The 71,397-nt window shown below is 43.9% G+C and overlaps 3 protein-coding genes across 8 annotated transcripts; 1 reads left to right on the top strand and 2 right to left on the bottom strand.

The window, feature by feature from the left end:
* Window positions 1–17,385: 17,385 nt before the first annotated feature.
* Window positions 17,386–44,241, bottom strand: WDR27 (WD repeat domain 27). Of its 2 annotated transcripts, XM_060114934.1 has the most exons (4): window positions 43,952–44,241; window positions 36,782–36,874; window positions 27,676–27,871; window positions 17,386–20,019 (listed from the first exon to the last, which is right to left on the bottom strand). In XM_060114934.1, exons 1-4 carry the CDS (start codon window positions 43,954–43,956, stop codon window positions 19,861–19,863), a joined length of 453 nt encoding a protein of 150 aa, XP_059970917.1. In that variant the 5' UTR covers window positions 43,957–44,241; the 3' UTR covers window positions 17,386–19,860. The 2 variants fall into 2 exon arrangements, 1 of the variants encoding a protein (XP_059970917.1); XR_009533965.1 differs by lacking the exons at window positions 17,386–20,019; window positions 27,676–27,871; window positions 43,952–44,241 and adding exons at window positions 29,377–33,584; window positions 43,779–43,901.
* Window positions 44,025–45,726, top strand: C12H6orf120 (chromosome 12 C6orf120 homolog). Of its 2 annotated transcripts, none has more exons than XM_060114933.1 (2): window positions 44,025–44,124; window positions 44,414–45,726. In XM_060114933.1, the coding sequence occupies exon 2, from the start codon at window positions 44,458–44,460 to the stop codon at window positions 45,010–45,012; it is 555 nt and encodes a 184-aa protein (XP_059970916.1). In that variant the 5' UTR covers window positions 44,025–44,124; window positions 44,414–44,457; the 3' UTR covers window positions 45,013–45,726. The 2 variants fall into 2 exon arrangements, with proteins under 2 accessions (XP_059970916.1, XP_059970915.1); XM_060114932.1 differs by having other exon boundaries at window positions 44,029–44,216.
* Window positions 45,727–45,855: 129 nt separating this feature from the next.
* On the bottom strand, window positions 45,856–64,874 carry PHF10 (PHD finger protein 10). 4 transcript variants are annotated; one of them, XM_060115094.1, is made up of 13 exons: window positions 64,778–64,874; window positions 61,937–62,043; window positions 59,099–59,229; window positions 58,396–58,479; window positions 57,379–57,512; window positions 57,139–57,288; window positions 56,421–56,530; window positions 54,262–54,415; window positions 52,212–52,367; window positions 47,572–47,680; window positions 47,116–47,304; window positions 46,842–46,939; window positions 45,931–46,015 (listed from the first exon to the last, which is right to left on the bottom strand). In XM_060115094.1, exons 1-12 carry the CDS (start codon window positions 64,862–64,864, stop codon window positions 46,884–46,886), a joined length of 1,467 nt encoding a protein of 488 aa, XP_059971077.1. In that variant the 5' UTR covers window positions 64,865–64,874; the 3' UTR covers window positions 45,931–46,015; window positions 46,842–46,883. The 4 variants fall into 4 exon arrangements, with proteins under 4 accessions (XP_059971075.1, XP_059971078.1, XP_059971076.1 ...); XM_060115092.1 differs by lacking the exon at window positions 46,842–46,939 and having other exon boundaries at window positions 45,856–46,015; XM_060115095.1 differs by lacking the exon at window positions 46,842–46,939 and having other exon boundaries at window positions 45,856–46,015; window positions 47,158–47,304.
* Between the last annotated feature and the right edge of the window lie 6,523 nt (window positions 64,875–71,397).

Below are 71,397 nucleotides of genomic sequence, written 5' to 3'. Positions count from 1 at the left end.
GTGGCCTCTCCCGTTGCGGAGCACAGGCTCCGGACACACAGGCTCAGCGGCCATGGCTCACAGGCCCAGCCGCTCTGCGGCATGTGGGATCCTCCCAGACTGGGGCATGAAGCCATGTCCCCTGCATCAGCAGGTGGACCCCCAACCACCGCGCCACCGGGGAAGCCCATTCTAAAAATAAGCCATTTAATGATATAAAACATAATTCAAAAATATGAAAATATGGCCCTCACTTTTTTGTGAACTGCATGATAAAATGAGTTAAATTCTGCTTATCCAACACAAGGAGACAGCTATAGGGGTAATTCTCAGAAGAGATCATTACAATGTAGCAGGATGCTTGCAAAAGAGCATCACTGACGCATGATAAATGTGGCTACACTTGTCAATAAGCTTAGAAGAAATTAGAAATGACCTATTTTCTATTTTACTGGAAACAGGACCTTTGGGCCAATTGTGATTTGTGCTTCCCCTGAATTTGGACTTGCAGGATGACAGGTCTTACGGGGCTGTGGTTAGTTGGAGCCCTTTGATATACACTGCGTAACTGAACAGAAATTTAAGAGAAGTTTAAGAAAACAAGCTATTAAAACATGGTGTAAACCTCCGTAACCTTAAACTCCTGTCCGTTCATTCCATCGTATACCATTCAGATGTTTATTTTCAAGAAGTAAAACCAGTTATTTTCCCATCAAAACCCCTCAGCACTGTTTTTCCCTACCTAACACCTCTCATCCAAGAGCACGCCACGGTGAGTCCTGGAATACCACACTCAGCACTGAAAGACCCGGGGGCCTGCGGTGACTCGGGCCTCTGTCCAGTCCCTGCGTGAGCAGCTAGCTGCCCAGCACAGAGGACATCCTCAGCCATTTCCTAAAGCAAATGCACTGAAACTCCTAACAAAAAGACACGCGGTTTTCAGAGAGAGGAATTCTCCCCGCGCTGGCATCCCAGACGGTCACTCACAGCCCAGCAGGGAGCATCTGGAAGGAAACTTCCCAGGACCCCTGTAGGGTCACCCCCCCTCTAGGGGCACTGGCTCAGAGAGGTGCCCACTGTGAGGGGGCCTCACAGCACTGTGTGAAGACGGGTATAGTCACGGCCCACCTCCTGCCTGGACTGCCCCCATGCCCTCCCTGCATCACCCCATGGCTCTCTGGTCCAGACATGGCCACAGAGCCAGGGACCAGGAGGACAGGGGCCACGGCAGACGCTGGGTAGAGCATGTGGAATCTGGAGGATGGTCTCCCGGAGCTGCTTTGTTCTCTCCCGATGGAACGAGGGACCCTCAGACTGCAACTGCAGGACCCACCCAGCACGGGGGACCTGGGAACACCCCCGACAGAGGGGAACCTCGGAGGCTGGTGCTGGGTCCCTGAGCAGGAGCCTGGCTGGGGCTGCCGCCAGGGTCACCAAGTGCCTGCTCTTGGGAGCATGAGGAAGGAGCTAAGTGCAAAGCCCCTTCACCCTCCTGCAGCCCGTTCCCGACCCCGGCCCCGGCCCCCAACAGGCAGAGCCGCACCCAGAGGCTGAGCTGGGCCGCTGGCGGCACGACTGAGGCATTTCCAACGTCCGCATAGACAAGGGGATGCGCAGCACCCACACGCGTGCACCCAGGCACAGTGAGGCCACCGGCCTCCTCTCCAACCCCTCCTGATGGCCCCCCACCCAGAACAAAACCCCATATGACCAAGGCCCATGAGCCCAAGGGACTGACACCTGCCCGGGCCAGCGCCCCCAGTCCAAGCCCGCTCCTCCATGACCCCACTTCCCAAGAGCTGCTCCTCCATCAACCTGGCTCCCTTGCCCATGTCACACACCTGCGGCCCAGGTTAGCTATCAGGGAGGGTCCCCCAAGGGGCTCAGGCTCAGGGTGTCTGACCTGCATTGAACCCACTTGCTTCTTTCTTTGTAAGACTACAAAATTCTCAAGTGTCAGGACCTTGCTGTGTCATTCACTCACGTGTCCCTGTACTTGGAACAGTGCCAGATACCAGTGGTTGCCAATAGGTACGATACAACTAAAGGGATTCATTCATAGGTAGATTACTATACATGCGCACATGTGCGCATACACGTGCATATGCATATGTATATACACACATGTACATATACACAAAGGTGCATGTGCATATGTACGCATGAAGCCTGCACATGTGTGCACATGCGTGTACATGCATGTTACACGGATATACACATATGTACCCACACACTGGCTTTAAGGCAGGAGTTGTTGAAATAAACACTGACAGAGTAAACCACCCTGGGTTATTTCGACTGAATTTTTTACAGAGAGAAAAGAGAAGCACTTGGAAAACCAGATCTTGACAAAACTTAATCTCCTCAAAGTTTCATGTAAAATCCACTATTACTCATTATTTTTGTTAGAGCTATAAAAACAGGGAGCCTTCAAAAGAAGTGTCGCTTCTTAAGGTGCATCTCCTCGAAAGGGCACTGCAGGGTAAGTCGTGCAGGGAGAGGCTCCCGGCGCCGGGCCCTGGTCTCTGCGGGTCCGCCGGCTGTTCCTGTCCTTCTCCCGAGGCGACCCGGCGGGCTCTGCTCGGAATCGAGCTGCGCCCGAGCCCCCACTGGAGAAAGCAGCGCATGGCCGGACCCGGGCGCAGGTAGAGCTCTGCTCTGCTAGGGCCGGGAAGAGCGCCACCGGCACGTGCGGGGCAGGCACGCTGAGCGCTGGGAACCCGCGCCCGCCTGCCGCCCAGGGACGGGAGGTGCGCGTCGTGGCGACCCCTCCGGTGGAAGTGACACCAGATCCATGCCGAGCGGGCCCCGGCTGAGTGGGGCGAGACACAGGAGCTCGGCTTCCCGCATAGGACACCCAGCCGCCTTCATCTAAGAGAGCAGCTCACCAAGACCACACCCACGGCCCAGGCCACGGGGTCCCTCCTGCCTGAGGCGAGGCCCCCGATGGCTCAGCTGGGAGCTAAGGAGGAGGTGGCGTCCCAGCCTGGTTAAATCCTGCGCCATGGACCAAGGAGTTTAATGTGAACGAACAGTGTTTGGGAAAAAAGGCAATTTAGAAGAGCCAAAAATGTACTTAAAATGCCAAAATGCCAAAACATAAAACGTTCACAGGGTGTTAAAGGGACTCTGACTGACCCCTGCTGAGGTTCCAGCAGAAACAGACTCACAGGCCGCCTTTACGTCAGGGCCGTGGAGAACCTGAGGCAGGACAGACCCTCCCAGTGCCCCGCGGGCAAACAAACGCGCCTCCGCACCATGCAGATGGGCCCCTTAAACTACCCGCGGCAGCCCTCTGGGCTCTGACTATGCAAGGCATTTTTGAGCGCCAGCTGTACGCCAGCCAGGTACGGCTCTGTCCTCAAGGAGGTCGGAGTGTCAGGATCTCACGGGGAGGGTGCATCACACACCGTCCCCCGGCACGGAGAGCTTTAAGGAGGCACGGCCGCTGGGCAAAGGAAGGCCCCGATTCCAACCAGACAGGCCGGGGCGGCCTCGTGGGACGGCGATGGGGCCCGTCTTGACACAGGAGCAGGAGTTTGCCGCTGGTCCAGGCCACGGAGGCAGGTGGTGGGAGGTGCAGTCTGGCCATCCGCCAAGACCTCCCGGGGGAGTGCTGTAGACGTGGAGGATGTGAGCTCATCTGTGTTCTAGAAACAGCTCCCCGAGGCTGGACGGGAAGAAGCCGGCGTGGGGACCCTCACCCAGTGGCCTTCCGCCAGGGTTTAGAGCCTGAGCTCTGCGGCCAGCCGGTGCCTGAGGTCACACTCACGGCCCACAGGTCTCAGGACTTGCCGATGCCAGGGTCTCAGCCGCCTCGTCTGTGAACTAGGATTCCTGTGAGGACACCAGGCCGGAACATGTGGCGCACGGGAACCCTCGGTGAGCACTGTTTATCACCATCTGCACCCAAGAGAGGACAGGGAAATGCCTGGGGGTTGCCCTTCTTCTGGCCTGGTCAGTGCCCCTGGGGCATCTAAAACTCTCCAGGGCTTGGTGCACCTCACAGCAGCGCCCACGGTGCAAGAGAACGGCCTGGGCCCAGCCATTCGGGCCCCCCTTGGATGCCCGGCCCGAGACCAGAGGGTCCACACCCACACCTGAGGAGACCAGGCAGGGATGAGACAAGAGCAGTGGCAAGAGTCTGCCTGCAAAGTTGATTCCAACTCGGAAGCAGCTGGGACCTCGAGGAATTTAAAGCCAGACATTGAAATGGTGGTGTGTGTTTTAGCAGCAGGGTGGTTGGGGAAGAGCCCGGTGCAGATGGGCTGCTTGAAGTGGCAGGAGATGGCAGCTGGGACAGAAAGGCTGACAGAGGGCTGGGCCACACACCCCTGTACCTCCCTTCTGAGGGTCTGCACTCACCGCGGTAACACAGGTCAACCCTCTTCCGGGATTTTAAATACGAGTCATTCTGAGAACAGACAGAGGCCTGGGGAGACCCGGGGACCAGTCCAGACCCTCCAATACATGGGAAGTTGAACGAGTTAAGTCAACCTGCTTCTCTATTTTATGTACCTTCAAAGTCCCCGTAAAATCAACTTCTGTCTAACAATAGGAAGGACGTGGGATTCCAGCCAAATGCAGCCTTCTCTCATCTTCCAGACAGAATAAATGTCCCAGTGCTCATTGCTCTGCGGCGCCCTTTCCTCTCACTTTACGATGCTTAAAGAGTCAGCTTTGTATAAATGTTATTCACGCCCACATCTACCACCTTCTAGGCGGCAATTTCTGTGAAAGCAGAAATCATTTCTAATTCAGCTTCTGACCTTCTACTACAGGAAGCAAAATTCTGTGCATTTCTCCCTAAACTCATGGGAACAAATTGTGTGAAATTAGTTGCACATGAAGATTAAAAGTTTTCTAAGGCAATGTCCACCAGCCTTCATAAATTTGTATTTTAAAAATGGCTTTCATTTAATGACTTTAGCATATGCTAAGAAATTCACATGCATTATCTTATTTAATCCTTATAACAGAGAAAAGTATTCTATGCAAAAGGTTAAAATATCTTCTTTTATGAAATGGAAACAGAGAGGAAGATGTCAGACAAAACAGCATCACATTACTTTTCAAAATGAAATAACTTCTCTGAAAATATGAGAAAAACTGGTTACCTAAGTTTAAAAGAATTGTCTTTACAATTATTTTAAAGCCAGGGCTTTATTTTTATGTTATAAGTAAAAGAGCATCTAAAACTCCAAAATTATATTTTTCATTTTTAACTTAAACAGCTGAAACAAATTTGGGAACCAAATTGAAAAAAAATCTCACACTAAGCTCTAATATGCCAAGTTTCAATCAAGTCTTTATGACTCTGTGATAAACTCCAGAAAGAAATAAAGATTAGAACATGCAAAAAAAAAAATTTATGATGGAAATGCTGACAAGCCATTTTCCACACGCAAAAAATGATGACGGTGATGATGACAATGATGATGATGATAGCTTTGATATGACCACCTTTAATAAGAGTCACATACAATAAATTCAAAAGTTAAATGAGCAAAGAAATCTTTTTCTAATACTGTAACTCATAATACTTTAGAGACAGCAAGTGTCCGAAAGCATGGAAAGAAGTATGTTTTAAATGTAACACTTAACAGCATTAAAGGAACATCACACGTGAGATTCGTATTTATCTTCATGACTGAAGCATTTTAACTGAAGAATGGCAATATTTGGTAAATTTAGTCAATTCTTACTGCATTATATTAAATAAAGACTCTAAGAAACTCTGCAAAAACTGACCAAATATACAACCTATGTAACATTTCAAGAGAGACACTTGGATGTTAGAAATATGTATCTTTAAGATAAATTTTATGTACTGCATTTTGAGAATAGTACATTAAACATTCTAAATGCTATTTGTCAAACTGTAACCCCTAGAGTCTGTGTGCAGATGGTCTTTTCAAGAAACCCATTGCCCTCAGCACGTACATCTCATTTCCTGTAAGGGACTGTATCCTTTGCTTTCTGTTGGTAACAGTCAGCTGTGACTCAGGTCAGCAGATTCCAGGGATGGACAGCCAACCCGGGGGCACAAGGACCCACGTCTGGAGGTGAATGCTTCTGCCCTTTAAGATTCTGTGCCAAGAACAGCCTGCCAATAGCTCACTGAGTTGCACTTTAATTTTTTAAAAAAACACAACAACTAAGAAATTAGGTGGGTATTAGGCTAACAATCATTTTAAATACATGACTCAATTATCAAACTCATTTAAAAGCCCAGAAATACATAAGGTCTAATAATCAATCTGAAAGCTGATCTTGGCAGATCTTACTCTGAAATGAGCAGCATAAAATCATGGTTCCCAAACACAAACCCCATTCCCGCCATAAAAGACACACCCTTCCCATCACAGCCCTCCCAGAAGACACGCCAGGAGAACAGGGGTGTCACCACACACGGCCACTAACACGCACTCCAGTTCTGAAGTCTGCTACTTTAGTAGCCTCATGAAGTCACAAAATTCTTCAAAGGGATGCCTTCATTCATCGGGGGACCTACTGCACAGGGTTTAAAATATTTTTGTTCTGTTCTTTATGCAGTAAGATCCTGTTCAAAGGAAGGAAGATGCAGAAAAATAAGCTTTACTTCAACAACTCTCAGCAAGCGGATAGCATTATACAAACCGGGAAAACCTCCTCCTACCATAATTGAAAACGTCCTCATCAATTAGCCTCCATGGGCAAAATGCGGGGCAACGTCAAACTAGGATACTATCTGGGCCTTCAGGGCTCTCATCCAAGAGCAGGTGCCCACAGTGAGGAGAGGGCACTTGGCCCCAGGAGAGGGGGCCCCTCGTCCCAGGCGGCCTCCCCGGCCGCTTGCCCGGCCCACGTCCCGAAGCTCTGCCTCTGGGCCACGCGCAGGAGCCATCCAGACTGAGCTCCCAGGACACGGACGTGGAGCCCCAGGCCTGCCCCCCAAATCGGGGGTCCCCCGCTGCACCCCGACACAGCCTGACTCAGCTCCCACTCACTGAGAAGGACGCTGGAACAAAGTCCGTTCGAGCGAGTTCAGCCCCGCGGTCCAGAGTCTGTGTTCTGTCCTCATGCCCACCAGTTACAAAGGCTCACAGGTTATCAGACTGTGCCTGCCCTATTACACAGAAACTTAAAGTAAACCTGGAATAACATGTTGAAACTGTGGATAAGAGAGTCCTTTTAAGCAATATGGTAAGCCTTCACTGAAATAAAGAGGATACCCTTGAATCATAATGCAGATTTCAGAAGGCATTATACATTAAACCCTTAATTTAGAAAGCCATTCCAAATATATGAAAAATCAAAATTGTAGCTGTAGTCCTACAAACAAAAGTTTTGTTCACAAGGCTCTTAGTTGCTCTTTTGGGTAACAAAGTGTCTTCTGAACTAAACTGTGAGGCAATGAATTCATTGAAGGGGCCACCTCCTCAATTCCCCGATTTTCAACCCTCAGCTGTGAGCATTTTTAAACACATCCTCTGTAGAGACAGACTAGCTACATCCTACAGAGAACCTGCGGATTCCCAAAGGCTGCTTCACATTCCTGCAGAATCTCCATGACTGTCACCCAGTCCACCTAGCGCTTGAAACACCCAAACGCTCCACCACATTTTAAGTGAAAATGGATTACCAGTAAAATCAAAAACTGGGCCCATAAACTAATCAAAGACAAAAGTGTAAACATTAACATTCGAAACAGAATTAAAATGTCTTCTAATGTCAAACATCAAGGCTTAGAAGAATTTCATGCCCAGTAAAAACTACCGTTGAACCTGGCAGCAAACTGATTGCATCGTACCTTTGCATCTGCTAAACACTTTAAACAAAGTTGACAAAGGCTGTGCACTGTCAAAAACTCACTCGCTTTACTTTGACAAATTTGGTGGACGGGGCGAGAATGGGCTCCCGCCGTGATGGCGGCACTGCAGCCGCACTGAGGTCAAAACCTCCAGGGTCCTGCTCCACCCAGCAGCAACCACGAGGCCTGTGACTCGGTTGGGAACTCCTTCCAACCAGAGACGCACAGATGGATGATTAGGTACGATTCTGAGGCCCCACAGCAGAGGCCTGACCACAGCCCCTCCCCTAGCTGATCCCAGGCAACTGGCCGGAGCCAGTGGGCACACTGCTCAAACAGTGGGGAGACCCGGGCAGTATGGATTTCCAGGTGGGAAACTAAGAGCCTACTTAGAGGTAAGTGAGGCTGCAGATGTCAGACACCCCATATCAGAGGTGGAACGGCCGTCCGGCACGTAGGTACTGAGCTGGAAGACAGGTCTGAGCCAGAGGTTAGACAGCGAGGCCATGGGCGGGAGAGACCCCAGGCACAGGCTGCACACGTGAAGGACAAGCCCTCGACACAGAACGTGGTGGGTAAACTTCATCAATGTGGCATAGGAGGGACAATGTACCAACGACCCAACCTTCAGTGTTTAGCCCAGAGCACTGTCTTAAAAAGTATATGTGGGAGGGCTTCCCTGATGGCGCAGTGGTTAAGAACCCGCCTGCCAATGCAGGGGACATGGGTTCGAGCCCGGGTCCGGGACGATCCCACATGCCGCAGAGCAATGAAGCCTGTAGGCCACAACTACTGAGCCTGCGCTCTAGAGCCCGCGAGCCACAACTACTGAGCCCACGTGCCACAACTACTGAGCCTGCGTGCCTAGAGCCCACACTCCAAAACAAGAGAAGCCACTGCAGTGAGAGGCCCACACACGGCAACGAAGAGTAGCTCCCGCTCACCGCAACTAGAGAAAGCCCACACACAGCAACGAAGACCCAACGCAGCCAAAAAGAAATAAATAAAATAAAATAAAATTTTTTAAAAAGTGTATGTGGCAGAAAAGTATAGAGCAGAAAGAGTACTAGATTCAATAATAAACCCATGCTAACACCAAAATATGCAGAAATCCTCACTCAAGGCCAGAATAATCAGAGTGACACATTTCTGCTAGGTGTTTTTTGTTTGGTTGGTTCGGGGTTTTCTTTTAGCAAAAGGTTCTAGCATAAAAATGTCACATTTCTCACCAAAATATACTAGAACCTGTAACACCTTGTATCAGTCCTTCTGAAATTTCAAGTATAACACTTTTCAAAAGAATTTGACTTAGACCTTTGAATAAATTAAAAGTTTATAAAACGAGTATCTGAAGCTCAGAGCTTTGCTTCTAAATAAATTAAAATCAGTGCTCTTTAATTTAAAATGATGATGTTAGCCACAAAAGCTCAAAACTTAAAGTTTTGGAATCAATTTCCTATTCAACAGCAACTGCTATAATTTTTGCCATCTTCCACATGAGATGGGGTAAACTGTTCAATTCATCACAGGATGCACATACTAAGTGTAGCAGTTTACTTTTTAAATGTACTAAATTACTATGTTATTTAATAGACCGGAAGCATCAGGTTATATCACCCTGCTATATGTCATATGCTCTATTGCCTCCAGTTTTATTTTTCCTTTGAGGCTCTTTTCACTACTGAGATGAAGCCATTTCACGAAGGACTATGTGCTCCCCGAGTTCCCGGCGCTCAGCCCAAGCCTGGAGCTTGGACCTTCAGCACATGCTTTTGCTGGAAGGGCAACGGTAAGGATGTGATGGGAGGACAGCAGGAGGAAGGACACAGGAATAAAGGTCACTCACTGCTGATAAGCTAGTAATCGTCTGCTGCATCTGTCATGGGGAGCCTGAAAACAGGTGTGCACCTGCTCCTCTGTTTATACCTGGAAGAGAATGAAATATGATCCATCATTTTGTTTCCCGTTCACTACAAGTAAAGATTCTACCTTTTAAAAACTTGAAAATAAAAAAAAAAGTTTTCATGCCACTTAATAATAATATTTTACTAACACTAAAGGAATAAGCGCGGCCATAAGCACAAAAGGCGCGTCACACATGACCCCTCCATCAAACCACAAGGACATCTGGATGCACAGCAAATACAGAGCAGGGACGTTGGTCTCAGGAAGAGGAAAGCGGGGGAACGGGGCTCGGAGGGGAGGCCTCCACTTTTCTCTGCAAGGTTTCGTTTCCTCAAAAAGTTTTGAAAACAAAGACAGTAAAGCATTAATATCTGCCAAAGTCAGGTGTGGCCAGGCAGGTGTTTAGTAGCCCACACAAACGTACATCTGTGGATATATATGAAATATTCCGTAATTTCAACTTATTATAAACAGTAATGGTTCTACATACGAAATGAGTTAAATATGTTGCTGAACCAGGGTGATGACCCCCTTTCCTGAGCCCCGGCCACTGGCAAGATCACCCCAAGCCGAGGGACGGCCCTACAGGGAAGCTCCACGTGTGGAGAAGGGGGGTTTCTGGTAACAGGAGGCTATTATCACATTTTGGACGGCATTTGTCAATGTAAACGCTTTGTTTACACATAACTCCTTGTGGAAATGCGGCGCCCCGAGTCCAGAGCAGACAGGCCCGAGAGGAGATGACTGCCTTCATATGGCGCCTTTGCTGGTGTTGATGTGATGCTCGAGCAGCTGAAACTCAAGGCCGAGGACGACAAAATAAACGCGTCTATGTAATAAAACTGCACAGACTGTACAGGCTTAGGAAATGTGTCTTTGCCCTGCAATGAAAATCAGTAATCATTACTAACAAAATAAATGTCAATAAAAACTCTACTGCTCTAAATATGAAATCCTTTCATCTTAAAACCAAACATCTATTTACTCTAAATGTATAGAATGTACTTTGTTAGACCCAGCTTAGCTTTTGGTTCTTCTTCCTGACTTTCTAAAAGATGTTACATGATTAAATTTTACTGTAATGAATGTTTTGAATTCTGGCCGTTTAAAAACTCTAAAACAACTGGTCAGTAAACATAGTCAAGCAGAACTTCTAAACCTGTTTTAAAACATAGTTCTGAGGTGTCTGCTGCCACATTGCACAGCCCATGTCACAGGGTAAACGTTGACAGGACTAAGGGCCTAAAACAAATTCCCTCTCTCTTCACCGCTGCCGAGCGGCTCACCCTGCAGAGGCCTGGGATTAACCAACTTTCCCCTCCTGATTAGTTTCCCCAGGATTCAGTCCCTTTTTACAAGACTCATAGAAAATAAATGCTAACAGCTTTCTTGAAAATATGCTTTTTGCCAGCACATAATCTGATGAATCGAAGCCACGTCTCCTGTCATCACCTCTTTTCCTGTCGTCTTCCTGTTCCCCGTTCCCATTCTATTTCCAAATGACCTCCTATAAGTTCACTGAAACAAGGCGTTTTTTCCCCAGAAGGTACTTCCTCCACATAGTATCCCTTGGGCATATTTTCACCTGTACAATAAAATCACATTGAATTTATATTTAAATTATTCCAGTATTTTAGTATTAATCGCTGTCATTTTTAGGCCACACAAATGAAAGGCTTATTTAACTGTGTGTACGTGTGTATGTGCACACACGTATGTACCTGTGTGCTGTGCGCGCATGCATGTCACGTATGTGTATGCACACACACACACGCACGCACACACAGAAGAAAGTCCTGAACCATCGATCAGTGTCACTGTGCTGCCCAGCTGCCCGGCCTCCTGGTTAGGGTAGGAGACGGGGACCATGGAGGAGCTCTGCTTGGACAGCGGGCTGCCCGACAGTCTCCCTGGGGTCACCATTACCAGACACAGTGCCAGCTCTGTCCTGCGGACCGACCACACCTTCAGCGTCCGTCCCAGGAAGCGGACAGCGCTCACTGCTCTGTCGTGACCTGAGGGGGAAAAAGCAGGAAGGAAGGACCTAGTACCTTCATCCAAAACACCAGAACCGCACCTCGTCCAGGAAAAAGTAACGCTGGAAGCCAGAGGCATTTCCGAGCCAAGCGACCCAGGGGAACCAACGCCCAAGGAGGTGGATTTTACTTCATTTAAAGGCTAAATATGGCTTCTGAAGAAGGTGTTGAACTGTGACGTAACCCATCGGCTTGACCAGCAATTACAGCATCAGAATAATTAAACTTGCAGATAGCGGACCGGTTATCACTTACTGCATCCATTCCCTCCATTTACAGGAAAATAAGCGTCTGCTCAGTTAAGGGAAAGGCAGTACTGCCCAGGTCATGCACCTGGCCAGTGCAACGGCCGCCCAGACGAGGGGTCCCGTGCCCCGTCGGCCCCAGCGCTGGGCTTGCCCGGCCCGTCAGCTCCGTCCTGATGAAGCGGCGGGAAGCGCTGTGGCTTCTGTCTGGGCCCCGTCCTGCCCCGCCCTAGTGACCACCTCGAAAGGCCTTCGCAGGGGCGGGGGGGAGGGGCACCCTTAAAGTCACCCCCAGACGCTGCCACCGCCTGCCACGCTGAGCCTGTGCGGCGAGAGGCTTCTTGGAGGCGGGTTTCTGGAGTCTGGGAGATGAAAACTGCGGCCCTGCGAGAAGCGGTGTGAAACGGAAAGGGGGCAGGGCTGGGCTGCCCACTAGGCTCCGGTGGGTGCACGGGCGGGCGGGCGGGCGACGGGGAGACACTCGAACCAGAAAACCAGCGATGCTCCCTGTGCTGCAGCAAAGCTGCGCTTCTGAGCTGCTGCCACGCGCTGGGAAGGGCTCCAGCCCCACGTCCTGGGCGCCGTGATCCTGGGCGATCCAAGGCCTCAGATCTCCCGAGTCTGACACTTCGTGACTGAAATCGCAGGGCTAGGAGACATCCTTGCCGTCTCAAGGAGCTCACCACCAGCTGCCTGTGCTCACGTGGGCTCGGCGTGTGAATTACAGATGGTACTTTAGAGATTAGACCGTGACTTCCAACATCACCACATCACACCTGTCAGAAAACTAACAGGAAGAACTGGAAACACCGGGAAAGATGTACAAGTGCACATTGCAGCTCTGTGACATGACCTCGACAAAACTGAGAGCTAAAATTTACCGAGCAGAAAAATATCCGAAATGGCTTTGCTGCCCTCTGGTGTAAGTTTCCGGGAGCTTCGCCGAAGCACCAAGGCCGGAGAAGGGGCGGCACCTCGGCGCTTCCTCAGGACGCCGCGCCCCCGCGCGCCCCGCGCAGAGACGGCGCTGCGGGCCCCGCGTGAGCGCGGAGGGCCCGACACCGTCCCTCGGACCTCCAGGCGCGCCCCTGTCGCGCTGGGCTGCCTTTCCTCGCACGTCAAACGAGGGCCCTCTCACCACCCACCTCCCCGGGCGGCAAGAGGCCGCGGGGCCACGCGTGGTGTATTCAGCGGGGCCCCCCGTCATCCACGGCGGAGCGGGACACCCTTCTCTCGTCCTCCCAGCCCTCCCACCACTGACGGGCATCCCTCCCCGGCTCCCGACGGCGCGGCTGCGGTACCCAAGCAGGCAGGGGCGCTGCGGCGCAGACGCCGTAAGGAGCCTGCCCGGCGCCTCAGGACAGACCCCCAACTCCCAGTGACAACAACGGGACCCCAACGGGACCTTCTCCTCCGCCTGGGCACACAAAGCGCGGAGCCAGAGGCCTGTGCAGACGCGTGGCCTCGGGGTGAGCACCGGGACCCCAGGGACCCCAGCCAGGACGCGCTTTCCTCTGTGTCCACGTGGCACACACGTCTTCTCTCGCCTCCGAAGAAGACCAATGTGCCGGGTGTGGGCGGGGACGCGCTCTAGAAACAGAGTGAGCAGGACACGAAACCCAGACCCGCAGTCCTCTGTGCCCCAGGGAGGAGGCTCCCGCCCGAGTGAGGGGCAGGACGGACGGTGCGCGGACAGGGACAGGGCGCGAGGTCCCCACCAACAGGACGGGCAAGTGGGAAGGGGGCCAACTCAGCAGCGCCCAGACAGACAAAGGACTCAAGACCCAGAAGCAAGAGTTCTCAGCTCAGTTGCATCCTTTTGTAAGAATTCGTTTTCATACAATTCCATAATACTTAATGAAATTTTAATTACTTTAATCTTCCGAAGTGACTGACCCCAGGATCTGGCTTTACACCCCTTGCCCTCAGCCCGACATGAGAGGGGTTGGGCCCCCCAGGGACGCGTTCAGACCCACCCAGCCTGTCCCCAAGTCTGCCCGGTGCCAGGCGCAGGCTAAGAGGAGGCATGGGGCCGGGCTCCCCACGTCTCCAGGCCGGACAGCAGAGTGTGGTGGGAAACATTCTAAAGCCTAAAGCATAAACACAGATCCCGTTAGTAAATTAAATATCATTGTGATCCGTGGTTTTCACACGGGACACACCACCTGCTTGTGCTCTCAGAGTTCAGGTCCTCCAGGAGGGAATTTTAATTTAGCACCTAATACTGACCACAATCAAAATATCCAGAATACACTTATTTCCCTTAGACGATGATGGAAACAAAAACCCATTTTCCTGCCTTCCAGGTAAACGCTGAGAGACCAATCCTATTTTCAAACCTGAACTGTATGCCCATTAACCAACTACCCACCTGGGGTAAAATGCTGTGCTGATAACAGGAAAGGTGGGTAATGGTGACTCTTTTCCCCAAAATGGAAATGGAACACATTTTTAAAATGCAAGCTGGACTATCCACTGCATTTTCTTAATTCAGCAGAAGCCCTTTTGCTAACAATAAAATCCACAGAGAGACGTCCGCAACCAACGCAATCACCGTGGACACCCATCATGGAGGTTGCCTGGTGTACGTGCACCAGGGGCCTTAAGAGCGCACTCCCGACACAGGCACTGAGCCCGGCAGAGCCACAGGCCGTCCTGGAATTACATGGGCTAGAGGCTGGGTGGGTGAGGAAAAGCGACCCTGCAAGAAGCACGCCCCCCAGGCCCTGGTCTGCCCTTGGGAAGGGCCGCTCCTTCACTTTGTCCAGAGCCGGCTGCAGACTCTGGGAAGAGCCGAGGCCGGGAACCTGGAGAGAGGCCAGGGCGTGCTCTCATCCACTGCCGGGTGTGGCCTCCCTACCGGCTGGGGCCAGTGACCCCTGGTTCCTCCTCTATAGTTCACAGAAACACACGGATTAGTGAAAGATTTTTTGTTTTTTCGGTGGTTGTTAAAATACCTACCAAGTGTTAAGTTTTGAAGCAAGCAGCATCAGGAGTCTCATGAAGAGGGGCGAGATCTCAAGGTTTAGGACCAGGAACCTACAGGTCCCAGTCACAAAGCCAAAGCGGCAGTAATTTTAACATCATTGCCCTCATCTCAAACCTACTTGCTTAAAAAAGTTCCTTGCCTTGTTCCGTTCATAAAAATGTTTATTTACAAATGCTACTAACTTCCAAACCATGTTTCTGTCCTCTCTGTAAGACGACTTCACTCCCGCAAAACCTCGGGGCCCCTGCCACAAACACGCCCGCAGTTCTGGTCTCACAAATTACACTCACCCTTCTTGGTCTAGCGGAGCTCAGTGTAATCTGGTTTGTTACATCTCATCATTTCATTCCCCAGGTCAAGCCATGGTTCTAGTCTGTCCTTGTCTTGAAGGGAACAAGAGTTGCACTTAGCAATTAATAACAGGACCATAATGAGGCCGAAACCATGCCCCATAGGATTAAAAAGCCTGTCCTGAAACCATGCCCACAGGGTTAACAGAAATGGGTGACCAACGAAACCCCTGAGCTCGTCCTACAGAAAGCAGGTGAGGGAAGAGCTGGTCAGGACCCTCACTGGTAACGCGTCCCGACCAAGCTTGCCTTATCTTTGACTCCCTAGCCAGCTCTATAGATAACGCCTCTGATGTCCGGGTCCCTTGGTTACTGGGGCTTCAGTCCCCGCCCCTGAGGAGCGAATCTGGGATGTGCTCTCCCATCTCGTCATGAATAACCCCATGGCATCTAAGCGTCTGGCAGACGAACCTAGTTTGGTAACAAGACCCACTCATAAATCCACATGAACTACAATTCTACATTTTACCTGAAAAGACAGCAGGTGTCCCTGATCGTCATTGAAGACCAGGGACAAGTGGCTGGCTAAGCCACAGGCCAGCTGCTGTCCATCTCCTGCTTAAAAATGTGAGAGCAACTCCTTATAAATCATAACTCGGAGGAGTCACACTTGCAGCAGATAAAATGTAGCATCTCCAGTTAACCTGATGCTCGTTTTCTCAGGTAGTGAGGAAACCTGGAACAGGTAACAACGATGTTTCCCCAGCACCGGGCACCAAGGGCCCACCGGGTGCCTCACTTCGTGGCCCGACTTCTTCTACAGCGAGGAGCCTGAGGGCTGGGAGCCAAGGGTCACGCCCAGGACACAGGTCTGAGCCCAGGCCGCCCACTCAACAGCTCTTTAAGAGGCATACTCGGCTAAGCCATTCCATTTGAACAGTTCCCTAAAACAAGGGAGAAATGAGTTATAGATCCCCCAACATTCCAACTTGAGGGCCCACTTTTTAATCAAACACTCCGTAAGCAAGCATGTTGAGTATCACAAAAATATTCAGTTTACTGATAACACTACATATCTAATTTCCTAAAATTATTCAAAAAAATTCTTTGGCTAGAATTATATGAAAAACAGAAGGAAGCCATCACAGTTATAACCGTAAGCTTTTGGGATCTGCTCTGCACAGATGGCTGGCTGGTCAAGCACTCACGGAGGTTAGGGTGAGGGGGTGCTGGTGCACAGCAGACCCTGGGCTGGGAGCAAAGGCATGTTCTCACCTGTGAGCAAATCTAGGGAGCAGAAATGATGTTCACTCCTGAAAAGAAGAGCTCAGAGTGAAGCTGCCTGGATGAAAACAGCCTCCCGACTTCTTCCAAACTTCACCAAGAAAACTTCTGAGGTCCCAGAAAGGAATTAAAGGCATTCTGATGCACTTGACGTCCCAGTGCTGCCACGAGGCCAAGAGTGCCCGGCCCTGAGTGCCCTACTCCACCTGAGGGAGGAAGGGCTCAACCCATTGAGGAACCAGAAGACCAGGCCTCCAGGGGACAGCTGGTGGCTATTTTGCAGCTTCTCTTTGTCTATGAATAAGCCTCTATGTGCAGCCCTCCTGCCAGCCTCCCTTGGAGCTTATGGAGGAGATGGCCACACACACAGAGTGCAGACCTGGACCCAGTGCTCGTGTTGCAGGAACTGCAGGGCACACACAGACGCTCTGGGCTAATTCTAATAATGTTCCAGGGGAAGTGAGTTTTGTTTTTAATATTGACTCAAACAGTGTCATATAACTTCAAGTAACCAAGATTTTAAAAATCTGTTTAAAATGGAACAGTGGGCAGAATAAGAGACTCTTACAAATGCAGAGAAGCACGGCTCCGGCTGAACTAGCATACCTGAATACTGAACACAGAGCATGGCAGCTTGGTCATAGGCCATGGCAAACTGCTTGCTGAGCCTGCTTGACAGAGGACTCTCCAAAGGGTACTCCTTACTTTAAGGAAGATAAGAGAAAATAATTGAGATAGTCCAAAGTGGCATTAGAAATAAAAAATAAACTAGAAACAAGGTGAATGTTTCCCTATTTACATGTATAACTTTATTCCATAAAATTTATATATATGTATACATGAATTTATATATATATAAACTCTTATTCAAAACCATGAAATACCACCTATATGCTGCCTACAAGAGACTTACTTCAGAGCTAAAGACATATACAGACTGAAAATGAGAGAATGGAAAAAGCTATTTCATGCAAAGGAAACTACAAGAACACAGGAGTAGCAGTAATTGTATCAGACAAAACAGACTTTAAAACAAAGGCTATAAAAAAAAACAAAGAATGGCATTATATAACGATAAAGGGAGCAATACAAGAGGATATTATACTCATTAACATACATGAACCCAATACAGGAGCACGTAAATATATAAAGCAAATATTAACAGACATAAAGGGAGAAATTGACAACAATACAATAATGGTAGGGGACTTTAACACCCCACTGACATCAGTGGACAAATCATCCAGACAGAAAATCAATAAGGCAACATTAGTCTTAAATGACACAATAGAGCAGTTGGACTTAATAGATATCTACAACATTCCATCCAAAAACAGCAGAATACACATTCTTTTCAAGTGCACGTGGAACATTCTCCAAGATAAATCACATGCTGGGCTACAAAACAAGTCTCAACAAGACTTCTCTCTCCCAACTGATAACCACTAGTTTGTTCTCTACATCTGTGAGTCTGTTTCTGTTTTGTTATATATATTCATTTCTTTTATTTTTTAGATTCCATATATAAGTGAGATCACACAGTATTTGTCTTTCTCTAACACATTTCACTGATCATAATGCCCTCCAAATCCATCCATGTTGCTGCAAATGGCAAAATTTCATTCTTTTTATGGCTGAGTAATATTCCATTGTATATATGTACCTCATCTTCTTTATCCATTCATCTATCGGTAGACATTCGGGTTGCTTCCATATCTTGGCTATTGTAAATAATCCTGCTGTGAATATTGGGGTGCATTTGTCTTTTCAAATTAGTGTTTTTGATTTTTTTGGATATACACTCAGGAGCAGAATTGCCAGGTCATACGGTAGCTCCATTTTTTTTTTTTTTTGAGGAACCGCCATACTGTTTTCCACAGTGGCTCCACCAATTTACATTCCTACCAACAGAGTAAAAGGATTTCATTTTCCCTACGTCCTCACCAACATTTGTTATTTGTGCTCTTTTTGATGATGACTATTCTGACAGGTGCCAGACGATATCTCGTGATTTTGATTTTCATTTCTCTAATAATTAGTGATATTGAGCATCTTTTCATGTACCTGTTGTCCACCAGTATGTCTTCTTTGGAAAAATATAAATTTTTTAATCAGGTTGTTTGTTTTTCTGATGTTGAGTTGTATGAGTTGTTTATATATTTTGGATATTAATCCCTTATCAGTCACATCATTTACAAATATTTTCTCTCACTCCGTAGGTTGTCTCTGTTTTGTTGATGGTTTCCTTTGCTTTGCAAAAGCTTTTAAGTTTAATTAGGTCTCATTTGTTTATTTTTATTTTGTTTTGTTTTGCCTTAGGACACAGATCCAAAAAATATTTCTATGATTTATGTTAAAGAATGTTCTGCCTTTGTTTTCTTCTAGGAATTTTATGGTTTCTGATCTTACATTTAGTCCTTTAATCCATTTTGAGTTTATGGTGTTAGAGAATTCTTTTTCATGTATCTGTCCAGTTTTCCCAGCACCACTTATTGAAGAGACTATCTTTTTCCCCACTGTATATTCCTGCCTCCTTTGTCATAGATTAATTGATCATAGTGTGTGGGTTTATTTCTGGGCTCCAATACTGTTCCACTGATCTCTGTGTCTGTTTTTGTGCCAGTGCCACACTGTTTTGATGACTGTAGCTTTGTAGTATAGTCCAAAGCCAGGGAGCCTAATTCCTCCAGCTCCATTCTTCTTTCTCAAGATTGTTTTGGCTATTCAGCATCTCTTGTGTTTCCATACAGATTGTAAATTATTTGTTCTAGTTCTGTGACCCACCTAACTTTTTGACTTCATCTGATAAAATTCTCCTAACATCACTAAGCTCCAACCTACAGGCTGGTTCTCAGCTCTTCAAACAGTGGCTCCTGCCCTGACTCTCCTCCTCCTCCAGCCCAAGCGCTGCCTCTGCAGAGTCCACAGCACTGAGCGCGTCCTGCCCACATTCCCTGCCAGCATTGCGCTTCCTTTCTCTACCACACTACCCACAACTGTATGCTTGTTTACATGTTCCTGGTCTGTGTCCCACTCTAAGCTATAGATTCACCACTGTCTCTGTAAGGAAAGAATATTTCAACTTGTCTACCTGCTTTCAGAGTTCCATAAAAATCACAGATTTCAAAATAAGACAATCTTGAGATGAAAACTAACGAGCCTATGATGTCAGCTCCACATACAGCCAAGGTCAATAGATTCGAATGGCCTGGTCTGCTTCCTACACAGAACCTCTAGCTTAGACACCTGGTTTCAAGGTTAAAGGAATCAAAAATGATTCCAAACCCTCTTGTATTTATTTAAGAACGAGTCATTCCCTTTGTGCACTTTTTAAATGTGTTTAAAATTTTCCTTTTCCTTGAAGCACTTTCTGTCTGCATTCATCCAGGTTCCACATTATGACATAATCTTGTGATGCAGAACAGATGAGAAGCGGACTCACTCTGTTTCCAAATGCCACGGCGGTGATTGGCTGATGGTGTCCTCTTAAGATTAGCAGCTGAAGAAATTAACAAAAAACAGAAAAAGCATAGATTATAGAAAACATTTAAAAAACAGAAGAACATAACATAACCTCAATCCTAAGGAACTAAATGCATTGAGTTTTTCAAACATATTTATTTCATACAGTCATTTCAACTTCATCTATTAAAACTGCTGTTCATGCACTGTTAAATTACTCTCTCATGTAAACCATTTCACTGTTTTTCAGGATCACAAATGGCACACAAGTGATTACATCCTCCCTCTGTTTCTTCTCTATTTATTAATTAAACAATGCATATTGCATCCCCACTCCATGCCAGAAGAGTAACAGCTAAATATTGAAGGATAAGGAAAATAACAAGGATTTGACAAGAGGAGGAGAGCATTTGGGTCGCTGGGGAAGCAAAGTGTGTTCAAGAAACTGCTGGTCCAAGTAAACTAAGAAGACGAAGCGAGGGCTCCCCTGGTGGCGCAGTGGTTGAGAGTCCGCCTGCCGATGCAGGGGACATGGGTTTGTGCCCCGGTCCGGGAAGATCCCACATGCCACGGAGCGGCTGGGCCCGTGAGCCATGGCCGCTGAGCCTGCGCGTCCAGAGCCTGGGCTCCGCAATGGGAGAGGCCACAGCAGTGAGAGGCCCGCGTACAGCAAAAAAAAAAAAAAAAGAAGACGAAGCGAGAGGAAGTTTGGGTCAGGGTGCAAATGCCCTGACAACTACATACATAGCCTAGATGGAGCTCTGGGGAGTTAGAGGCCAGCAGTGTACAAGCAGAGGGATGCAATGACCAGATTTATTTTTCACAAACATAAATTTCTGCAAGTACAGAAGAGAGACCAGAGTGGAGGATACAGTGGAAACCAAAATATTCCAAAGGAGATACAGCATAGGCTTGAGCTAAGGAGGCAGAGGTGGAAATGGGAGGGATGACCAATGGACCAAAGGGATGGAAGAAAGGACAAAAGCCAAGACAGTCAGCTTCATAGGCTGAAATCTTAGGTGAATAATGGCGTAAGAAAGAGAGGAAACACAAGAGGAGGATAGGGTGGAATCTGCATGGACATGGGGCGCTTCGCCCAAGGCAAGTTGAGGTGCTCTCAAGCCAACCTCAAGTGGACAGCAGGCAGTCTGCTGTGAAGGCTCTGCTTCAAACGTGAGGCCTAGGAGAGCCCCACCTCCGGCCACAGCTAACTCATCCACACCAACCTCCTGATGAGAAGGACAAGAAAAACCAGGCAAATTTTGCAAAAAAAATATTTTTAAGACATCAGAGAGTAACGAAGGCAATGCATTATTAAGATCAGAGAAGAAGAAAAGCGAGGGGAAGGATCCGAGCTACAAAAGGCAGCTCCTGACAATTCCAGTGGAGCATCTGAGAAGTGAGATATTTACTGGGCTGGAGGCACAAAACGGTGTGAATAGATGCATCATTTCAGGGCATAAACCAAAGGATCTTACTGGGAGAAGAGCAAAGAATTCCGTCCCGTTACAAAGTACTTCTGAGAACAGACTCAATACCCTTAAGGTGGAGACTCTATATACTGTTTTCTTTAAAACACTACAGGTGGGGACTTCCCTGGCGGTCCCATGGTGAAGACTTCGCCTTCCAGTGCAGGGGGTGCGGGGTCAATCCCCGGTCATGGAGCTAAGATCCCACATGCCTCATGGCCAAAAACCCAAAACATAAAACAACAGAAGAAATACTGTAACAAATTCGATAAAGGCTTTAAAAATAAAAATACAGGACACTCAGTTAAAACTGAATTTCAGATAAACAACAAATAATTTAAAAAAAACAACAAAACACTATGAGTGGATTTTAATAAATTGCTGCTTTAAAAAAAGAATACAACCTACTCAGGTGGGAGGGAGGGGTATGTTGCCAAACTTTCTAGGCTTAGAGCAGGAACCCAAAGGACCAGACCAAGGAGGGAAGATGAACTGGAAACATAAGAGCCCTCACAAGCACTGGACCCACCTTTTTTTTTTTTTTTTTAAAGTTGAACATAATTTCTTTTTTTTCTAATTAATTAATTTATTTATTTTTGGCTGTGTTGGGTCTTCATTGCTATGCACAGGCTATCTCTAGTTGCGGTGAGCGGGGGCTACTCTTTATTGTGGTGCGCGGGCTTCTCATTGCAGTGGCTTCTCTTGTTGCGGAGCACAGGCTCTAGGCGTGCAGGCTTCAGTAGTTGTGGCACGTGGGCTCGGTAGTTGTGGCTTGCGGGCTCTAGAGCTCAGACTCAGTAGTTGTGGCACAGGGGCTTAGTTGCTCCATGGCATGTGGGATCTTCCCGGGCCAGGGCTCAAACCTGTGTCCCTTGTATTGGCAGGCAGATTCTTAACCATTGCACCACCAGGGAAGACCTGGACCCACCTTTGAGTCCCCTCAATCACTGACTGGATCAGAGTCATCTGGGGTTGCTAGTGCCCACGACTTGCCAACTACCAGAAGCAAACATAAATTCTTTCTGGAAGAAGCTAAGTGACAGAGCCTCAAACTAGCTGTATTTTTTTTCATATATTATGTCCAGCAATCAATCAAAAACAATCAGGTACTCAAGGAGACAAGACCATTCGGTCAAAAAACAAGAGAAATAAGAAATGATGGAAAACACCCACAAGTCGTTTAGACCTTGAAACCAAACCAGAATTGATCCAGGTGTCAAAACTACTAGATAAGGACATTTAAACAGTCATTATAACTTCATTTCATATGTTCAAAAGGTTAAACAGAGGCTTAGAATATATTTTAGAAAGACCCAATTCTAACTTCAAGAGATGGAAACTAAAATGAAAGATGAAAAACACACTGAGTGGGATTAAAAGCAGATTAGACATTGCAGAAAGAGAAGTAGGTAGTCTAAGTAGGCCTATATCTGTTAAAGAAAATGAATCAATAATTGATAACCTTCTGAAACGGAAAGCACCAGGCCAACATGGGCTCACTGGTAAATTCTACTAAACATTTAAGAAAGAAATCAGACCAATTCTCCAAAACGTCTTTCAGAAAATAGAAGAAAAATAAGAGGAAACACTTCAGAAGAAACAGAGGGAATACCTCCTCATTCATTCTGTGAAGCCAGTATTACCTGAATACCAAAACCGGACAAAGACATGACAAGAAAAGAAAATTACAGATCAATACCTCTCAAGAACAGAGATGCAAAAATCCTCAACAAAATATTTAAAATATTAGCAAATCAAACTAAACAATGTATAAAATGAATTATAAACCATGACCAAATGGGATTTATTCCATGTATGCAAGGCTGGTTCAACATTCAAAAATCAACTAATCCACCATACCAACAGGCTAAAGAAGAAAAATCATACAAAAACATCAATAAAGGTAGAAAAAGCATTTTAAAAATCCAGCAACAATTCATGATAAAAAAAACCTCTCAGTACACTAGTATCTCAGCATAATAAAGAATAGCTACAAAATGTCAAAAGTTATCATATTTAAAGGTGAGAAACTAGAAGTTTTCCCACTAAGATCAGAAACAAGGCAAGGATGTCCCCCTCACCACTCCTTTCACCATCATACTGGAAGTCTTAGCTAATGCACTAATACAAGAAAAGAAAAGGAATAGTGTCTGAGAAGGAAGAAGTAAAACTGTCTTTGTTCACAGATGTTTCCATGATTGTCTATGTAGAAAATCCAAAAGAATGAACAAAAAACTCCTGAAACTAAGCAATTTGTAGCAAGTTTGCAGGACACGAAGTTAATATATACAATTCTGTTGCTTTCCTATATACTAGCATTAAACAAGTGGACTTTGAAATTAAAAATACAATAACATTTACATTAGCAAAAATGTAATGTAATATGAAATAGGTACAAATCTAACAAAATATGCATAAGATCACCATGAGTAAAATTATAAAGCTCCGTTGAAAGAAATCAAAGAAGAACTAAATGAATGGAGAGATACTCCATGTTTGTGGATATGAAGACTCAACATTGTCAAGATGTCAGTTCTTCCCAACTTAATCTACAGATTCAATGCAATCCGAATGAAATCAACAAACTTACTCTGAAGTTTACATGGAGAGGCAAAAGACCGAGAACAGCCACATAATACTGTAAAATAACACAGCTGGAGGACTGATCTACCTGAGTTCAAAGCTACTCCAAAGCTCCACCAATTGAGACTGAGTGATGTTGGCAAAAGAAAAGACAAACGGATCACTGGGAGACAGCAGAGAGCCAGAGTCAGTCAACCGACTTTTAACAAAGGAACAAAGGCAATACAGTGGAGAACACTATACACTTCTAGAAGGTAACATAGGAGAAAATTTAGACGACTTGCGTTTGGCAACGACTTTTTAGATAAGACACCAAAGACATGAGTCATGAAAGTAAAAATTAATAAGCTGGACTTCGTTAGCATTAAAAATTTCTGCTCTGTGAAAGACACTATCAAGAGAATAAAAAGACAAACCACAGACTGGGAGAAAATATTTGCAAAAGACATATATAATAAAGGACTGTTATGCAAAATATACAAAGACCTCTTAAGACACAACAAGAAAATAAACAACCCAATTTAAAAATGGGCCAAAGACCTTAACAGACACCCCACTAAAGAAGATATACAGATAGCAAGTAAACATATGAAAAGTAAATGTCATCAGGGAAAGTCAAATTAAAACAGCAGTAAGATACTACTATACACTTGTTAGAATGGCTAAAATTCAGAACGCTGACAACACCAAATGCTGGCGAGGATGTGGAGCAACAGGAACTCTCATCCTTTGCTGGAGGGAATGCAGAGTGGTGTGGCCACCTTATTAGAGTTTCTTACAAAATGAAGCATACTCTCATCATACAACTCAGCAATCCTGCTCCTTGGTATTTACCAAAGGAGTTGAAAATTTATGTCCACACAAAAATCTGCACAGAAATTTATGTTTATAGCAGCTTTATTCACAACTGCCAAAACTTGAAAGCAACTAAGATGTCCTTTAGTAGGTGAATGAATAAATAAACTCTGGTCCATCCAGACAACAGAATATGATTCAGCACTAAAAAGAAATGAGCTATCAAGTCATGCAAAGACATGGAGCAACCTTAAATACATATTACTAGAGAAAGAAGCCAATCTGTATGATTCCAACATACAACATTCTGGAAAAGGCAGAACTCTGGAGACAGCAAAAGATCAGCGGTTGCCAGAAGATGGGGGTAGGGAGGTATGAATAAGCAGAACAGAGAAGAATTTCAGGCAGTGAAAACACTGTATGGTACTAGAGTGGTGGGTACATATCATTATACACTCGTCCAAACCCACAAAATGTACAACACAGAGGGTGAACTCTAAGGCAAACTATGGACTTTGGGTGAAAACAATGTCAATGTAGGTTCATCGACTATAACAGATGTACCATCTGGAGGATGCTGAGCATGGGGGAAAATATGCATGTGTGGGTGCATATCACAGGTACATAGGAACTCTCTGTACTTTCCCCTCAATTTTGCTGTAAACCTAAAACTGCTCTTAAAAAATAATGGCCTCAAAATACAAAAAGCAAGTAAAAAGTAGAATCCAAAAGGAAATGTGTAGCCAAAATTCCAGAGTAAGAAATATTACCAGGGATAAAGCATGTCACTTCATAATGTTAATGGAGTCACTTCACCAAGAAGACATAAAGATACTGAACATTTACATGCTTAATAACAGAGCTTCAAAGTACATGGAGCAAAACTGATAGAAGAGAAATAGACAAATTCACATTTAGAGTCATAGATTTCAATATGCTTTTCTCAATAACTGACAGAGCAGGTGGTCATAAACAGAAGACTAGAAGAACACTATCAACCAACTCGATCTAACTGACATTACTAAAACAAAAGACACACAAATATTCATAGCAACTTTCTTTATAGTATTCAAAAGTGAAAATAACCTAAACGTCCACCAACAGGAGAATGGATAAACAAATTACAGTATATCCATACAATGGAATACTACTCAATAATAAAAAAGGAACAAACTGTTGATACATGCAACAATGTAGAGAAATCTCAACATAATTATTCTAAGTGAAAGAAGCCAGACAAAACGAGTAAAAGCTGCCTGATTCCACTTACATAAAACTCTAGAAAATGCACACTAATATAAAGTTTATATTTAGAATACATAAAGAACCCCTTCAAATCAATAGGAAAAAGATAATTCAGTAGAAAAATGGCAAGAGATTGAACACATATATCACAAAAGAGAATGTCCAAATGGCCAATAAATGTGCACAAAGGAGTTAAACCTCATTAATCATCAGGGAATTGCAAATAATAATTAAGTACCACTACACCCACCAGAAGGGACAACATTCAAAGGACCAAGTGTAGGTGAGGATGTGGATCAGCTGGAAGTCTTACCCACCATGTGAAGAAGGACAGGTTGGTACAACCACTTTGGAAATCTTAGCTTAAACTTTTAGACTAAATATATGCACTCCTTAAGACTCAGCAGTTGTATATATATGTGCGTCAAAAGACATATAAAAGAATGTAGCAATCAAAATATGGAAACCAACCAAACCTCCAATAATAGTAGAATGGATAAAGTGTGGTCTAGCCATACAACGCAATACTGCACAGCAATGAAAACAAGCAATGTGGATAAATCTCATAAGCATAATGGCAAACCAAAGAGACCAGCAAAAAAGAATGTGTAATGTGTGACACCATTTATACAAAGTTCAAACACGAGCAAAGCTATGTGCTAGAAGTGGGGCCAGAGCCACCTTTGGGGAAGAGAGAAGGGAGCACCAGCTGAGGCAGAACCTGGGTGGTGGCCGCCGGCTGTGTTCACTTTGTTATTATCACTACAATGTGCACCTTAACACCTGGGACACATTTTTCTAAGTATTTTATGCTCGATAAAAAAACAAGAGAGATCAAGCCAGAGATCAGAATGTAGGGTCAACTCATCAGTGCAAGTTGTGTTGAAGAAACACATAAAAACCTCTCTTAACTAAGTGGGAAAGAAATCAAAATACAGATTTCCCTTCAGCAATGATGAACAGCTTCCACTATTAGTAAAGTGATTGCCAGCATAATTGAAAGTTAAAGAAAATTTCAAAGCAAATACAGTTTTGGTTTGTATGTACTGTAATCACTATTCTCAAACTCCTGAAGCCCAAAATGAAGATAAAAACTATCCCAATACCAAAAATGTTGATAGACTTTGCTTTTTTATTTCTTACAATAAAACCTGCTTTTAAGAGTATTAAGATAATTATATTAGTCATGAAATAATCTTTAGAAAGAAAACTGATGTCTTTAAAACTCTATCAGTTTGATGTTAAAGATTCTGCAATAAACACAATAAACTCCCTTAAATGTTGTATTAAAAATCTACAATTAAAATTAAAAGTTCAACTTGTCTTGATTGTGTTAAGAAGAACCTCTTCTTGTTTATATTCTTACTCAAGAAGAAATTTTAAATGATTTTAAATTATTTAAATTTATTTCTAAATGAAGTGATTCCAGTTTATTTCCTAAAAGTCAAAACTTAATATGCTTTGTTTTGTTAGCATTTTTTTTCCCATAGCTGGGAACTGAATCCACAAAGGGCAAAATCACCCAAAGAGCATCAGAGAAACAGAGCTTGATGGAAAATTTCTGTGACTTAACAAAAAAACACGTATAACTTTTTAAATACCTGGTGAGGAGGTTCCTTGGTGTCCCATACACAAAGTTCGTTTCCATCTAAGGGGAAAGCACAGGACTGCCCACTGCAGGTGAGCTGAAGGTGGGATGCGGACTTCTTGGAATGCACCAGGTATTTTTCCACGACTACATCACCTACGTGGCCATCATTCATGGAGAAAATCTGTTGTGGTTCTTCCATCTTCAACCTGAAACACAAAGTACATATAAGAGGACTATGGATATGGTATTTCATGCAGAGGACAGTCTGTTGTTTACTCATAATTACCAATATGATCACACACACGTCACACCTGGTGACTCGTCTTCCCTCCCCACCCCCAAGAAAAAGAAACTCACTGACACCCCAGAGGTTCCCTGTCACGACTGTTCACTGCTCCCACGGGCTTTCAAGTTAAGCAGACCTCGGTTCCAGCGCCACGGCTCCCACTGAGCAGAACTTGCTTCGACGCGGAGCGCCTGCTCCCCCACTGGGGATGGAGGGAACGCCACCCTCGCAGAGGCCTCGCGAGGACCAAACGATGCTCCAGCACCGGCACCGAGAAGTGCTTTCAGAGAGCCACGACCAAAATCGAAGACTGTTACCAATGATTAAGATGCAAAGTTATGTTCTACACTGATGAACAAGGTCAGTGGTGAACTACAAAACAAATCCATACCCGTTGTGCATCTGGGACTCGCTCAACTAGTTCACAACATTCTAGGTCGTTAAAGTTGGTTATCTCGGCTTATACAACCACTGGTTCACTGGCTGTGTCTTATAAAGCATCAATCAGTGACACACGGACAGAAATGAAAACAGTCTCAGACCTGTCCCACTTCACAGTCAGTAACTTCGTAACAGCTACCAGGTTATACACACGCGGCAGTAGCCCTGGGTCACCCCTGATTCCGCACCGCCTCACGGGCACCAGACACACCTGAAGCCTCAGCTACGAAGTCGTGAGCAAAGCGCCTAGCCGTCCGGTCACCAAGCTGGTTGTTTAGATTCAAAGAACCCAGCCATGTGGTCACCATGCTGGCTGTGTGGACTCGGCCTCGACAGGCCTCATGGGGGAAGTGGTAGTTAACACAGAAGACGACTCTGGACAGTGACCAGCAGAGATGGGGTGGGGCTAAGAAGTGGGGGCAGCTGATGCTCCCGAGGGGAGATCCTGGGACGGTCGCCACTCAACAGACCGCAGAGCAGGGCTCATCCTTATGCTCAGGTGACCCTAGGGAGCTACTGAAGGCTGCTGAACACAGAATTGAGACAATCAGGGCTGCCCGGCTGGAAATGCACACGTCAATCTGGCCGCAGCGCCGGGGGTCAGAGTCGAGAGGGGCTGGGTGGGCTCGACGGGGCTAAAGCCAAGCCCAGGCCGGGGGTCTGGCCCAGAGAGCCTGGTCAGTGGCTCTGCAAGGACAACGGAAGGTCAGCCAACACCTCAGTTCCCACCCTCTCCTTCCCTTGCAGACCTTTCCTGTCCCCACATTTCTCTTAACTGCACAACCGTTTTCCTAGTTTCCAAGTTTCCAGGCACAAAGCTTGAGTGAATATTAATTCCTTCCTTTTTTTTGCCCTCATATCCAATCCATGCCCAGCCCTTTCTTTCTTCGTGGGGAATTTCAGATTTGTCCCTCAAACACCCAGCAAGTGAAGGGTCATGCCAATCCTAAAAGTATAATCTGCTGTGGACACCTGGTGGATTACCTGCTAACATTGCAGTGATCCTCTCTTTCGGGGGCCAGAATCCCATTAGCACAGAGGCAAAGAACGCGGAAGCCGAGGGCGAGCGGGACGCTGCCATGGGGGGTGTGGCGCAGAGGGGGCGCTGTGTAGAGAAGAGCAGGACTGGGTCTGGGCCGCTGGGTCCCAGCATGTGGTTCTACTCCTTCTGTCTTGGATCTGGTGGGGTTTCCCTTCGTCTAGGCTATTCTGTTATCTCCAACCAGAGAGCCCTAAATAATGGACTACCTGATTTCATTCCAACTGTGAAAAGAAACGGCACACAATTTGAGACAGCGGGAGCGCAGGACCTCGGCGGTGGGAAGTTCACCGTCAGCGGGGACCGGCCGAGGGGCCTCAGGCTGGGGCTCCCATGCAGCACCCACCCGCACGACAAGGAATGTATGGATCTAGACTCCCCAGGCCACTTCATGGAGGGTGACCCCCCAGCATACACCTGGGTCGATGGGTGGGGCTGTAATCACCTCCCAGCCTGCAGGTGCAGGGGTCACGATTTAACAAGACAAAGCAGACAAACAAAAACATGTTACCTAAGAAACTCTGTTGGAAATAACCCCAAAGAAGGCAGGAAGCACTTCCAATAGGAGGTGGATAGAAGGCCTTATTTTAGCACCTGTAAGGCCAGACACCAGACCCAGTCAGGCCTTGTGCACCCCCCTATCTCCCCAGGACACACATTCTCTGTAGTAATAAATCAGAGACTTTGAAAGACTTGAGAAGCCTGCGATGTTTGGAGAAAAACAAAAATAAAATGCGTTGAATATTTTAAAGCACATTCTTCTCTAATTTACAAATTGGTTTTACTTACTTATTTTACGTTTTCCAAGATACAGCAGTGAGCTTCATATAAAAAAATAGCTAAATGTTTCAAAGCTACCATGATTTGCTTTGCAAGTTTTATAATTTTAAAGTACCCAGTGCCTAGCACTGCTGGCACGTGGAAATGATGGGTGTACGTGTCCCCAGTGGATGAAAGGAAGTTACTGTGCCTCCTTCCGCCGTGTTTTGAAAGCATAAACATTTCAAGAAACACATGAAATAATATATCAAAAGTCACAATTGTTTCAAAATTTTTAAGAATCCACCCATCAAACTGTGATAAACTGTATTGTATGTGTCTTATTTCAACTGTCTTAATCTCTTCTGTAATTCCTATAGAATTTAGCACCATGATTTGCAAATAGTACTTTCATAGATATTAACATGTAGATTTGTGTTTATCAAGAATACATAATACCACTTAATTCTTACAATAACCCTTTAAAATGATTATATTTTTTCCCATTTTCCAGGGAACAAAATCAGAAAAATTAGAAAGTGTTAAGACTAGTCAGTGGAATCGCCACATCTACACTTTCTGACTCGTGGTGGGTGGCACCTCCACCAGGTGCTTTTATGTAACCTCACAGCCCATCTGGTCCCAGAAAGCGTTGCCTCAGCAGAGAAGGAAACACACTGAGGGGAGGAGCGTGGGTTTGTGCTCTGCCGCTCGGGGCCACCTCAGTGGCTTGGCATCTATGCCCACAGCGGCAGGGGACCATGCTCGGAGCTGCCACCTACAAACCTACTCACACTATTGATTCTGACTGGAGCCCCAAGAGGATTTGCCAACCCTCGGGACCAAATGCATGGTTTGGGCTGGTCTCTCCCAGGACATAGATGTGGTTTTCCTTTGCACTGAGTTGCAGCCCATCCCAACTAATTCTAACCAACAGGCTGAGCAGAGCCCAGGACAGAACTCTGGACAGCCAGCTGAGCTGGGATACAGTATGAAGGAATATCACCCTGAGTGTAAGAAACAGACCATTTTAATTTTCAGGGACCAGACAAACACTTGGGAAATAATAGCAAAAACAACTGAATTTCAGATGGATTGCAGGTTACCAAACACCATTAAAAAATAAAAAACAACGAAGGGTTCAAGATGGCGGAGTAGAAGGATGTGCTCTCACTCCCTCTTGCGAGAGCACCGGACTCACAACTAACTGTTGAACAATCATCTACAGGAAGACACTGGAACTCACCAAAAAAGATACCCCACAACCAAAGACAAGGGAGAAGCCACAATGAGATGGTAGGAGGGGTGCAATCACAATAAAATCAAATCCCATAACTGCTGGGTGGGTGACTCACAAACTGGAGAACAATTATACCACAGAAGTTCACCCACAGGACTGAAGGTTCTGAGCCCCACGTCAGGCTTCCCAACCTGTGGGTCCGGCAACGGGAGGAGGAATTCCTAGAGAATCAGACTTTGAAGGCTAGTGGCATTTGATTGCAGGACTTTGACAGGACTGGGGGAAACAGAGACTCCACTCTTGGAGGGCACACACAAAGTAGTGTGCACATCGGGACCTGGGGAAGGAGCACTGACCCCGCAGGAGACTGAACCAGACGTACCTGCTAGTGTTGGAGGGTCTCATGCAGAGGCGGGGGGTGGTGGCTGTGGCTCACCATGAGGACAAGGACACTGGCAGGAGAAATTATGGGAAGTACTCCTTGGCATGAGCCCTCCCAGAGTCACCATTAGCCCCACCAAAGAGCCAGGTAGGCTGCAGTGTTGGGTTGCCTCAGGCCAAACAACCAACAGGGAGGGAACCCAGCCCCACCCAACAGCCGACAAGCAGATTAAAGTTTTACTGAGCTCTGCCCACCAGAGCAACAGCCAGCTCTACCTACCACCAGTCCCTCCCATCAGGAAATTTGCACAGGCCTCTTACATAGCCTTATCCACAAGAGGGCAGACAGCAGAAGCAAGAACTACAATCCTGCAGCCTGTGGAACAAAAACCACATTCACAGAAAGATAGACAAAATGAAAAGACAGAGGACTATGTACTAGAGGAAGGAACAAGTAAAACCCCAGAAAAACAACTAAAGGAAGTGGAGATAGACAACCTTCCAGAAAAAGAGTTCAGAATAATTATAGTGAAGATGATGCAGGACCTCAGAAAAGAATGGAGGCAAAGATCTAGAAGATGCAAGAAATGTATAAAAAAGACCTAGAAGAATTAAAGAACAAACGGAGATTAACAATACAATTACTGAAATGAAAACTACACTGGAAGGAATCAATAGCAGAATAACTGAGGCAGAAGAACGGATAAGCGACCTGGAAGACAGAATGGTGGAATTCACTGCCATGGGACAGAATAAAGAAAAAAGATTGAAAAGAAATCAAGATAGCCTAAGAGATCTCTGGGACAACATTAAATGTAACAACATTTGCATTATAGGGGTCCCAGAAGGAGAAGAGAGAAAGAAAGGGCCCGAGAAAATATTTGAAGAGATTACAGTCAAAAACTTCCCTAACATGGGAGAGGAAATAGCCACCCAAATCCAGGAAGCACAGAGAGTCTCAGGCAGGATAAATCCAAGGAGAAACACAAGACACATAGTAATCAAACTGACAAAAATTAAAGACAAAGAAAAATTATTGAAAGCAACAAGGGAAAAATGACAAATAATGTACAAGGGAACTCCCACAAGGTTAACAGCTGATTTCTCAGCAGAAATTCTGCAAGCCAGAAGAGAGTGGCAAGATATATTTAAAGTGATGAAAGGGAAGAACCTACATTCAAGATTACTCTACCCAGCAAGGATCTCATTCAGACTCGACGGAGAAATCAAAAGCTTTACAGACAAGCAAAAGCTAAGAGAGTTAAGCACCAACAAACCAGCTCTACAACAAATGCTAAAGTAACTTCTCTAGGCAGGAAACACAAGAGAAGAAAGGACCTACAAAAACAAACCCATAACAATTAAGAAAATGGTAATAGGAACATACATATCAATAATTACCTTAAACATGAATGGATTAAATGCTCCAACCAAAAGACACAGGCTCTCAGAATGGATACAAACACAAAACCCATATATATACTGTCTACAAGAGACACACTTCAGACCTAGGGACACATACAGATTGAAAGTGACAGGATGGAAAAAGATATTCCATGCAAATAGAAATCAAAAGAAAGCTGGAGGGCTTCCCTGGTGGTGCAGTGGTTCAGAGTCCGCCTGCCAATGCAGGGGACACGGGTTCGTGCCGTGGTCCGGAAGGATCCCACACATCGCGGAGCGGCTGGGCCTGTGAGCCATGGCCGCTGGGCCTGCACATCAGGGAACTGTGCTCCGCAGTGGGAGGGGCCACAGCAGTGAGAGGCCCGCGTGCTGCAAAAAAAAAAAAAAAAGAAAGCTGGAGTAGCAATATTCATATCAGATAAAGTAGACTTTAAAATAATGTTCCAAGAGACAAGGACACTACATAATGATCAAGGGATCAATCCAAGAAGAAGATATAACAATTATAAATATTTATGCATCCAACATAGGAGCAACTCAATACATAAGGTAACTACTAACAGCTATAAAAGAGGAAATTGACAGTAACAAAATGATAGTGAGGGACTTTAACACCTCACTTACACCAATGGACAGATCATCCAAACAGAAAATTAATACTGAAACACAAGCTTTAAATGACACAATAGACCAAATAGACTTAATTGATATTTATAGGACATTCCATCCAAAAACAGCAGATTACACTTTCTTCTCAAGTGTGCATGGAACATTCTCCAGGATAAATCACATCTTGGGTCACAAATCAAGCCTCAGTAAATTTAAGAAAATTGAAATCATACCAAGCATCTTTTCTGACCACAACACTATGAGATTAGAAATCAATTACAAGGGGAAAAAAACACAAACACATGGAGGCTAAACAATACGTTACTAAATAACCAAGAGATCACTGAACAACTCAAAGAGGAAATCAAAAAATACGTAGAGACAAATGACAATGAAAACACGACGATCCAAAACCTATGTATGGGATGCAGCAAAAGCAGTTCTAAGAGGGAAGTTTAGAGCAATACAAGCCTACCTCAAAAAACAAGAAAAATCTCAAATAAACAATCTAACCTTACACGTAAAGGAACTAGACAAAGAAGAACAAACAAAACCCAAAGTTAGTAGAAGGAAAGAAATCATAAAGATCAGAGCAGAAATAAATGAAAAAGAAATAAAAAAAACAATAGCGAAGATCAATAAAACTAAAAGCTGGTTCTCTGAGAAGATAAACAAAATTGATAAACCATTAGCCAGACTCATCAAGAAAAAGAGGGAGAGGACTCAAATCAATAAAATCAGAAATGAAAAAGGAGAAGTTACAACAGACACCACAGAAATACAAAGCATCCTAAGAGACTACTACAAGCAACTCTATGCCAATAAAATGGACAACCTGGAAAAAATGGACAAATTCTTAGAAAGGTATAACCTTCCAAGACTGAACCAGGAAGAAATGAGGGGCCCCAGTGGTGAGAGGCCCGCATACTGCAAAAAAACAAAAAAAAAACCCTTATGATCATTTCAATAGATGCAGAAAAAGCTTTTGACAAAATTCAACACCCATTTATGATAAAAACTCTTCAGAAAGTGGGCATAGAGGGAAACTATCTCAACATAATAAAGGCCATATATGACAAACCCACAGCAAACATCATTCTCAGTGGTGAAAAACTGAAAGCATCTCCTCTAAGATCAGGAACAAGACAAGGATGTCCACTCTCTCCACTATTATTCAACATAGTTTTGGAAGTCCTAGCCACGGCAATCAGAGAAGAAAAAGAAAGAAAAGGAATACAAATTGGAAAAGAAGAAGTAAAACTGTCACTGTTTGCAGATGACACGATACTGAGAATCCTAAACATGCCACCAGAAAACTACTAGAGCTAATCAATGAATCTGGTAAAGTTTCAGGATACAAAATTAATGCACAGAAATCTCTTGCATTCCTATACACTAATGATGAAAAATCTGAAAGAGAAATTAAGGAAACACTCCCATTTACCATTACAACAAAGAGAATAAAATACCTAGGAATAAACCTACCTAGGGAGAAAAAAGACCTGTATGCAGAAAACCATAAGACACTGATGAAAGAAATTAAAGATGATACCAAGAGATGGAGAGATATACCATGTTCTAGGATTGGAAGAATCAATATTGTGAAAATGACTATACTACCCAAAGCAATCTACAGATTCAATGCAATCCCTATCAAATTACCAATGACAATTTTTACAGAACTAGAACAAAAAATCTTAAAATTTGTATGGAAACACAAAAGACACCAAATAGCCAAAGCAGTCTTGAAGGAAAAAAACAGAGCTGGAGGAATCAGACTCCCTGACTTCAGTCTATACTACAAAGCCACAGTAATCAAAACAATACGGTACTGGCACAAAAACAGAAATATAGATCAATGGAACAGGATAGAAAGCCCAGAGGTAAACCCACGCACCTATGGTCAACTAATCTATGACAACGGAGGCAAGGATATACAATGGAGAAAGACAGTCTCTTCAATAAGTGGTGCTGGGAAAACTGGACAGCTACATGTAAAAGAATGATATTAGAAGACTCCCTAACACCATACACAAAAATAAACTCAAATAGACATTTCTCCAAAGAAGACATACAGATGGCCAAGAGGCACATGAGAAGCTCCTCAATGTCACTAATTATTAGAGAAATGCAAATCAAAACTGCAATGAGGTATCACCTCACACCATTTAGAATGGGCATCATCAGAAAATCTACAAACAACAAATGCTGGAGAGGTGTGGAGAAAAGGGAACCCTCTTGCACTGTTGCTGGGAATGTAAATTGATACAGCCACTATGGAGAACAGTATGGAGGTTCCTTAAAAAACTAAAAATAGAATTACCATATGATCCAGCAATCCCACTACTGGGCATATACCCAGAGGAAACCATAATTCAAAAAGACACATGCACCCCAATGTTTATTGCAGCGTTATTTATAATAGCCAGGACATGGAAGCAACCTAAGTGTCCATCGACAGACAAATGGATAAAGAAGATATGGCACATATATATAATGGAATATTACTCAGCCATAAAAAGGAACGAAATTGGGTCATTTGTAGAGATGTGGATGGATCTAGAGACTGTCATACAGAGTGAAGTAAGCAGAAAGAGATAAACAAATATCATATATTAACACATATATGTGGAACCTAGAACAATGGTACAGATGAACCGGTTTGCTGGGCAGAAACAGAGACACAGATGTAGAGAACAAACGTATGGACACCAAGGGGGAAAGTGGTGGGGGGGGGGATGAATTGGGCGATTGGGATTGACGTGTATACACTAATATGTACAAAATGGATAACTAATGAAAACCTGCTGTATAAAAAAATAAATAAATTTCAAAAATAAAATAAAATAAGTATTGAAAAAATCTGAAACAATAAAGACAAATAATCAACATCCTGTCAATTGAAGAAAAACGTGCAACCTAGAAGTTGAGAGTTAAGTTTTATTTGGGGAACTTACTGAGGACTATAGCCTGGGAGGCAGCCTCTCACATGGGTCTGAGGACCTGCTCCAAAGTGGTCAGGGAAGAGCCAGGATATACAGAAGTTTTTGCTGAAAAACAAAACAAAACAAACGAACAAGAAACCTGTAGTCGAACAACGAAAGATTACTGCTAGTCACAAAGAACAGATATCTCAAGTTAATGCTTTTCGTGCTTTTATATATATAGGAAGGTGCAAGAGTCTAGGCTTGTTGAAATCATTCCTTAGGTACGCACCTTACCTACCTAGGCCCAGTACCCTGGTTTTCCCCATCCTGAGTCCCCTCAGTGTGCACCGTGGCAGATGGCTTGATGGCAGACAACGTTCATTGTTTACTGGGATGGCAGGTGACATTCTTTTTCCACTATCCTTAAAAATTAGAGAGCTATTATAAATAAGTGAGAAAAAGCTTAAAACCCATTATCCTGCAGCCAGGAAAACATCCCTTTTGAGGCTAAAATCTGTATGATTTCTTTCCTTCTGCTAACTTTGAGTTTTGTTTGTTCTTCTTTCTCTAGTTCCTTTAGGTGTAAGGTTAGATTGTTTATTTGAGATTTTTCTTGTTTCTTGAGGTAGGACTGTATTGCTATAAACTTCCCTCATAGAACTGCTTTTGCTGCATCAAATAGGTTTTGGGTTGTCGTGTTTTCATTGTCATTTGTTTCCAGGAATTTTTTGATTTCTTCTTTGATTTCTTCAGTGGTCTCTTGGTTATTTAGTAGCCTATTGTTTAGCCTCCATGTGTTTGTATTTTTCACAATTTTTTTTCCTGTAATTGATATCTAGTCTTATAGTGTTGTAGTCAGAAAAGACACTTGATATGATTTCAATTTTCTTAACTTACCAAGGCTTGATTTGTGACCCAAGATATAATCTATCTTGGAGAATGTTCCATGAGCACTTGAGAAGAAAGTGTATTCTGTTGTTTTTTGGATGGAATGTCCTATAAATATCAATTAAGTCCATCTTATTTCATGTGTCATTTAAAGCTTGTGTTTCCTTATTAATTTTCAATTTGGATGATCTGTCCATTGGTGAAAGTGGGGTGTTAAAGTCCCCTACTATTATTGTGTTACTGTCGATTTCCTCTTTTATGGCTGTTAGCAGTTGCCTTGTGTACTGAGTTGCTCCTATGCTCGGTGCATAAATATTTATAATTGTTATATCTTCTTGGATTGATCCCTTGATCATCATAGCGTGACCTTCTTTGTCTCCTGTAATAGTTTTTATTTTAAAATCTATTTTGTCTGATATGAGAATTGCTACTCCAGCTTTCTTTTGATTTCCATTTGCATGGAATATCTTTTTCCATCCCCTCACTTTCAGTCTGTATGTGTCCCTAGGTCTGAAGTGGGTCTCTTGTAGACAGCATATGTACGGGTCTTGTTTTTGTATCCATTCAGCCAGTCTGTGTCTTTTGGTTGGAGCATTTAATCCATTTACATTTAAGGTAATTATTGATATTTATGTTCCTATTACCATTTTCTCAATTGTTTTGGGTTTGTTTTTGTAGGTCTTTTCCTTCTCTTGAGTTTCCCACCTAGAGAAGTTCCTTTAGTGTTTGTTGTAGAGCTGATTTGGTGGTGCTGAATTCTCTTAACTCTTGCTTGTATGTAAAGTTTTTAATTTCTCCATCAAATCTGAATGAGATCTTTACTGGGTAGAGTAATCTTGGTTGTAGTTTCTTCCCTTTCATCACTTTAAATATGTCCTGCCACTCCCTTCTGGCTTGCAGAGTTTCTGCTAAAAGATCAGCTGTTAACCTTATGGGGATTCCCTTGTATGTTATTTGTTGCTTTTCACTTGCTGCTTTTAATATTTTTTCTTTGTATTTAATTTTGATAGTTTTATTAATATGTATCTTGGTGTGTTTCTCTTTGGGTTTATCCTGTATGGTACTCTCTGCACTTCCTGAACTTGACTGACTATTTCCTTTCCCCTGTTAGGGAAGTTTTTGACTATTATCTCTTCAAATAATTTTCCCAGACCCTTTCTTTTTCTCTTCTTCTTCTGGGACCCCTATAATTTGAATGTTGGTGTGTTTAATGTTGTCCTAGACGTCTCTGAGACTGCCTTCAATTCTTTTCATTCTTTTTTCTTTACTCTGTGCCCTGGCAGTTATTTCCACCATTTTATCTTCCAGCTCACTTATCCATTCTTCTGCCTCAGTTATTCTGCTATTGATTCCTTCTAGAGTATTTTTAATTTCAGTAATTGTGTTGTTCATCACTGTTTGTTTGCTCCTTAGTTCTTCTAGATCCTTGTTAAATGTTTCTTGTATTTTCTCCATTCTGTTTCCGAGATTTTGGATCATCTTTACTATCATTACTCTGAATTCTTTTTCAGATAGGTTGCCTATTTCGTCTTTATTTATTTGGTCTGGTAGGTTTTTACCTTCCTCCTTTGTCTGTAACATATTTTTCTGTCATTTCTTTTCCTTTTTTTTTTTCTGACGTGTGGAGCTGTATTCCTGTCTTACTGGTTGTTTGGCCTGAGACGTCCAGCACTGGAGTTTGCAGGCAGTTGGATAGAGCGGGGTCTTGGTGCTGAGATGAGGACCTCTGGGAGGCCTCACATCAATTAATATTCCCTGGGGTCTGAGGTTCTCTTGTCAGTCCAGCAGTTTCGACTCGGAGCTCCCACCACAGGCGCTCGGGCCCGACCTCTGGCCTGGGAACCGAGATCCCACAAGCTTTGTGGAAAGAAAGAAAGAAAGAGAGAGAGAGAGGGAGGGTGGGAGGGAGAGAGAGAGAGAGAGAGAAAGAAAGAAAAAGAAAGAAAGAAAGAAAGGAAGGAAGAAAGGAAGAAAGAAGGAAACAAGCAGTACAATATCAAAGAATATAAAACAAAATAAAATTCGAAAGATAAAAAATATATTAGGAAAAATAAAACTATAATTGAAACAACCAGTCGATCGGGGTTCCTCCCATCCCCTTTGGTGTCCGTGGTCCCACACCAGTGCCTGGTTGGTGCCCTAGCTGTGCAGAGATGTGAATTTCACGGCCTCCTGGTACGCCATCTTCTCCTGCTAGTTTTTCACCAAAAAACCCTTCCTCTTTCTCCCTACAGCCAAACCACATTTCCTGGCCTCTCTGGAAGTCGCACAACCCAGCTGAATGCAGGGAGAAGCTGCAGCCCTACGCACAGGCTCAGCCCCACCGGCACGAGCCTCCCTCCACCAGAACACCAAGAGAGAGGGCGCTTAGTGGAAAGCACCTGGTCACCTGAGCTGCTACCCAGTAGTGTTCACCTGACCAGCAGCACTGGGTTGGAGTGCTGAAAAGCAGGAAACGAACTTCTACTGTGTCAGGCGCTGAAACGTGAGATTATTTGCAAAAGCCTGCCCAGACGCACACAGAACCCAGTATGCAGATGGTCCACGGTGACAGGGCATCTGGTTAAACTCCACTTTGTAATGACCTGGAAGGCAGACCCCTCTCTCTGATCCTGTAGCCCTCAAGGAAATGATGGGAAAGAACCAGCATTGGTAGCCCACACTTAAAGTTGGCTCAAGCAAGCTGAAGCGAGTGGAAACAGAAAGTATCCAGAAGCCTGGGGGCTTCAGGGAGGCAAACTGGAATGGGTTGCCCCTCAAAGCTCGAAAGAGACCAGGGACCATCTAGACTCAGCCTTCCCGGAAAGGTCAGGTCAAGGATGGTTACCTTCTCACTCAAGCCTTTAGTTCTACATAACCTCCAGGTCTCAGCCATTCAGTTTCAAGAGAGACAAGAGAGCAAGGACACACAGAGAAAAGAAGAAGTCAGGCTTGAACAGCACACCTGGTGGGACTGACGTAGAGCTGCCGGCTGGCAGGTGGAGCTGACGGGATGAACACAGCCAGGAGCCCACACGCTCCTGGGAGAGCCAGGAGGCCAGAGAAAGGGCACAGCAGGCACGACGGCGGACTGCTTAGGCCTGAGCATCTCTGGGCCCCCATCTTCACAGCTGCAGGAGGGGGACCACGGCAGCCCCCTTCTCACAGACCACTTTACACGAGGCCATGGAGGGGAAGGTCTGAGAGGAGGACCAAAGGCTTCAGAAAACAACCGTCCGGTCCCCAGGCAGTAGAGTCAGGGTCCACTTGGGAAACTCCTCCAACACCCACTCCACCTGATTTCAGCACTGCTATGGACCTGTCTCCCTTAGGAAGGGGAGAGTCTCTGGAGGGGGAGCAGTTCATGGGTCACTGGACCATGAGGAACCATGTCCGGGCCTGACGGGGAGAGCAGTGCATGCTGGGAGTCCTCTGTGTCCTGCTGAATGCCCTGCCCAGGTTGTGCCCCGAGGAGGTGGGTTCTCCTTGTGGGCTCAGAGCCAAAGCAGACTTCTGGCTTTAGTCAGATAACGGAGGCTGCCCCTGTTCCCCAAGCCATTCCTTCCCTTCTGGAAACTACAAGATCCAGCTTCCTTGGAACTAAGTGCCACCACGTGGTTGAGTTCTGGCCAGGGCAGCAGGATCAGGGAGTATGTGGGATAAGCAATGCAGGCCACTTACAAGCCCAGTCCAGAAAACCATCCCACCTGACTCTCTTCCCTCCCCCCACCCCCTGGCTAGATGGAGAGGCCTTGGAGGGCCTACTGAGGAAGGAACCACCAGGTGGAGAGATGCTGAGGAGTGGCATCCGGCCTGAACAGCCACAAGGACCCTGTGGGCAGGAAGCATGCTATTATCTGTCAGGGTCCTTTGCTTCTGCACTAGTCTACCCACACTGACAGAAATCCTTTAACCTTTTTCATGTACAAAAGCAATACAATGCAAAATATTTAAACAATGCAAAAATAATAGAGTTGGCCTTTCCCTCCCTACCTCCCCTCCTTGCTGTGTCTTCCCCGGGGAAAATCAATGTAAGAGTCCAATATGCGCATCACAGGAACAAGTCTGAGAGGACACACTACAGTTAGTTTCTAATAAGGTTCTTGTGTATCTCAGGCTACAGAAGCACCTTAGGAAAATCTGGAGACAGTGGCTGCTAGAGAGACTATTGTTTTAAAGTTAAGTCAGTAAACCCCAGACAGCTAGAGGCTGTATATTCAAGACCCTTTCACTGATACAGCAGAGCATGTAAATTGCACAAAATTAGAAAATCCAGACTAGAAAAAAAAAACAAGGGGCACCACTGTTAAAACCTTGCACATCTTCTGTTTTTATTTTCCTTTGTATAAATGTGTATAGGTATATTTTTTAGAAAGAGAAAACTACTCCCTTTTGAGTAAAAAAGCTCATAATCTTTCTCTTTTAGCAGCTAAGCCAGCCAGAGATGTGCCAATTTATTCTTGAGTTAGGAAAACACAGTGTGGTAGTCAGACAGCAGGTTGAGTGCCCACAGGCACCATAATTAAAGTACCCTTAATGGCTTACTTTGTAGCAAAAGAAAATATAAAGTTCTCCACATTCGCCAGAACCAGAGACAGGTTCTAATTCTAGCTCCTCTGAGGACAGAACTAGTATAAAAACGGAGCAATGGCTGATCACGGAGATATGGGAACACTACCAAATTATACTCAGGCATTCCCGTGACTTTAAGTCCTTTCCTAAGTTATTAAACACTTTAAAAGGTATTACTACTCTTTATATTTAGCTGCTTTAATTTTAAAAAAATTTGATATACTCTTTCTGTTGGTCAGGCTGAGGAAAGCCTGATTTTACAAACCTGTGGTTCTTGAAACACAAATTTTGTACTTCTATGCCATGTGAATGAAGAATGTTGCCTGCCATATCAGTAAACACAGGATGTTGCAGCCATCAAACCATCACATTACAGCATCCCAACGGTGCACCCTGAGGGGACTCAGGATGAGAAAACACAGGATACTGGCCCCCAGTAGCTGAAGTGCATATCAAAGAATGATTTCAGTGAGCCCAGACTCTTGCATCTTCCCATACATAGAAAAGCACTAACTTCCTTAACTTGAGATATCTGGTTTTCTGTAACTAACAGTAATCTTTTGATGTTCCGACTACCTGGTCTTTGTTACAAAAATTCCTACATATCCTGGCTTCCCCCTTGCCTCTTCGCAGCAGTCCCTCAGAGCTATCTGAGAGTCCTGTCTCCTGAGCTTGAAGTCCTCAGAATGTCCACCGAATAAAACATAACTCTCAGCTTTTAGGTTGTGCACTTTTTTCAGTCCACACCACCATGACTTGTTAGGCAAGCACAAATCATTGACTACCAATAGCAGTAATGACGCTAAAGTTTTAAAGTCAATCTTTTCCAATGATTTAGAACAGATCCAGATGTATCTCTATAACCTACACACTCTCTTGTATTGCAGTCTGATATGCTTTCTTGACAGGACAATGTTAAACTTGGAACAGCCCCGGTTCAGTGGGTGTCCCAGGTAACCAGATTCTTCTTGCAGGAGGAAGTGTTGAGGTCCACTAGTGCCTTCTCATCATCAACCCCAACCAGTAACTACCCACCTGGATACAACTTCTCCTAACTTCAGGCAAATCACCCCCCCCCCAAATAATCAGCCTTAAGTCTGTCATGTCTCTTTTACATGCCCAAAGGTGACAGCAAATGTAACTATTCAATGCGGCAACAGACACATTCTTTAACCCAACACATGACAATCTCCTTAGCAACATGACCAACCCACATCTTGTAGCTACTTAGCAGAGTTCAGGTCCTGTAGAAAGGAGCACAAGGGTCACTGCCTGTTTTTAATATTTACACTCCACCTGTTTCCACAAAAGTGATTCATTAAGTTCTAAAATGAAACACAGGAATTGGAATCAACACGAAAGTGTGATACTAAAATGCACATAATCTTTCTTGGGAGAATCTTTTCCAATGGCCAACAGGCCTCCATTAACACCATATTCCAAATTAACAAAATAAATCCTGAATATAACTACAACTTCAGTCTGAAGCCTCTCTTAGGAGCATTTCGAGAAGTAACACAGTTAAGAGAAACAGAGAACAGGTAACAGGTGCCCGGACAACGGTCCCTCGGGCACACCTGCTTCTCACCTGGGGATCCTCTGGGACCTGACGCTGAACTCGCCAAGTGGACGCGCAATCCAGGTGAGCACCCTGCGGCGTAGGGCCAGCGCCCCGCCCCCGTCGCCCTGGTTACGAGCCCACGCAGCTCGGCGCCCTCACCACCTCGCCATTCTCGCGAGAACCCGGAGCCTACGCGCTACCTCATTTCCGGGCTTTGCCTCACTTCCGGGCGCCGGTCAACCGCCGGCTTTCCTCACTTCCGGGCGCCGTGCCACCTCCGGACGCCTTATTTCCGGGCGCGCTTCAGTTCCGGCTCCTCCGGCTCGGCCGCCCGGCCCTCATGCTCCGGGCGCAGTGCCTGCGGGGAGCGGTGGTGAGTGCAGGGGCAGATACCGGACCTGCCGCCCACGCCCACCCCGGCGGAGCCCTGAGCCCCGAGCCGCCTTCCGCCCGACCCCGCGCCCGGTGGGTCCCCGGCCCACTCCCCTTTTCTGCCCCTCCCGTCCCGCCTTCGCGCGCGTCCTCCTCCCCGCGGGTCCCCTCCCCGGGCCGGGGGCGGGGCGGGGGCAGCGCGGGGCGGGCCGCTGAGGTGGCCGGGGCCCGCCCGCAGTTTGCGGCTCCGGACGCGCTCAGCGTGTCCTCCCGCTGTCGTGTGTCCGCAGGACAAGTCACAGATGAGGAAGGCACCGCACTAGGCGCCCCAGTCATGGCAGCTCCGTGGAAGAGCGCTCTGCTGCTGCTTCTGGCATCTCAGGCTGTCTCCTCGTTGAACGCCTCTGACGAGGAGGAAGTTCCAGAAGAATGGGTCCTTCTGCACGTTGTTCAGGGTCAGATAGGAGCTGGGAATTACAGCTATTTGAGGTTAAATCATGAGGGAAAAATAGTTCTTAAGATGCAGAGCTTGAAAGGTGATGCGGACCTGTATGTATCCGATACCACCCTCCACCCGAGCTTTGATGACTACGAGTTACAGTCTGTCACTTGTGGCCAGGACGTGGTTTTCATACCAGCGCACTTCCAGCGCCCCGTGGGAATAGGGATTTATGGACATCCATCTCACCACGAGAGTGAATTTGAAATGAAAGTGTATTATGATACAACGATCGAACGGCACCCGTTTGGTGAGACTGTTTATTCAGACGGTACAGATACGAGTCGGAAGCAGGCTTATGCTCCAGAAGATGCATCTCAAGAAGAGGAATCTGTTCTTTGGACGATATTAATTAGTATTTTGAAATTGGTACTTGAAATTCTTTTTTGATTCTTTTAACATACTGTTGAGTATGATACCTTTAATCTGTGAAGCTGAGTGCAGTTCGCTGTGAACCTAGCTACTTGTACCTGGTTGGAATTCTGGTTACCTTTCCTAGATGGGGGATGGAAAAATAAAGCCATACAGTTTTGTTACCTCAGTCACCCCAGAAGTATGAAAAGCATCAAGCACGATATTTATTTTCTTTCTAAACATCAAAATTCCTGTAAAAGGAATGTGCATAATAAAATGTTTAAACCCCATTTTGATTAGTTTGTCAGGTAACTAAACAGATGATTGCAGTGACTTAATGAAGTTAACAAAGTGTCAGCTTTGAAGAGTTACTAAAAGCAAGTCTGAAATGTAATGATTTCTCCACACTTGCCTGAGCATGGACTAAAGTCCCATGCCTACACCCCAAGCAGGGACAGCACCTCCTGTCCAAACGGGATTTCCTGGTAGACAGGTCCCAGTTAAAGACAGTTCTAAACCCAGCTGCACCAAATCTCATCAGGTCATTTGTAATTTTATCATCTTGGGCTCCTATTAAAAGTCTTCCGTTATTAAATAACTTTGCTATGCTACCCATGGTAGACCAGAAAGGATATAGATTAGGAAAGTTTCATGAAAATAATAGTAACTTTTAGGCTAGCGGAGTAATAAAGTATTTCAAATTAAGCTGCATGATATTACCACTGAATTTCTGGAAACAGTACCAAGAAATAAAGACCTTTTGGAAGATGGAACTATTCTTCTACCTGAAATTGGTTTCAAGGGTAAGAGTAGCTTATAACAAAATGAATGAACTTGCAGATTTTAAGCACATAGTTAGTTTCAAAAATCTTTTATTGGCATAAAAATGAGAATGTTGTAAATTGGCACCAAATACTTCATTTAAATGCACATTACAGTATTGGGGTCAAAAACTATCCCTCTTTGCTGTTTTTCCCCCTTCTGCCCACTTTCCTGGGTGTTGGGGGGGCTTGCTGACAACAGTCACAAATCCAGCGACCTAGGAGAAAAATTGTTAGTTAATACAGGATGAAATTTAACTTTTTAGGACTGAATTTTAAACCCAGTTAGCTCTCCTTCCTTAGCAATGGCTACTGATAATCCTCACTGGACTTCTGGTGGGACGGACACTAATGAGTTCCTTAATTTAAGGAGAAAAATGCAAACTTCTCTTAAGGTAATCAGTGTCATCCATGCCCTGTGAAATGCACAGGGGGAGGAAAGGGGTCATGGGAGGAACTAAATAATGGTAGAGACCTTTAAACAGTTAAAATCCTTTCTGAAATTCAAACACTACCATACTCTTAAGAGTTCAAGCATACAAATCCCAATAGAAAACCTGTTACTGACTTTCGCTTATTTCCAGCCTTCTGTGCTGCTCAGCGGCAGCTGTGCGCTCCTGGCATCCTCTCAAGTGCTGGTGTGCTGCGCTCACACAGCCCTGTAAAGTGTGTCAAGTATCTGACAGCATTATGATGAGCTCTACAACGTACTTGGTCTCAATCACTAAACAACTCTGAATAATTAAGTTGCTTGCATCTCAACAAGTCCCAGGAAACCTGGGAATATATTTTATAAAGTATGAGACAGTGTCAACCGTGCAAATAAGTTCGAAAGCTACACAATTACGTGCGTAATGTTTTAGTCCGATTACTATGATTTATTCTTTGATTTTGTGTTCATTCTGAAGTTACCTGGAATTGCTATGCTGCCTCGATTTACAAAAATCTGGTTTAATACGTATAAAGGCATAGCAGTCATTTTGTTAAGTTTCTAAATGACTTATAAAATCAAGGCTTTGAAACAAATCGATGCTACTCCTTTACCTATTTCAGTAGAACACTGGCTCAATCGATATACCCTGAGCTCTACTTCCAAAACTTATAGGCAGTCTGATATCTCACTTGTCCTTCAGTCAGCTTGTCTAAGGATGAAAAACAGGTGGACACGATCACAGCTTTGGTCACTTCTTGTGACTAGAAGGATCTCCAGGCCCTTCATGTGATTATGGTGTTTATGCAGCCTCAAAAAAACAAAAAAAAAAAATGCTGGAAGAGTCCCTTCACTCAAAGATAACATTCCTTCTTTTTTAATCTTTACCTGATGGAATAGCACCAAGGCCCACACAAAAAGTATGATAACCTCTGTCACACACATCACAGAACATCATTTCTTCTTCATGGTGGGGTTGTCCACATATAATGCAAGTCTTACACTCCATACACTGCCATGGGTAGGTCTTAATCATAGAAACAAGCTCCATGGTCATATCCAGGCAAGAAGGATGGCCTAAACCAAAACCAGTATTAGTTGTATTTCACACATGAATTTTTAACTTAATATGGCAAAATAAAATGCTAGTTGGCTTGGACGTCTCGAGAATGGCTACAATGTTTAACTGCCAAAGAGGGATGAAAACACAAAGTCAAAAAAAATACACGGACTTTATATATATTTGATGATTCTTTGGTTCAAGTCTCTAGCTGACAACTAAGAATCCTAGTTTTCAAAGCAACAAATAGGGTGGTTAAAATGTGAAGACATGTCAATACTTACCACTGTTATCACACTGGGAGCAGTGTATAAGTGATTCAGCCTTCCCTTTCTTGTTGGACTCCTTACCCTTCAGACAAATTCCACATAGAGCATTTGGAATGACCTTTGGCTGGAAGGGTAGAAGAGGGCTATAAATTCATGCCAGAAGAACTTACTGAAGGGTTCAAAAGGAATTATCACTGTATTGCCTTATCTTTACTTCGGGTTAACTTGCTCATGAGGACCTTTTTGAAGGACATAACCTGACATGACTCTGCCTTCAACATATAACAGCCTACCGACTAAAGCCTTAGATTTCATTTTTAAATTTTGTCAATGGCATGATCTCATGTTAGGATTAGATATAGCATTCTACACTCCCTACATGCCCAGTAAGATCTGTATAATGAACTGGAAGGGAAGACTAATACATTGTCAAACTGCACTGTTAACGGAAAGAGAAAAACCCAAGTACTGAGTGACCATTACACGGAAGTTTTAGGCTTGTTCCCAAAGAGAAGACTCCATTGTGAGCAGCTTATATGCTCATTTTGTTTAAAACCTGATATTCTCCAAAGTTGCGAAACTAGATCTATAAAATCTAAGTTACAAAATCAGTGTTTTAACATTTTTAATTGCAAGATGTCTCAGCATACATTGTCATGTGCAAAAAAGGTTTGTGGGAGTCCGAGTTGTGTGATTATTCCCTTTGCATATCTAATACATTAATAAAAGAGCCTATATTTAAGAGAAAAAGCATTCACTATGACATATAAAACATGAAAGAGAAAAGTAGTTCTCAGACAGGCAAAATATGAAATTATCACTTAAAAATATGCAGACACCCTATGTTTTTAGTACCATTCATTTTTCGGATTAAAAACAGGCACTATCCAATGAAGGCATCTGGGCTTTAAGAAAACACTTGGCAACACATGGAAAAGAACAAAGAAGAAGGTTCACTACACCTGAAATTGGGAGGGGAAAGGGGACACTGGAACATCACCGCCTGGACCGTAGTAACATGATGTTCACTGGCCCCACATGAACACGGGGCAGCGGTAGGAAAGGAGAGCCAGCCGGGGCCAGGCAGGAAACGGGGGCCGGGGGCATGCTCACTCACTCATCCACTCATTCATTCGTCCATTTATATAAAAACTGGGAGAAAAAGCATTTTAAATAGAAATATTGTATTTCTGTTTAGTACAGCCCAGCCAAATGCATCTTATGTTTCCCTTTCCTAAGTTACTGAACAAAAGAGGAGCCTCAACAAAATCCAACTTTGCATACTGTATTATACCAGCTTTGAAATGTCTCACTGCCACCTTCAAAACCTGCACAGCCTAATTTGTTCTTAATTCTTTAGGGGTTTTTTTATTTTTTAAATTATCTTTCTCTACAAAAGATGACAGAGGCATTCAAAAATAATTTTTGGCTTATTTATTTTAAAAAAGTCAACCTTATACATAAATATAATAAAAACAATAACTCTAAACAATCACAAATGTCTCTACAAAATAATAAATATCATGGAAGTTAAAACATACATATAAAGCTTTACTGTTGACTATTCTGCATCTCCCGCGTATCTTTATACCCTGCTCCCCAACAAAAGGATAGTGTCCCGTGCTCAAACCTCTTAAGTCTTGCAGTGTAGTTACCCTCTGTTGTTACTGCTACATTCTAAGCATAAAAGGTTCTCATTGTGTTTTCTTATACCTAAATAAAAAATAGCTAGGAAGTGCACTTCTATGATCCAAATTCTGGTTCAGTTATGATCAAATCTGTAACTGCCATAATATACAGCAGAAAGCTACCTCTCAATCCACCGAAGAAAGAAATATCTTTTGGTTATGGTACCTGCACTAACTGTAAAAGATACACTGACTTAATACTTATAGTTCAAGTTAGATACTGGCATACTAAGTACTTTAATATTTTTCAGTATAGTCAAGGAAGTAACCACACAATATTAAAATCTAAATCAAGAACTCCTCATAGGAGATCCTTTACAAAACATCAAAAGGAATAAAACACAAAGCTAGTCATTCACATTCTAGAGCAGTTCAAGTTCTACAATCATTAAAATATACATTGAACACCTAGGATAAAAGGGATGCCAAGAAAATTCTAGGTTTACTTCTAAGCTTAAAATCATAATGTTTTGTTAAACCACTTAAAATTTTTCTTACCCAATAGTCTTCATCTTGATGAAAAGAGGGAGAGACGGGTGGAGAGGGAGGGAGGGAGACAGAGAGAGAGAGCTTTGCAGCATTTTCTATGATGATGCCACAGCTCAATATAAAAGAATACTTTGTTCACTCAAGCACTCTTGAGCTCTCTCAGAAGCCACACTGCTCACATCCAGGACTGTACACGTCGGGTACCAATCGCTGGTTGGGAAGCTCGTCTCTCGGGCTTTGCAGTGGTGATGGAGGAAGGGAACAGTGTATGGAACTCTCTGAAGGTTAATGAACGGAACCCTCCATACGTGTCTGATGGAGACAGTCCTACTTCGTAACAGCACAACATCAAAATTTCACTACTGACAAGAAAATTAAAATAATCTCCCTAAGAGTTCTCAGCATCTCAAATAAAAGGCTCACAATACACTTATTTTCCTGCTTGAAAAACAACCAAAGATAGTGAGACTTTCATGTTAGCACTAATATACCATAGATTTTAATTATATACTTTTAACATAGGCCTGAATCCTAATAATTATGCTTTAGTTTCAGGTTAATGTAACCTAAACAATACTGTCCTACAAAATTAAGGGCAAGCACTAGTGAATCTTATTAAGCAAGACATCAAATACATTATAATTTTTCTTAACTCCCATATTTTAAAACATATTTATATATATGACCTTCAGCTTAAAGTACCCTAATATTTAGGCACATCTTGGCTTATTAATACTTTTCATAGAGAGGTTAACTTTTAATAAACATGTTCACATTAATGTATTGTCTAGATACTGGTTGTTCCAAACTTTGAAATAACTGAAACATTTTTAGGTACTAAAAATGTTCACAGATTATAAAATGTGCATTCTGCATATCAGACTCCCTTGAGTACTACCAATTTAGGTTAATCAATTTATTTCTTCTACCTTAAATCAATGGTAGCATTGAATAGTTCTTCATTTTCAGCCTCTAAACATCTGTTTCAGTATTCTTTCTTTTTTAACCCATGATTAATCCAGGCTTACTTTCTGAGAGGTCCATGTAGCACTGACAGTGTGCTCTGAGCTGCAACCCCCATTCCCAGCTCTTCTAGGACCAGAAGCTCACTGTTTACTACACACAGAAGGCTAACTCTCCAAAACTTAATCTCTGGACTTCATTTGCTTTCAATTATTAAGCATTAATTTAAATCTTTAGTTTAAAAACATTAGATAAGCTATGTATGTAAAACAAGGACAAAAATCACATGGCTGCAGCCTAGTGCAGCCGTCCTTGCTGAATGAAGCTGGGCTGAAAAAATATATACTTGAAAGCTGATGACGTAAAGGCATTTTCTAATTAAATATGGAATATGCTAATTTGTTAAGTTGCTTTTTTACTTTAGGAAAAGAAAGGCAATGGACTGTTAGAAGGGCTCTGCTTAGGCTGAAGGGACACTGGCCAGCGCCCACTTGAACCTGTGCTTCTGGATTATACACCACAACCCTGACCTGACATACACAAGTGTTCAGCAACTCCGCTCAGCAAAACTTTTTGATCAACTTACTCTAAAATGCTCCTTCAAAACACCTTCATAACTACATAACAAGCATACTGATACCTACCAGACTGAAAACTGAATATTTTACTGTTACCATTCAAAACATAAAACTTGCAGCTAATTCTACTCCTTTTATGATACTCTTAAATGCCCATATATGAATAAGTCTACTCATCTCTCACCCAACCCTCTCTGAAGGGGAAGGGGCCGACGGCAGGAGGAAATGATACAAATAACCCTATTGCTGACAGCATGCTACTTGACTCTGAGAGTAACCAGATCAAAACGTTAACAAGTGCATCTAAGCCAAATCACCTGCCAGATAATGTGTAAATCCTTGTCACAGAACTGCACAGGCTACCTGCCAAGGTTAGGCTGAAAGCCACCACAATGTAGACCAGTCTTACTGTTCTCCACCAGAGGGTTAAATCAACCTGGCCAGTGAGTGGACCAAAGAGTTCCTAGACTGAACCCAGATGGCTCATAGTGAAAGGCACTGCAGAAATGCAGCCTGGCCTAAGGGGCTCCCTCCCCACTGCATGGCTCAGCGGGCCCAGCTTCACCAGTACCAGGGCGCTTTCAGCGTCAGACCATGATGCTTTTTACTCTGAGGAAACAAGTAAAAAGTTCTGCCTATTAGATCACTCCTTAAAAACCCATACTTGCCTGGTTATTATTTAAAAGAACAAAAAAAGATTCTCTTATCAATTGTACATATACAGAAAACAGAAGCTAAACCATAGCCAAAGTGATAGAAAAGCCACCAGGAAAATAAAGCAAAAAGGAAGGAGGCTCACAGAGGGCACACACCACAGAAGAACAGCTAGTGAAGTGCAGCAGGCAGGAGCTCCACAACTTTGAAATTCAAAGTTAAAATACTTCAGGGAGAGAGGCTGGTCAGGAAGGAAGCTGAGTCAGGGGCTTTTTTCTTCTACCTTGTACCCGGGAACTGACTTGGGCAGTACAGAACGTTTGGAAGCATCTTTTCGTGGAGGAGCAGCCTTGTCCCTGGACCTCTGTCTTCCCTGCAGAGGCTCCTCCTGGCCTTCAGGAAGGCCTTCCCCCTCAGACACGTTGCCAGAGGAGCTGTCCTGCAAGTCAAAGGCACAAACAGAGGTTCCTTGGAACTCACGCAGATTCGAAAACTACAGAATATATCCAAGAAAAGTTTTAAAGTTCCATTAATTCAAAAGTAAAAAGATAATTCTAATCTAAGAAAACATTTTCCAGTGTGAGACTAAAAGAAGTCATGGTAAGAATCATTTATCCATCTTATAAATACATTATAGCTAGTTCCATTTATATCAGCAAGTACCTTAATTGACTTTGTTTTCTGACCTAAGTCAACAGTAACAGAATTATCTACTTCAGCCATCATTACACGACACAGCTTCAACACCATTTTACCATGTCACAAGGGAGCATATTTGTTGCACACAAAAATATTCTTTAAAAAAGAAACTACTTTAACTAAGTGTGGGTATTTTTACTGAGTAATAAAGGTTATTAAAGAAGTCCTTTAAGCCCACACCTGTAACTTCCTAATGTTAAACTAGGCAGAGGGCCAATATCGTCAAGTATTTACAACAGTATCAGACATATTGTACATGTTCAAAGTTTAGGAGTTCAATAATCACTTAATTCTTCATTTTTTAATTTAAATTTTTCTAATTAGAATAAAAATGTTATGTTCATATAAATTATGAAAATTATAAAAGAAAAGATAACCACCCTGGTTACCATCCTGAGACAACGCCTGGGAACGTGATGTATCTCTTTTCTAGTTACGTGTTTGTACAGATACCCAGTTTCACACACTAACACACACACATCCTACCTACGTGTGCCCTCATTTTTTAAAACACAAACACGAAGCTGAATTACACTGTATGTGTGTGTGCATCTGCGTTTTAATATTTTTAAGTGTTATGTGCATTTCTTCAAATCATTAAATATTCTTTGAACTGCATTTCTACCATGTAAATATAATATATAACCCACTGTGGACATGATATTTCTAATTTCTGCTACAGAAAATAACACTCCAGTGGACATTTTTTCCTAATTAAATTTTGTTACCATCTGATCAGGTTCTTCGGATAAATTCTATTAGTGTATTTGCCAAGTCAAATTCCATGAAAGTTAAAAATCTTGGTACAGACTGTGAAAACGCTTTCCCAGAAAGCTGTATTAACCGACACTCCCACTAGCAGTGTAGGAGGAAGTCGACTTGATCACACCCTCGTCACAACACAGCAACCCTTTACCAACGTGACGGAAGAAAAGCAGTGTCATCACTTTAGTATCTGAAGAGCATCTTACTTTAATGCAACATGCATCACTAAATATGTTTTAGAAGCTGTTAGTGACAAAGTGTAGTGCCCATTAATGCTAAGACAACCCCACGTTCAGGTCGGCTAGAAAGATATAAAACGGCCAGCTGCTTAATATGCCATATGCTAAATCAAAACCAAACCCCTGACTACTGTCTTCTTTGTTCTCCTTCAGTTCCACAGAGCACACCAACTTCCCCACTGTCCTGCAATTGCATTTTCTACCAAAAAAAAGATGTCATGCAGGAAAACCTAACTAACAGCACAACATGTTGGTAACCTTAACATTATCCTAGAAGAGGCCGAAGACTATTAATTAAGGAACAGGAACACAAGTTAATGTGCTCCCCATAACCGAAGATGGTTAAGCCTAAGATTGTAAACCAATGTCTAGTACCCTGCCTAACCTGCTTGTGAAAACCACAAAGGGGCAACTTTAAGGATAAAACTTACCAAAGGCCACACACAGACAGTCCGTATCAACACACACAATCAATAACTTTTCCTCATGGAAGCTTTCTGGAACTTATATGCAACTGTCCTTTTTCAAAAAGAGGGTAGTGATACAAGTTCAATTTAACACTCCAGGAAAGCTATCAGCAAAAATTCAAAGGAAAAGGAGACACCTCCTACTGAAGATAAATGTTCTCACCGAAGTGCCTTTATTTTTCCGTTTCTCATCACCTCGACCATCTTCAGCATCATCTGAATCACCATCGCTATCGAGAGCAGGGAGCTCAGGATCCAGGGGGGGCTCATAAAGCGCTGTGTTTAATGGCAAATACCGCAGTTCATCTGGCGAGTACCTATAGTTCAGAGAGAGGATTTTCAGTTTTCCTTTTTTTTTTTTTTTTGGCTGTGCCGCACAGCTTGCGGGATCTTAGTTCCCCAACCAGGGATGGAACTGGTTCCATCCCATGCCCGTGCCCCCTGCAGTGGGAGCTCGGAGTCTTAACCACTGGACTGCCAGGGAAGTCCCCAGTTTTCCTTTATTGTTAAATATATATGGACTAATTTTGAACTACGATAATAGCCTTAATATTAACCACAAATACTTTTGAAAATGATTAGAGGCAATAAATAATTTTTTCATTTTGGTACTCAAATAGGGACAAGGAATTAAAAAAAAGCCTAAACATTTTTTCACCAGTCTAAGAGTATAAAATATATATTTGATTCTTGATATCAAAAGATTATGTATCTCTCCTTTACCCTCAACATCCTCCCCCCGCAAAAAATGTCAGCAGACAAGGACGAAGCTGTGGCAATCCAGAATCCTGCCTGAGCACCTCCACCCTCCCACTGTCCTGAGTCCTCACTGCCTGCGCACGGCTGCTGCTTCACCTGTAAAGCAGGTATGGTAACAAGTCCACCTCACAGAGTCAACGTGAGCATCAAATAAATTAACACAGGTAAGTCACAGCGGTGCACGGTACAAGATACTATTTTCCAGTAACAAATTATTTTAGACCAATTTGTGAAGCATGTATTCTAACAAATGTAATCATCTCTTTTATCTGAAACTAGGGATCGGCAACCCCTTCCCCAGGTCAGTCAGCACACGGCCCGCTGATGACGTCCAAGCCGCCCCCACAGGATCACACCAGGCGGCTATGATCTCGGAACCTCAGTAGGGAGAGGACACTGGATCAGCATCCCGCTCACCTAAGACGTCACACCAAAGGGGTTGGGACACAGGCCTATCACTCAATAATGTGCTTTGCCCAAAGTGAGAAAATGAAAATTTGCTGACCCATGATTTAAGTTTGACTTTCAGATAGTGTGATTGTATAGTCTATTTTATTTTTTTTAATTTTATTTATTTATTTATTTAGGCAGTGTTGGGTCTTCATTGCTGCACACGGGCTACCTCTAGTTGTGGCGAGTGGGGTCTACTCTTCGTTGAGGTGCACGGGCTTCTCATTGCTGTGGCTTCTCTTGTCGTAGAGCATGGGCTCTAGGCACGTGGGCTTCAGTAGTTGTAGCATGCGGGCTCAGTAGTTGTGGCTCTTGGGCTCTAGAGTGCAGGCTCAGTAGTTGTGGCGCACGGGCTTAGCTGCTCCGTGGCCTGTGGGATCTCCCCGGACTAGGGCTCAAACCCATGTCCCCTGCATTGGCAGGTGGATTCCTAAGCACTGCGCCACCACGGAAGCCCGTAGAGTCAATTTTAACTACTACTGTCTAAAGAATATTTTCTATCCTAGGAAGCGTAAGGTCGTTCATGAAGTAAAAGCTGAGATTTTGACACAAGCGATGCTGTGGGCCCTGTTTTCAGTTACATCCAGGTTGGAAAGGAGAGACAAGCAGCGTTCTTGCTACAGGAACGGAAGGAGCGGCCAGGCCAGGGTAGCAGGAGCTCCCAGGTGGCCATGCCTCCCCACAGCCACTCTGTGCCTTCCTTCATGCCCTCTGCATCTGTGAAAATGCAGATGCCCAGGCAGAAGGTCTGGGGGCGTGCTTGAGAGTCTGCATCTCCAACAAGCTTCCACATGACACCAGCGATGCTGGGCCCTGGACCATACTTTAAGGATGGAGGTCTGGAGAACCCCTGGCACCTGTCCACAGAAACACAAACAGGTGGGCAGTGAGATGGCACCCCAGGCTTCGTCAGCAGATGTTCAGGTTCTGTAAAGAGCATTCTTCACCACAGAACCAGAGAAGATAGAAAAGACTGACACAAATCTTATACATCTTATGGTGATGCTTATAGAGCTAAAAACTTCTAGAAGACAAACACAAGGCTTTGAAGTCCCTCACCAACACTGGTATTAATGGTAAAAAAAGAAAAAAAAAAAAAAAACCACTAAGTACCTTTTGTAATATTCCTGGAACTGTCCAGGGATGAGGGCCACCGGGTAAGAACTGACTTTGGTTCTCTCTGTCGGCAACACTTTGTACTTCCCTTGAGGCACCTGGATAACCTGGTTTAACACAAAGAGAAAGACACACCCGACTCCATGCCAAGAATCAAGGCTTTAGGAAAACAGCCCCCTCTTGCTTTCTACCATGTTTCTCCCCCCAAAAGCTAAAAATATAAGAGACATTAGGAGCTATGACCTAAGGGGGTTGGTATTCCTAGTTCTAGTGAGTTTGTCTGGCTGTTTACCGTGGCCATCATTTCTGAGGAAAGGCAGTGTGTCTGCTCACCACTTAAGGGCTACTTATAAAACCTCTGGAGCTCAACGTCCTCATCTATGAAACGGAAATAGTAAGTTTTAACCTCATGTGTTAAGGGTGAGAAGTACATGAACTACTATGGAAATCTCTTGTACCTATCCCTGGGACACACAAGGATGCTATGCAGCTACTAGACTCCTTCAGTAGCATGCCAACCAAAAAGCAAGAGACATATCACACACACGCAGAGAAGTGAAGCAAACAGTATCAGGCACATTAAAAATGACAGCTTCGGTTCTGGGGAAGAAAAGGACATACTGCTGGTACAAAACATTACAGTAAAGGTGTTCAGTAGCCTACGGTAACAAGCAATTAGTGAGGTTCAGGGATCAATAAATGTAAGAGATCCTACATGTGTCTGTAAGTCAAAATAAGCTCTTCTTTCTTCCATACGTTCCCGGTTTAAGTTGCTGTTAAATTCAGCTGCTTTTTTGGCAGCTTTCTTAATGTACTCAGGCACTTTGCTGGCTTCAACTTTCTGAGTATTCTGTTGTTGCATTTGCTGAAATAAAAATATAACAGTTGGAAGTCACATTTAACTTTATAAAACGTCATTCCCCCAAACCAAGATGGTGGTTTCCTAGATACTTACAGAATATTCTTTATAGTGATCTGTAATTCGTTGGCGTTCTTTTTCTTGAAGAATGACAGAATATTCAGCATGTTTGGCTGGATATTCTTTTATCATTAAATCAATTACTTCATCACTGCGCAATGCTGTTAAGCCTATTTCAGACCAAAGAAAAGGTAAAGAAGCTTTTTCAAGGCTAAGTGAACATACCAATTTTCAAAATTTGCTTTTCCTTCAAACTACTCTACATTTAAGAAGTTTTCCAATAGTCAAACAAAATAGTTTAATACATTCAAAAGTAATAAAAAATAATATTCATAATACAAAGTCAAACAATTAAAAAGAAATAGATTACCAAAGTTGCAAAGGCAAATAAATCAATTTTTCAACCAAAACTTTTTTAAGATTCTACGTACTATATATAAACATATATCCCTTTACTAGAAACAACTGCTAAATAATGATGCACACTAACCACTGTCAATCAACATGGGATACTAGATGAGAAAAAAGGCTTTTTCAATATATTTCAGTTCTTAGTCTTCAAATTCGATATACTAGAAATATTATAGAGTCAATTCAAATTTCACCAAAAGCATCAGCACATAAGTCACACAGGCAATTTTTGAAACTCATGGTATCAGATTATACCAACTGCTGAGATGAACTCCCATGGTTTTATATTAAAAAGTTGCCTTAATATATTTATGAAGGGAAAATTACAAATAAAGCAGGGAGATAACTACACATAACTAAAAATTGAGCAAATTTGCCTTTTAAGAGACAAGGACCAATACTTTTAAAAAGTACTATACAAATTTTGCACACAAAACATACACACACTTTGACACTTCTGTTAAAGTTACTAGAAAATGATATTGTTATAAAACATCATTCTCTTTTTGTATTTTAACAATAATCAAAAATGAAGTTAACAGTTTAGCATTTAAATAATTCAATCTATTTATTAATTTTGTAAAATATTTTGGGGAAAGAAAATAAATACTCATCCGGTATCGCCTCATTAATGTTCATTACCTAGAGTGCACTGTGTTTCTGTAATGACATTTAGCTCTCTCAGGTACAGTTTCTCCTTATGAGACAAATCTCGTCGCTCTAAATCTCCAAAAAAAAAAAAGAATAAAAGACTATCAAAAATAGTCTTTTACATTTGTAAAACTTTTAAAAGATTAAAAAACTTTATAAAAATGTTTAAAGTTAAAATCTTCATGGATTTAAAAAAGTATTCCCTGTTACATAATCCAAATATTATTAAAAGACTACACAAAAAAGCTTACAAATTAAAAAAATTAAAGTTAAAATAAAACTGAAAACAGAGTAATCCAAAGCCAGAAGGTAAGACAAATAACTGTATTAAACTGATGAAACACAGCCTCTCCAAGTTCAGATATAGCTGATGTAGCTATCTCCGTCCCCAAGGCCAAGAAGCAACAGTCAAGAAACAAAACCCTTAGTTCATTCATGTGGCTACAAAATGATTTCTCCCTAAAGTTTTTCCAGGAAATTCATCTTCCTCATTTAGCTTGTAAATCAGTTTACAAGACATAAGAGAGGTATGCTGAATGAATGAAAGGTGCAAATAAAAATCAGCAAGCAGAAGAATATAAAACACGTTATAAACAATCCGTACTCAAATATTCAGAACTTGACAACCTATCAAAAATAATTACTATTTGTTAAAAGTTAGATTTAATCTGTTATATAAACTAAGACTTAATACCTGGATATTTCCGTTTAAAGGAGGTCACACCCAAATATTCACTGACTTGTTCTTGAAGCATATAGTATTCTCCTGTTTCATCAGGTGGCCATTTGTACTCTATCAAATTTTCTGCTGGATAGTAGCTAAAGCTAAGCACAGAAATATATATTATGCCTTAAATGTAGCTTTTATAAAATTTTAATCATTTTTGTTTTAAAGGATATTCATTTTTAAACATTTTTGAGAATATATTTTAAGGATTTGGAAAAACTATTTTAATTATTTAAATTCTCAGTCTTCTACGATTTTGTAATACAAAGAAGTTCTTATGCTTTCATGTGCATCAATGAAATTACAAAAGAGGTAGAGATAAAAGAAACAACCATCTGGAATACCAAAGCAAAAAAGTACACTGGAGGACTTCCCTGGTGGCGCAGTGGATAAGAATCCGCCTGCCAATGCAGGGGACACAGGTTTGACCCCTGGCCTGGGAAGATCTCTTCCCACATGCCGTGGAACAACTAAGTCCATGAGCCACAACTACTGAGCCTGCGCTCTAGAGCCCACGAGCCATAACTACTGAGCCCACATGCTGCAACTACTGAAGCCTGCGTGCCTAGAGCCCATGCTCTGCAACAAGAGAAGCCACCACAATGAGAAGCCCGCGCACCACAACAAAGAGTAGCCCCCACTCACTGCAACTAGAGAAAGCCCACACACAGCAACGAATACCCAACGCAGCCAAAAATAAATGAATTATTTTTTAAAAAGTACACTGGAAATAACATTTTCCACATATCGTAAAGAACAAAGTCTCACAACTGTCAGGAACAAAGGCAACGTCTTTTAGCTTTTGCAAATCAGGGTAGTGATACCAGTTCTGAATTCTTTCTCACGGGCTTAGCACCCATAGCCACTACTTCATGCACCCAAAGTATAAAGTAATCAACTTCTGTTTCCCATCTTCTGTTCAGTGAGTCACAAACAGCAGAGAAAGCAGAACTCTAAAAACCCATTTCTCAATAAACTGAACTATGAAGCACATAGACTCCACATACCCAGTGCACTGCAGATCAATCCCCAATCCTGAAGAGTAAAGACGACAGATGTCTGGACCTGGACCAATTCAACCTCTAAATTTCATCAGTGGATAATACAAGCAGAATATATACCATTTTATGCATCTATCCAATTAAAAGTAACAGGCAAAAGAACAGTTTTCTCAAAAGTGGTGCTGGGAATTTGGACAACCAAATGCAAAAGTAAGAAATTGAACCTTTACTTCATATCACACAGAAAAATTAATTTAAAAATGGATCGATGGGGCCTCCCTGGTGGCGCAGTGGTTGAGAGTCCGCCTGCCAATGCAGGGGATACGGGTTCGTGCCCCGATCTGGGAGGATCCCATATGCCGCGGAGCGGCTGGGCCCGTGAGCCATGGCCGCTGGGCCTGCGCATCCGGAGCCTGTGCTCCGCAACGGGAGAGGCCACAACAGTGAGAGGCCCGCATACTGCAAAAAGAAAAAAAAAAAAAAAAAAAAAATGGATCGATGACCTAAATGTAAGAACTAAAACTAGAAAACTCTTAGAAGAAAACATAGGGGGTAAATCTTCATGATCTCAGATTTAGCAGTGGATTCTAGATATGAATCCACTGCTAAATCTGAGCAGTGGATTCATAGCATGAGCAACAAAAGAAAGAGTAAATAATTTGGACTTGAGCAAAATTAAAGATTTTGTGTATCAAGACACTATCAACAGAGTGAAAAGTCAACCCACAGAATGGGAGAAAATATCTGCGAATCATACGTCTGATAAGAATGTCTAAACAACAACAAAAAAAACAATTTAAAAATGGGCAGAAAACTTGAATAGACATTTCTCCAAAGATATACAAATGGCCAATAAGCACATGAAAAGACGCTCAATTTGACTAGTCATTATGGAAATTCAAATCAAAATCACAGCAAGATTCCACTTCACACCTTTTAGAATGGCTGTTATCAAAAAAAAAAAAAAAAGGAAATATAACAAGCTGGTAAGGATGTGAAGAAGTCAGAAACTTTGTACATTGCTGGTGGGAATATAAAATGGTGCATCCACTGTGGAAAACAGTCTGGCAACTCCTCAAAAAGTTAGACATAGAATTGCCACGTGACCCACCTGTTCCATTCCTAGGTATATACCCAAAGAAGTCTGAACAAATATATTTATACACCAATGTTCAAGGCAGCATTATCCATACCAGCCAAAATGTAGAAACAACCTAAGTGTCCATCAACAGATAAAGAGATTAACATAACATAGAGTATAATTATAACAATGGAGTATAATTCAGCCTTAAAGAGGAAGGAAATTCTAGCACAAGCTACAACATGAATGAACTCTGAAGAAATTATGCTAACCAAATTAATCCAGACACAAAAAGACAAACACTGTATGATTCCATTTACATGAGGTACCTAGAATAGGCAAATTCATAATGACAGAAAGTAGAATGGTGGCCGCCAGGAGCTGGGGATACGGGAAATGAGAATTTTATTATGTAAAAGTTTTGGAAATGGATGGTGGTGATGGTTACACAACACTGTGAATGTAATTTATGCCACTGAATTATACACTTAAAAAAAGTTAAAATGGTGAATTTAAGTGTATTTTACCACAATAAAAAATTTTTTTTTGAATTGCACTAAGTAGCAAAAAGCAACTTTGCTGTCACGTTGTAAAACACAATAAAAACATTCTACAATCTTTAATAATTGCCTTTGCCAGGGCTGGGGGATGGGGAGCAGGGAGCTAATGCAGAGAAAAGACATGTACTACAAAAAACATTATTAAGCAATAAAATGACAGTACCCAAGATCCTGACTGGAAGTGTCACAGCTCCTAGAGCTATCTCCTGAGCCCATTCGCCTCCTTTTGGACGGTTGGGTCCCATCATTTGAATTATCTTCATTATCATCCTAAACATTTAAAAGATTCAAAAAATAACAAGACAAAGAATAATAAATAAGGAAAGATTAATTACGTATCCTCCCAGACTTGCTAAAAGGCTCAACTTAAAGGCTTTCTAAGGATTATACAAATGTTAACTTCCTACTATAATTAACGAGGGACAAGAACTTGGAATGGGCAAGACCTGGGAAAAACTAAAAACTAATCTTCAATACAAATCAAAGAAAATTTTCAATAAACTTGTAAGTCTAAATCTACTTTTGCTTTCTTACCAAGAGGTTAAAATGCCTCCTGCTTTAGAGAAACACAAAAAATTGCTGCAATACTATGAAATTAAAGCAAATCCTCCTATCCTAGCTAGGATAAAAATGTACGGATCATTTAGTGTTTAACTCAACTTATAGCTGGTTTATTGGACTATTCTAATTGGCTACTTTAGGTACTTATATCCCTGTGAAAAGAGGACACAAAAGGACTAAAAACAGATAATCAATCCTGTTAATTTTTTTTCTTACATTGCAAAAATTTAGTAAAAATATACCCTAATAAGAGTCATCAATCTATATAAAACCACACACTACCTCCCAAAAAGGAGAGGCTTAAAAAAAATTTTAAGCGACATCTTCCACTAAGTGACAATACGAAGGGCTGTTAAGTTAGACCGTTTCATTAAGGCAATGAATGATGTTATCAAGTGCCAGGAAATTAATTTAATCGCGTATTAGTTAAGGCTTAAAAAAATAGATTAAAAAAAAATCAAGGTAATGTAGCTTCCTAAGACAATACAATTTTGTTAAATACCACGGTTCTAAGAACACAGAGGTAGTAAGTATGTTGGTCAAGCATGCCAAAGCTGGACTGCCTGGCATCTTACTGGGCACTGCCCCTCACGGGCTGAGTAGCTATCCTCTGCGATCAGCTCCTTATCTCTAAAACTGGGACCCTAATACTGCCTCCAATACTTGGCTAATGTAGGGATTAAATAAGTTAATACATGGGAAGCCCTTAAAGCAAGGCCTAGCGAACAATTAAGTACCCAGTAAAAGTTAGTTAATATGATTATGATTATATGATTACAAAGTGTTAAAAGGCTCCACCTGTTAGGAATTTACTCAGATTCTTTACCAAACAGCAAAAAACGGGGAATATTCTCCTTTTCAGTTCTTACAAAATAAGCATTCGATTGAAGAGCTCTGTATACTCCTATTAAGAAAAACAACCAGGTAGGAGACGAAGAACAGTCTAAATCCATTCTCCAAAAACTTACACATAACAGTAAGTCTCCCAATTGAAACATTTCATATTCAATAAGCATTCGAGTATCATTTATATTTTACTTGCTTCTGAGCACTTTAAGGATTTTAATATCCATTTAAGCACATTTCCCTTGGCTAAAAAATTTAGACACTCAAAAAGAGACAAAAAGTTAAAAATGCGAAGTCCTCAGAAAAGCTGAAACCACAATTTCACAAGTAGTGTTTGAACTTACTATTACAAATTCTAGGCAAATGTGCTATTACATAAGGTGAACATCGGAGAGGTCAAACAGCAATATACATCCTAATATTATGATGGAATGCAATTAAGTTGAAAGAACTTTGCTTGCAACCTCGATATTGACCCAGAAGTCCTAAGCTTTAAGGCTGCCGAAATCTCCGATATCAGCTACCTGCATTTCAGAGTCACAGGCGGCTCCCATCTTGGGATTAAACCCGTTTCTGGGGGTCCCACACTTGATTCAGACACGCTCCTCCAGCTGGGCCTGGACTTGGGGGCCCCGGCCCACCGCCGCACGCAGGCCCAGCCTCAGGTTCTGCGAGCACAGCTGTGCGGAGACCCACCGCCTGGCCGCCGTCACCCGTAGGGGCACCTGAGGGCCCTCGTGCACAGAGGACCGCACAGGAGGGGCTCCTGGCAGGGGCAGCCTCGCCAGGGGACCGAAGAACCGTCCCTATGTCAGCGCTCACCCCGGATCAACGAAGACATGGGACCTCGGGGTTCCGGTCCCCATCACATTGCAATTCCAACTTTTCAGTTACAACTGAAATACTGAGGTTGTACGAATCATCGCTCCATTCCAACCTTCTGTCACAAACTACTAAACTAACTTTGAAAACAAAATGTTTTAATGCACGACATCCTACCGCTCATCTCGATTCTTCTCCACGCATCTCTGACTTTAAAACACTAAGTCCGTTTTACTTCCTTAAAACAGTGCAAACTACAAAACTTTAAAACAAAAAAAAGTCGGCCTGAAAATAAGAGAACGGTTATTTGTTCTCAAACCAAGTTCATTAACTGGCTGGCTTGTTTTTCCACTTGTACACATTTCTATTTTTTAGGAAGAGCTCAAATATTTCAGAAACATACTCCTCAAATGAAGGCGCTTTTTAAAACATATAGTATCCCAGACTAACGTGAAGAAAACTCCCTCCGTTTCTGAGGAAAGTTTTATTTCTACGCGGAGCAGAACGTCCCCCGGGGGACGTGCTCAGAAGCTCCTTCGGCGCAGAAACCGCCAAAAAGACTTCGGACCGAGGCCGACTCGCCCCCGGACCCGCGCGGGGCTCCGCGACTGTGCCAGGGCTCTGTGGGCCGGACGGGCCAGCCCGACGCCGGGTCCCCGCCGCCCCCTCACGGCCTCCTCACGGCCGCCACCCCCGCCCCCGGCCAGGGGCCGCCCCCAGGCCCCCAGCCCCGGGCCCGGCCCCGAGGCGCCGCCGCCGGTCCACCGCTCCTCACCTTCGGGGACTGCGCTCCAGGGGTGGCCGGGTCGCTGTCGCACGGCCGCGGGGACAGCGCAGTCCCGGGGCCGCCCGCCGCCGCCATCAGCCCGAGCGCCCCGCGCCGCCGCCTCCGCCGCCGCCGCCGCCTCGTCCCGGCCGCCGCCGCCGCCGCCGCTGCCGCCGCCGCAGCGCGGGCCGCCCGCCGCCCGGGCCCCGCCCCCTCCGCCCGCCCGCCGCCGCCCGGGGGCCGGCCCCTGCCTCCACGCGCCCCGCGGCCCGCCAGCGCCGCCGCCACCGCCATGGCCGCCGCCAGCGCGCCGCCCGCCGCCGCCGCCGAGGACGCCGCCCGCCGAGCCCGCCGCCGTGCGCGCCCGCGGGGCCCTCTGCTCCCTCGGCCGCCGCCGCCGCCCGCTGCGCCCGCTGCCGCCGCCGCCGCCCCCCAGCCGCTGCCCTCGGCCCCGCGCAGCCCTAGCCCGCCGCTACCCCGCCTACCGGCCGCCGCAGCCCAACGCGCTCCGCGGCCCCACCTCCCGCCGCTCCCCTCAGCCCCCAGCCCCGCCCCGGCCCGCCGCCCTGGGCGCGCTCGCCGCCGCCCCCTCCCCGCCGCCCCCGGCCCAGCCCCTCACACGTCAGCCCTCTCCTCCCACCTCGCCCCGCCCGGGGCTCCCCGCCCCTCCCCCTCCCCCTCCATCCCGAGGGTCCCTCCCCGCCCCTCCTCCCAGGTGTCCGCGCCCCTGTCCCCACCCCCTCCCTCCCAGGGCTCCCCGCCCCTCCCCCGCCCCTCCCCCTCCTTCCTGAGGGTCCCCGCCCCCTTCCTCTCCCTACAGGGGTCACTCTCCCGCCTCTCCCCTCCCCTCCCTCCCGGGGTCCTCGCCGCCCCGCCTCCTCCTCCTCCTTCCGGAGTCTTCACCCCCATCCTCTCCCTCCTGGGGGTCCTCTCCCTTCCGGGCGTCCCCTACCTCCCGGGGGTCCCCTCCCCAACCCCCCTCCCGGGAGCCTCGTCGCGGTGGGCTGTGGGGGCCCTGCCTCATCTCCCGGTGTTCCCGGTTCCCAGTCGCTGCCCGTCGTCCGCCTTTGTTCTCTGCTCGCGGCCTCGAGCTGTCTGGGGCTCCTGAACCACCTGCCATGGAATGTGTACTTTCCAAAGACATTCTCAGTTTGCTTTAATTTGAAAACTTTATCCACATTCACCTCAGTGCGTGCGGAAATCATAAAACTTACAAGTTCACGTTCGACTTCGTTGGGATGTAGCTGCTGCAGCAGCTCCCACCCAAGACAGGAGAGCGAGCACGCGGCGAGGGAGGACAGCGCTTCCACAGCCGAACATTTGGGGAGTATACGGACCTCCGCTGGATTCTGGCTCCGCTTTTTCTGGCTGCATAGCCTTAGTCGATCATTTATTGAATCTTCAGGGTTGTTGTAAAGTGCGTACAATGGTAGGCCCATAAAAGTCACCAAGAGACCTGTTTTATTTGAACTGAATTTATTATTAATCCTAGTTCTTAGGCTTCACCTGGTCACTTTTGGACTTCACCAAAAATTAAAAGAAAAAAACAAAGTAACTGAAGCTTAAAAGAACACGAGAGACAGCTGTGATAGATGACAATGGTATATGACCCAGCAATCCCACTACTGGGCATATACCTTGAGAAAACCATAATTCAAAGAGTCATGTACCAAAATGTTCATTGCAGCTCTATTTACAATAGCCAGGAGATGGAAACAACCTAAGTGTCCATCATAGGATGAATAGATAAAGAAGATGTGGCACATATATACAATGGAATATTACTCAGCCACAAAAAGAAACGAAATTGAGCTATTTGTAAGGAGGTGGATGGACCTAGAGTGTGTCATACAGAGTGAAGTAAGTCAGAAAGAGAAAGACAAATACCGTATGCTAACACATATATATGGAATCTAAGAAAAAAAATGTCATGAAGAACCTAGGGGTAAGGCAGGAATAAAGACACAGACCTACTAGAAAATGGACTTGAGGATATGGAGAGGGGGAAGAGTAAGCTGTGACAAAGTGAGAGAGTGGCATGGACATATATACACTACCAAACGTAAAATAGATAGCTAGTGGGCCTCCCTGGTGGCGCAGTGGTTGAGAGTCCGCCTGCCGATGCAGGGGATACGGGTTCGTGCCCCGATCTGGGAGGATCCCATATGCCGCGGAGCGGCTGGGCCCGTGAGCCATGGCCGCTGGGCCTGCGCATCCGGAGCCTGTGCTCCGCAACGGGAGAGGCCACAACAGTGAGAGGCCCGCATACCGCAAAAAGAAAAAAAAAAAAATAGATAGCTAGTGGGAAGCAGCCGCATAGCACAGGGAGATCAGCTCGGTGCTCTGTGACCACCTAGAGGGGTGGGATAGGGAGGGTGGGAGGGAGGGAGACGCAAGAGGGAAGAGATATGGGGACATTTGTATATGTATAACTGATTCACTTTGTTATAAAGCAGAAACTAACACACCATTGTAAAGCAATTAGACTCCAATAAAGATGTTAAAAAAAAAAAAAAAGATGACAATGGTGCCAGAAATGTGTTAAAGTTGACCTCTCAGCAGACGTTTTGTATCTGAGAGTGTAGATGACTTGTTTTATGGCAACAGAGAAGATTCTTGGATTTAGAATGCAAGATGGCTTCCCTTTCATTATTTTCGCTTACACTCAGCAGACAAGTTTGGAAAGATAAGACAAAGGGATTGCTTCTAGCCCATCATGTTGACACAAAGGACCTCCTTTGACTCTCCCAGCCCACCCTTTCCTGGCTTCTCCACTTGCATCAGATCAGAGATGGCATACCAACAACTCAAGACTCACAAGCTGCTGCTAATCTAGACTTTGCTTTATCTCACCACCTCAGTCACAGCAGCTCCCCATTTCCCTGTCAAAAGCCCACTGAAGAAAATGGCCTAATTGTCTGAATGAGCCAAGAAGAACCAACATCTTTCCCCCGAATTCCCTCAACTGATCCAGACCCTCAGTTAGATTCTCTGGATAGAGTTTAATGTTAAATATATATTTGTATATTCAGTTACTTGGTTCTACTCTTGTCCCTTGGGTATTCTGTCTTTAGATCAAATACAAAGTTAAAACTCTTCATTCCAAGTCAATAAACATTGATTCAGCCTTTCAACGTGAAAGGTAAGGCATAATATTAAGGTGGCACTGTGCGGATTACAATCCCTGCACATAGGCAGTTTCAACACTGAAAGAATATGATACAAATAAACAGTTGTACTTAAAGGCAATTTAAGTGTGTTGACTGAAAAAAAATGCACAACCTAGAAGTTGAGAGTTACGTTTTATTCGGTGGACATTCTGAGGACTTCAAGCCCAGGAGACAGGACTCTCAGATCACTCTGAGGGACGGCTGCGAAGAGGCAATGGGGGAGCCAGGATATACAGGTGTTTTTGCAACAAAGACCTGGTAGTGGGAACATCAAAAGATTACTGCTATTTAAAGAAAACCAGACATCTCAAGTTAAGGAATTTAGTACATTTCTATGTATGGGAAGATGCAAGAGTTTGGGCTCACTGAAAGCATTCCTTTGATGTGCACCTCAGTTACTGGGGGCCAGTATCCTGTGTTTCCTCATCCTGAGTTTCTTCAGGGTGCACTGCCAGGGTGGTCGGGTACTTCAGCACCTGACTGCAGGATGGTGGGGCATCCTGCCTCCATCCTGAGTTCCCCCAGGGCCAACTGTCGGGTGGCCATAACGTGATGGCTTGATGGCTGCAACATCCTTTGTTTACTAATACGGCAGGCGACATTTTTCATTCACGGGAGAAAATTTACTTGCAACCAGAAAAATTAAGATTTTAAGGTTGACATAGAATTTGAAAGGTATCTTAAGAGACTGGTAGGACAACTTCCTGTAAATGTACAATTAGAAGTGGAAATATGGGTTCAAGCCTGAAAAAGACTGAGAGGTGGGAAAATAAGAGGCATATTCAAGTGCAAAGGTCATTCCATTGTGGCTTGAGAATAGGGTAAATGAAGGTAGATTCTTGGAGTTAGGAGTGAAATATACAGGGAGGCAGTTTGATGTAATGGCGAGAACAAAGATTTGGAATTAAGAGCAAATGAATACCAGCTGTGCCACTTATTAGCTGTGTGATCATGGATAAATTATTTAATCTTTCTGACCCTCCATTTCCTCATTTGCAGGATTAGAATAATAATGTCCATTCAGTTATTTCACAAATATTTTATGGAAACCAACTAAGAACTATGTTAGGTGATAGAAATACAAGGAATCATTTATTCATTTATTCATCAAATACTACCTTACTATGTATTAAATTAGGCCCTGAGTAAAGCACTGGCAATAGAGTGGTGAAGAAAAAAAGCCATAAAACTGTATGAGACCACTTAGCATATGTAGATATAGGTAAGAAAAAGGCCCAAGGTTAAGAATTCCAGAGATACTGCTGGAAATAGAGAAGAAGGAAGAAAACTATCAAGTATTATGAGCTGAGAGGGCAGAGTGTCTCAAACAGGGGACTGATCAACATGTCAATTGAGAAGTTGAGTAAGATAAGGACAGGAAAATGTCCATTGTATTTAGAAATTTGGTAGTAACTACCAATCTTTATTGTCCCAAGCTGTTTCAATGGTGTGGCGATTTCAGAAGCTAAATTGAAGTCGATTAGGGAAGGAATGGGAGGCTAGGAATTGGAACCAGAGTGCTGCACAGAGAGAAGTGTGAGTAATAGAGAAAGAGGGTGGGTGGAGAGGTGGGTTGCTGTCGTTTTTATGACAGAAGACACTAGAGCATGTTTGCATGCTGACAAGATGACTCAGTAGAATGGGAAAATCATGATGCACGGAGAGAGAGGAGATAGGTGCTGGAAAGTGCCTGCCATGAGAAGGGTGGAAGGCAGCACAGATGTTGAGATAAGCCTTTGATAGGAGGATGTTTATTGTAACCAGACGGAAACCAGACTGTGGCTGCAGATACGAGTAGCTTTGGAGATCTGGTGGTGGGAACTTGAGGGATTTTTCCTCTGATACTTCTTTCCTTGATCAGGTATGAGGTGAGATCATAAGCTGAAGGTGAGCAGAGGAGAGGAATATAGGGAACTGGGGGAGAGAGGAGGTGTGGGGATAGGAAAACAAAGCTTCTAGGATGCCAAGTGTTTGCCCACTGGAGGTTTGTGGTCGTGAATTTAAAGTGAAACCAGTCAGTCAAGTTCAGGTATTTGAACTCTGGCTTGGACAAAGCAGACAAGGGGATTCCGGATTGTTCGGGAAGGGGTGTTCCCAAAGGAAGAAGGGGGGCAAAGGAATTTGGAGTGTGTTTGTCAGGGAGTGACTGTACAGCAGTTATGAAGATGGGCCATGAGATCTGAGGCAGAAAACAAAGAGCTGTGAAAGAGCGAGGAAGGCCAGTTAGCGGGAGGACTCAACAAGACTGAAAAGTGACTGTCTTCAGGGTGTGCCAGGTGGTGAGCCAGAAGGACAGGAAACCACTGCATGAGAGTAACCTGCTCGAAACTGAGATTTCAGAGGTCATACTGATCTTGAGGCTAACAAGGTCTACAGGATGAACCAAGGAGCAGATGCCCAACGTGTGCTAGATGAAAAGGTCCTTGAATGTGAGTTGGTCAAGGAACTGGGAACCTAGAGCACAGACAGTCCTAGTTGCATGATAGCCCAGGGCCATAAAAACAACCATGGAAGCTGGAGTCATACAAAGTAATCTTATTAATCAAAGAGAAAAAGTAGAGTTCTTCTACAACTTTAAAAAACTTGCGTTAAAAAACTGAAAACTCCCTTACTGACAATTATACACATATACACATTTTTTCAATGTAAAACTTATATTTAGCACACTGTAATTTGAAACACGACAAACATTGAGAATTAGTATTTTCTTTTAAAAACTTTACCAAGAGTAATTTAAATTGTGCTTGCCTTTTCCTCATCCTGTAACTTATCTTTCTTATGCCCTGATAAATTGTCATACTTCTTTCAAAGTTTGGACGGCTTCCAGCATTTTATCTTTTGCATTTTCGATGTTGTAAGTAACCTCCAAGGGTCTCTTTAACATGAAGTCTCATTAGCCTCCTTTCCTCTGGACATCTCCATCCTGTTCTCACAACCACTGTCTGTAACTAACCTGTGAAATCTGGGTGCATATTTCACAGCAGATTCACCAGATAGGTCGACATGAATCAGTTCATGTCGACGCCTAAAATGATGGAACCAGGCTTTACTCGCAGAAGAAGGTTGTTTTTGTGTCTCTTTGTAATTACAGTTTTCTTTCAACAGAGTAACTAACTTCAACGCTTTGGCCTGAATGTTAGCCAAACTGATTGAGATTTTTAAAAAATTATTATTACAGTTGATACTTGAACTGTGCAGGTCCACTTATACAGATTGTTTTCACTAAATATATCTACACTACTATACCATCTGCCATTGGTTAAATCTGCGGGTGTGGAACAGCAGATACCGTACAGTTTTCTATCCAAAGTAGAAGAAAGTCTTTCACAACCACAAGCGGCTTCCTGTTCCTCGACAATTTAAGCTAAAAGATGTTGACGCAACCTCACCTTATTTTTCTTACTTATTGGACTTTCTCCCCATGATTCCTGCAGTACTTCCATGCGGGCTTAGGTCTCA

Source organism: Mesoplodon densirostris, chromosome 12 (assembly GCF_025265405.1).
Source record: "Mesoplodon densirostris isolate mMesDen1 chromosome 12, mMesDen1 primary haplotype, whole genome shotgun sequence".
NCBI classification, from domain to species: Eukaryota; Metazoa; Chordata; class Mammalia; order Artiodactyla; family Ziphiidae; genus Mesoplodon; species Mesoplodon densirostris.
Note: the sequence above shows the minus strand (reverse complement) of the source record. Positions and strands in the feature narration are given on the sequence as shown.

What these genes read in the sequence shown, in the direction of transcription:
- WDR27 (XM_060114934.1), bottom strand. An exon ending in CTCCCAGGCTATAGTCCTCA is followed by an intron (nt 27,872 to 36,781) that starts GTAAGTTCCCCA and finishes TTTGTGTTTCAG; the next exon opens with GTTGAAGATGGAAGAACCAC. An exon ending in CCAAGGAACCTCCTCACCAG is followed by an intron (nt 20,020 to 27,675) that starts GTATTTAAAAAG and finishes TAATTTCTTCAG; the next exon opens with CTGCTAATCTTAAGAGGACA.
- C12H6orf120 (XM_060114933.1), top strand. Translation starts at nt 44,458, where the DNA reads ATGGCAGCTCCGTGGAAGAGCGCTCTGCTGCTGCTTCTGGCATCTCAG.
- PHF10 (XM_060115092.1), bottom strand. Translation starts at nt 64,864, where the DNA reads ATGGCGGCGGCGGGCGGCCCCGGGACTGCGCTGTCCCCGCGGCCGTGC. An exon ending in ACTTCCAGTCAGGATCTTGG is followed by an intron (nt 59,230 to 61,936) that starts GTACTGTCATTT and finishes TTCTGTGCTTAG; the next exon opens with CTTTAGCTACTATCCAGCAG. An exon ending in ATTTTGACTTACAGACACAT is followed by an intron (nt 56,531 to 57,138) that starts GTAGGATCTCTT and finishes GTGTTAAACCAG; the next exon opens with GTTATCCAGGTGCCTCAAGG.